Raw genomic sequence first — 72089 nt, forward strand, 5'->3', positions numbered from 1 at the left:
GGCACGGGTACACGCTAGAGACACAGAAACATACACACGCACACGCACACATTCTCGGGCCTAGGCTGCCATGAATGCTGACAAAATTTTGTGTTTGTATTCGGAGAGCGAGGCCATTTGTTTGGCATCACATGGGTCATCTAAATTCATTATTGACTGATAATAAGACTGCTGGCAAGGACGTCTTGGCAACATCCAGCCTCCCTACCTTATTACACAGGAATATGATATAGCCCCTGAATTAATTAACTTCCGCTGCAGGACTGTCGGGGATATGTTTTACAGGCCTCTAAAGAATGCCACTGGTGATGTTTGGGAGAGATATTTCACTAATTTTGTCTCGGAATCTGTGAATCAGTCATTAGCGAAGAGTGCCTCTTCGCAGAAACAAATAAACAGCAAGCCTGCAGTGGTATTGACTGGGCTCGAAATTAATTTGTGCTCTGCCCAGTGCTAATTAAATACTTTTTAAAAGAATAGTACCTTTTGCGAGACTTCATGAAGATGTTTTTGACATTGGCGGCTCTCAGAACATCCTTGTGTCCAAAAAGCGTCCATTCAGAAATTAATTACAGTCCTGCCATGACTGGACCGTCACTGCGGGTACAGGCTGTTTTAATTAGCACGGCGAGAGCTTAAGTTATTCAGTCAGTTAATTCTCCGTAATGCAGCACAAGCCAATAAATGTGCACACTGTTCACTCAAGTGCAGTTTTTATATAATGCGCATGCACGCGGTGGCCTGCGTGCGTTGAATTCTGCTCGCGAACTCGCCGGAAGGGGCAAAGAAAGGGGACATGTTAACAAAAAAGAAACAAAGGAGAGGGAAAAATGTTGATCACTAAAATCATTTCCTGTATTGTTAACACCCAGAGTTAAAAAAAAAAAAAAAAAAGGTTGATGCAGTCCGCTGAGATTTCCTCCATGGCCCTGTCTTTTCAGTGCCTGTGCGTGTTTCCAAATCCCCCTTTCCCTCCTCGGAGACAATCAATAGAAAGCTTTTTCGCCGTGGACAGCCAGGAATACAAAGGACTCACGGGTAATAAAAGTCAGTCCCTGATGTTGCAGCTTCAATCTCTCAGCCGCTGGTAAACATCATTGATGAGTAAATAAAGAAAACATACAGCAGCTGCTGACAGCTACTCCTCACTGCAGGTCAGGGCTCGACTTTCATTCATCTTCACCTGATTAGAAAAAAAAAAAAACAATAAGAAGGTTATCTCAGAAGACATTAAATGCGAGCTGCAACGTAATAAATGCGCACCTTATCATGACACTATGCAGGGAGGACTGAAAGAAAGCGACGATATTAGAAGCATAAACTCTGAATTTGTGTCATGTGAGCTGTGCTATGGTATAGGTTCTCCTTCGGGCAAGCGCTTTGCCTTTCGCGTTAAAAAGAAATACAAACAGCGTGTGGACATTGTTGCCCCCATATGTTCTGCTGCTCTTTGTTTCACCTTTGCTTGTTCAAGAGGCCAAAAGTCGTATCAGCTGGTCTGATTCTGCAATGTTTACTTTCAGTCTTTGTGTCCTGCTTTACACTGAATATATGGCGATGCAGTGCTGCTTTACACAATACATATGTATTAAAAGAAATCCTTGTAATGGCTCTACTGGGGATGTACATGGTATTGCATATGGCAAAAAAAAAATAAAAAAATCCTGAACTGTATATAGTACTTCTTGAATTATTTATAGAGTCTTTGCTCATATCTAACATCATGCAGTTACAAGCAAACCCATCATATCTGAAGTATTCTGCAGCATGCACAGGGCTCCCCTCGCTGTTAACCTCGCACCAACAGAATTTCTGTTTTCTTTTTCTTAAAAAAAGATGACATCTGAAGGTCATTCTAGCATAAATCCCCCGGTGCACAGATGAATACACATCATGGCCCAGCCGGTCCCATTTGCTGTTTCAGTCAGTTTATTGAATATGCATCAGGTCATGATTTCCAATGCCCCTCTGGTCCACGCAGCGGTAATTAAACCGAGTATGATCAACGGTCTGGTGTTAAAACAGCTCAACCTGAAACAGCAGCTTAGCAACTGGAGGAGAAGCAGTAGTTGTGGGGAAGGGGGGGGGGGGGAGGGCATGGAAGAGGACAGGCCGGCAGCAGATTAACGGTCGTGGAAAGAGTGCCATCAAAGGGACCGATCAAGAAGAAGATAAAAATAAATAGATAAATAAAACTGTTCACATAACTGTTTGGACCTGACAGTGTCCTTGAAGGCATCGTTAAAAAGCTGCCATGGGAGCGACCTCACACAGATTTTCATCTTGCTCTGTGTTTTGAATAAGAAATGCTTCAATTATTCACAGAAACTTAATTCATAGAACACGTTTTGTACATTAAAATGCAACGAGGCGAGGCGAGGTGATGAAACAGGTTGACTGGCCTCATGCTTCATTCATGACGATCAGCGGGCCTATTAACGCGCACAAGGTACTTTTTTCTTTTTCATTTTCCTCACTAGGTTTGACATCAGCACATATCTATTGTTTTTATTAAGTGTTAAGGGATTTTTTTTTTCTCATTTCTTTTTAAAGGTCAACACTGTGTGTTCACTTGAATGCAGTGTAATTAAAGTAGTTTATACAGAAGACTAATTTAATGCTGGGTCACAGTTTACAAGGGAGGTGATTGGTCCATCCGGACATGCATGCAGACAATACATCATTCGTATGTACAGAAGATGAAGTTGGATTACTATTCGTTGTGTGTTTGAAACTATCCAGTCCCAAGAGAATATGGACTGGGAGTCATGACACTCTGGAGGAAACATTGTTGTTATTGTCCATTCACTTACAGAAGAAGAATTTACTATGGCCATGGTGCGCAGAGGCAGCATTTCAAAAAGGTTTTCCTTGTTTCCACGGAGGCAGAGTCGGAGCTTTTTCAAAAAGTTCCACATGGGAAAGTTGGGCATTCAAGGGCTTCGAGCTCCGTTGTCTTGTAAACAGACACAAATTTTTCCATTTTCACTTGAAAATGTTATCAGGTAAACAAGACCTTAGATGTACTTTGCAAAATATACTATCACCTGATAGAAGTGGTTTGACCAGAGGAATACCTGAGCTGTCAAAGAGTTTAATCCTTAGCCCTCAAGCTATTATCAGTAGCTCCTCATATAAAAAGCTAGCTGGTTTCCAGACCTCAGGTCAGAAAGTGCAGCTTTAGATTAAGAAAAAAATCTATCTCCCATTCAATTGTATGCGGAGAGAGTGACACACATTCAAGTTTCCATGTGTGATAGTCTTACAAAGCACTGTACAACTACAGATGAGTGCCGGAGAGAGCCAGTCTCATCCAAACTGAACAGCTGGACTATAAATACAGCGAGCCTCTTCCTCACACCCCCGACGTATCTGTTGACAGCTAGAAACACATTGTCTTCTGCTCTATCTCTTCGTTACCTCTCTCATCTGTCTGTTTGCCTTTGCTCTCTCTCTCTCTCATGCTTCCTGCCTGCTCGTCTGTCTCCCGCCTCTCTCGCCGCTACGCCTTTTTTAAGTCCTCTCTTTCTATCTCTGTGAATTTCTCTCTCGCTCTCTCTCTCTCCCCCCAGCAGCCACACTCCAGCCAAAACAGATGACTGTGGAGTGTTCCCACACTGCGCCCGACGACAGATGACAGCAGCCCTCAATGGCATTGTGTGTTTGGATATTTTGTTCTTCCTCCTGCCTCCTGTACGATCTCATCTATTCGGTTCTTGTCAACAATCTATTTTTCACATTGAAACACCTATCCCCCAGGAATCTCTCTCATTCTATCTTTCCTCCCCACTGTTTCAGGCCTCACAGTCATCCAGCCTCTAAATTAGGCTATTCCATGCCGTTGCCCAATTGCCCAGCAGCATGGGGCTCTGACCGCAGCGGTTTAACTGAGTGAGGGCTTCAGCCTGCCTGTAAATCCCACAGTAAACCTTGACATTCCCGTCTGTTTGTGCAAAAAAAAACAAGGTCTTTGTGGCGGCGTGCACGTCTGTGCGAGAGGAACGCATGTGCAGAAATGCAGGCTGTGGCATAACCCCCGAGCGTATATGAGTGTGTTTGATCACTGAAGGACAGGTCGGTATACGTTTCCCTCCCCCCAGGTTCACTCTGCCGTCGGTACACCTGCCCTTAAACGTTTACCCCTCTGTCTATTCTTTTCCCTCAATGGTTTGTCTCTTCTTTTGTTTTTTTTTTTCAGCCATTCTCTCTGATTTCCCCCCACATTGCTCTTCCTTTAATACTTTTTTTGTGGGGGCTGGTTCATGTAAGAGCTGAAACCAGACAAGCTGTCTTTCCCCTCCATTTATCAGGTCATCATTTCTTCCCATTCCCCAAATGTCTCTCTCTCTCTCTCTCTCTCTCTCTCACAGCCCGGCTCACTAACATCGTGAGCCAGCTGTGAGGCTGCAATCAAACGAGCTCCTGCTGGACCCCCTGGGGTTTTTGCTGACATTATACACACACACACACACACACACACACACACACACACACACACACACACACACACACACACACACACACACACACACACACACACACACACACACACACACACACACACACACACACACACGCAGATGCTGTAAGACCAGGTCATGGTATACTCATCAATAATGCCTCAGACATATTTGTACATAATTCTGATTCTAATGTGGCTTTTTTTTTTTTTCCCTCATAAGGATTTCCCTTATTCAAAAAAGTTCTACAATAATCTCCTTGAGGATTTTCTCTGCCTCTGGGGAAAGGTCATGGAATAAATTCGGAACATCTCTTGTGCTGAATGGATAGAGAGTAAAGACACACACACAAAAAAAAAAACTACATGCACACTCACACTCCTGCAGTAGACAAGCTGTTGCATATGAGAGCAGAGGTAAACAAAACCGATGATAAACATGCTGGAGAGCAAAAGACCTCTTGTAAATCTATCATCTTGTGAAGCAGCCGTCCCTTAATCCCCCTTCAACCCAACCTTTCTTAATGCCGGAGCTGTGCTTAAAGCCTGCTGACTGCTTGTTGCAGGGTGTAAACAGGCACGTCTCCAGTCAGTGCCTGGATGCGCTGTTATGTCATGCTTGAGAAGAGACCCCAAGTGCGGTTCCATACCCCATTTGCTGGCAGTCAGACAGGCTGAGGATCGCAGCAGCAGGCTTTGGTGAGTCATGCATCAGCACTGCGTTAGCTGGGGAGACGACTTCAAGGCAGAAACACTATTTTGTCCGAGTCAAGACCTCGTTAAGTTATTTAAGAACTGCACAGTCCCGTCTACCCTGCGCCCATTAGTATACAGCTGTATGTACAGTTTTGCAGTAATATATTGCAGCATGCATACAGCCAAGTGTGTGACCTCGGGCCAACAAGCAATGAATTCAAATGTTTCGACCATTACAGCACATATAGCCTTCCACAAAATACTACACAAATTTATTGTGGTGGTCTAGTATACAGTGTGTGAATCATGCTATGTTTCTGCAGTGTTTATGAGCTGAGGTAATGTACAGTCTGCACTCACATGGTGGACTTTATTGTGGATTTTAGGAGGATTGCCCAGGATCTAAGATGCATTTTATTGATAATGGTACTCACTGCAATTTATATTGGGAAATATCATCATGAAACACTCCATTAACTTCCATTCAGATGATACACAACTCAAGTTCTCTCAGAAATCAGATGATACTGATCAGCGTGTCAAACTCGAAGCTTTTCTTAAAGACATAAAAGACTGTAATTTATATTTATTTAATGTCTCTAAAATCAGTAACATGTTGGAGCTGAGCTACTGTTATGTTTTAAAATCATTTTAAATGACAAAGCTGTTAACAACCAGGCTCCATCGTATGTTTAAGAACTGTTAATCCTATATAATCATAACTGTACACTTTGCTCTCCTAGGTTCCTAGGTTTTCTCAAAGTAGAATGGGAAGCAGAGCTTTCACCTATCAGGCTCCTCTCATGTGGAACCAGCTCCCATTTTTGGTTACGGAGGATGACACAGCCTCTACTTTTAAGGTTAGGCTTGACACATTTGTGTTTAATAAATCTCACCGTTAAAGCTAGTTCAAGCCACCTTTGAAAATTTTCTGGTGACGCTACTGTAGGTTTAGATTGTTTGGAGATCTCTGCATCTGACTTTTATTGTTATAGGTTAACTGCATATTCATTTGAAATCAGTCAGTGAGAATTAGTTGTATTTTTTTTTTTTTTAAAGCAGGAATTATTTCCCTCGATAACAATGTCACAATTTATGCATTTTACATTTTACTTTGATGTTTGAATGTGTATTTCTCAAGCACATTTGTTTCTTAAGCATGGCTATGACTTAAAAAAAGAAAATGGTTGGTAAATAACAATAAATTAATCTTTTAATATCTATAATTCAACAAAAAAAACAAAACCCTAATTTAACTCCTTTCTCTTGGTCCACTTTTTGTTTTCTGAATTGGCGTAGATCTTTGTTGTTGCATAAAGTGCATTCATCAAAATGCTGGAGATATTTCAGACATTTTTGTTTGTTTAATAACACCTGACGCGATCTTCAGCTGCTGTAGCAAGTGAGCGTGTACCAGGTATAAAACGAGGGGTTATTTGGGTTCCTGTTGCCCTCCTGTAACCTCCAACCACAGTGGTCTTTCTCGTCTGGCCTCAAAGCCACTGGATATTTTCCCTTTTTCACATGGAAATGTGGATGAAATCCCAGCAGATCAGCTGTGTCTGAAACTGTCACACCAGCCTATCTGGAACCAACATGCATGCCATATCGATTCTTTCCTATTGTGATGCACAGTTTGAACTTCAGCTGGCTTTTTTTTAGCTATTTTAACAATTTCCAAAGCATCTGGTTGCCGTTCTCTCATTGGTTGATCAAATATTTGAATTAAGAAGCAATTTTCAAAGGTGTGCTTCTCAGGTCATGGTAATAAGACTAGTGTGAGTTTAAAAAAAGGAAATAAGAAGAAAGAGTAATGTAAATTGCTTTGAGGTGAACTACTAAAATAAACATTACAACATTTTTACAGGTGAAGCTTTCCGCGATCTTTTATATAACTGTGAATTCAACTTTGTCTCTTTTAATGTCAACCAAAGTTGACATTCGTCAACATCTGGCCCGCCAGATGTGAGGATCCGACTTGGAAACTCATCTGTTTCACTCGCCGAGCTCAGCCTCGCCCTGTCCCATCTCAACCCGGCTGTGACAACAGAGCTAATTACCGAACCTCCGATCCCACACAGAGTGCTGACAGTCTTGTTAGCCTCCGATTTACACTTTTAATTGAATCAAGCGTATCGGCATCATCTGGCTCATACTAAGTATATTTGGCTGCTTACAAGAGCCAATATCCAGCGCGGTTCACTTTGATTAAGGGATAGGTTTGAAATCAACAATCTCGTCTCGTGGCACAGCGGGAAAAAGCTCTTTTTATGCTTCATATCATGTCAACAGCTGTCACAGGCCTTTCATTTCTTCCACGTTAGGGATTCCGATCTCATTCAGATTCCAACGGGCTCGTGTGAGAACAGGGCCAAGATAACAAGAGGGACAAAGGCAGCCTAGATACCCGCCCACGCAAAATACACTTAATTCCTTTATCCTTCCATAATCTTGACCTCCACTTCACCAAGAGGCATATGTGTAATAACCAAGGCCTCAAGGTCGGCTTCACCCCACCCTCACTTCGGCATCAGCTCGTAAATCCTTGCCCAGAGTAACTCCAATCCATGTACCATGGATAATCTCCTCACATCTCCCGTCTTTGAATTTCGACGATCTATACATTCGTAGTCGACATTCTTATCTCGAGACTGACTTCCAAGTTGGATCAAAACTTTTGCCTCCTAGTTATAGCGGTTTGTTGCTGCTATGGAAAAACTGTCATCCTGGTTTAAAAATAAATAAATAAATAAAGAACGAAAAAAAATTCTCAAAATATGTTCGCTCAGTTTCCTGCCAAATACGATTAGAAGATTGATATCACTGTCACATGTGTATGGTAAATATTAAGCTACAGCCAGCTGCCATTTAAGCGTCTGCCAAATAGTGTATTAACATATTAAAAATGACCACATGGTTTTGAGAGAACATACACTGGTAAAAAAAAAAAAAAGCTTTTTAGATACAGAAGATTTGAGTATCTTGATCCAAATGATTATCTGCAAAGTGGGGAGTGTTGCACAGTCGAACGCCCACTAGACGCCCCTGTAATTTTGCGATAACAGCTTTGGCATTTCAATGTCCGACACAGCGTGAGCCACAGTTAGCTGGCCAAGAGCCATCCCAAAAAAGTTGTCAATTTTCTTCTCCCACCAAAAAAAAAAAAAAAAGTATGAAAAGGCATTCTTTCATTCTGGCTGTGGATGACAGAGTTGTGAAGTGATGGAGGAACTTCAGGTTCCAGGCTTGTTTTCAGCTTTGAAACTCATTACTTGCCAAGTCTTCCCTGCAGAGGCGCCTTCCAAGATAATAATGAGCAAACACATGGTTAAAAATCTAACAAATTGACTGAAAATGTGGTTAAAAGTGGATAAAAGTATTAAAGGGGAAAAAAAAGAGATAATTTCACTCCCAACTGTGCATCCAGAAGGGTTTGAATAAGACACAAACAGCTGTTGTGTTTATTCCTTCAGTCTCCGTGCGGAGATTCAACTTGGGATCTAAAAAGCACATTTACTTCCTCAAATAGATAGCAGGCGAGCATCAGGCAAATCTCTGTGCCTGTGGTACAAGGTAACACTTCATGACAGGCAGTAATTACCCACAGACGAGAGACTCAGCTGCAGAGAACCGGGAACAGAGAGAGCCAGTAAAGTCGTGTGCTGATGCATCTGCACGTGTGTGTGCCTGTCTGTGTGTGTGTGTGTGTGTGTGTGTGTGTGTCTGTGTATGTGTCTTTGAGAGCGTGCACAATGTTGCTCTGACTCAGCACATCCACACTGGCCTCAGTGGCTGTTTTATGATTTAATCCAGTTTAGGAGATGAATCCGACCCCTAATCTAATATTCTCATAAATGATTGCCACCATATACACGACTCCCCTGACCTTAGCTACAGCAGACGACAGCGATGAAAACAACTCTCACACAACGTGGGCTTTTTTTTTTTTTAATGCGTCTTTACCACTAATTGCAACTCTGAAGACTCAAGCGATTGCTTCTACCTGCCAAATGGTTTGATATTTATAGAGCACGTAAGGACAGCAACCTGGGAGTAGTGAGAGTTTGCTTTAGGTAATGCCTCTTTTCTCCCCTACTCTCCTTTTCTTTTTTTTTTTTTCATGGATGAAACGCTTCCAACATCAGCCTTTGTCTTTTCAAGGACTCCCAGAGCTGTATTTCGTGCCGAGCAGCACCCATTCGCGCACGAGCCAGGCCGGAGCCACGCACTCCGAGACCTGCGAAATACCCAGCAGCACCTTGAACACGTCCAGTCGACCACTGGGACTTAATGGAGGTGAAAGCTCAGTGAGCAAATCCCTCAGAGATAGCATGTCATGTATTGTTTCGTTTTTTTTCCCCCCTTCTACCCTCTCTCGACCGCTTGCAGTCCTAATATTTGCCGAACTATCTCAGCGTTTCCACTGAGCAGAATCTGTGTTTATTTAATGCCTATGCAGACGGCCGTGCTGTGAGCAAATGAGCAGGAGATGAAAGTAGGTCTGAAGAAAAAGACCAAAATATTAAAGGAACAATAAAAAAGGAGTTCAAAAGAAAAAGTCAAATTTCACAATCTCTTGAAAGAAAATGGTTGAATTGTTTTATTCTGATTGAAACCAGTGAGGCACATGAGGGTTAAATAATAATAATAATAATATTAGTAATGAAACTTGACCTCTTCGGAAACATCATAAAGAGTCTTAAAGGAAACAGTCCATGTGAGAGTTCAGGGTTGTACGTATGAGAAAGATGCACAACATCAAGCAAAAGGTGATCAACCGATGACGTTTAGCTTCCGTGCACAAACACAAAGTGCAGACAGCTTTGTAATGAATTGCTGCTTTGCATGGCGAGCCACTGTTTCAAATCGTGGCCAAGACAAACAGTGTGGAGAATCAAATGTACGGCGTTAGTACGGGCCAGATGAATTCGGCTTGAATTAATTAGTGTAAACAAACGGGACGAGCTCCCGGGCGATGATATGCGCTCTCACAGCCAAACGCGTACCTCCTCCTTCAGTGCAGAAATATGTGCATATCTGAATGCTTTGCGAGCGCTTAGACTTTCCCATAATCAGAGGGGGTCGCCGAGTTCAGCCCCGACGCAGTCATTCTGTCCATCCCGTCGAAAGGCTTTAGGATGACAGAGCCATCCCTCCGGCTCGCACAATTTAAGTACGGGCGCCAGCTAAATCCTCGGAATATAAATAGAGGCAAGGCAGGCGTATAGTCAATACTTAGAAAGAATAAAGCATCCCCCATCCAACTTGATCCGAAACCCATCTAAGGCACTGCTATAAGTAAAATGTTGCCATAAAAAAAAAAAAAGAAACCCATACAAAAATAAAAAAAAAACATTTCCTAAAGAAGGTTTTTTAAGACTACGAGCAATCAAAATAATATTTCAATATATTTAATACAATGCGCCCTTATTTGATCTTAATCTGTCCCTTTCTGTGCATCTCCAATCTATGCTGAATTCTCATTATTTATCCGGTAATCCAAATTATAATTCATACTATGGAGTCAGTATGTCAATCATGCAAGAATACACTTAATGAGGTCTTGATTATTTCTCATTTTACCTAGAATTTTCTGCATTTTAGAGGATACATATATATATATATATATATATATCTGTTGTAAACATCAGCAAACTCTACAATCCAAACTACAGCAAGATAGCGTCCATTGTTTCGTGAGGTTTAGGAATGCACCAGTTTGATGCCCTGCCCCGTGTCCAACACAGCCGGAGGGAACCAGGACATTTTACACCTCCGGAAGCAGCGCAGACACACCCTGCACAGCCAAAACAGGTTGAGGCTGCAGCACCAGTTGGACACGTGCACTATGGGATACGTGGCCTTGGGAAAGTGGGTCTGCCAGTGTTTGGCCACGTCGGTTCCGGTGGGGAGGTGCAGCGTGTAGTCGCTCCAGCGCTTGGACACGCCGTAGACGGCCGTCACCGTCCTCCCTCTCTCCGACCACTGCGTGTCGCAGTCGGGGTTGCAGTTGAACTCCACCCATTGGGACGTAAAGTCCCCCAGCAGCGGGGCGTCCCCGGCCCCGGGGTCGACGCAGGCGGCCGACAGCTCGGCCGCCTGCACCGCCACGTAGACGCCCTCCATCTTGCGGACCTCCTTGACCCAGGGGAGGGAGTGCTCGGTATCCAGGACGAGGATGAGGCGGGAACAGTGGCCGGCGTTCTTCTCTTTCCACAGCTCCAGCAGCTGAGCCAGCTGGAGACGCTCACCTCCTACAGCAAGTTGAACAGGGAGCGGATGTTGGATGGAAACAAAAAAAGACTTAAATGATCTGGATTTAGCCACTGACTTCACCATGTTGTCATAGTGTTGTTTCTGAAGCCACTATCAGCTCAGAGTTAAGCTCAAGGACATTTCAACGAGACACGAGGCTGTTGATGGTCAGATTTTGCTTTTCAGTAGTCAGAAACTGTCAATTCCTACTTGCAGGGCTGCACTCCTGCCGGACAACTGTCATCACAACCACAGAAACTGCATAAAGACCCTGTTTTCGGGAGGGCAGCAGGAAACTACAAAGACTGGAGATGAGCTACTATTTTAGTTTCAACAACATCAGACGTCATTGTCGGAAAACATAAGACGACAGTAGAAATGAGTAAATGAGCACCTTTTACAGAGGAATGGTTTCTATTTGAATAGGAAACTGAGCCTTATCCACATGCACACATCTCGAACTGATCTTGTTTGCTTCAATCTATTGTGACTAACAGTCTCTGTTGCAATGAAAACAATACTTCCAATTATGAACTATCATAAGTCAAAAAAATTAAATAAAAAATTGGAACTATTTCCAATTGTGTTTGCTGCCGAAACGACCACCCACTTTTTCAAAACAATGTTCACAATTACCTACTGAATGCAGACTGAAAACGACCCTTCGCGGTGGTGACTCAGGGAAGTGATTATCACTCCAGCAGGGATTTTTCTTCTTCTTCATCTTCTTCTTCTTGTTGTTTGCAGCAGCACACAGAGATAATACATCGAGTAATCTCTGAGCAGAAGAGCCGGAGCTGACACCGTGTTAACCTGCTGTGATTCTCATTTCTATTGAAGGAGCGCTCGTGTCACAGCCGACTGTCTGCAACTTTCACAGAATCGTCTCCACTGGAACCAAAACTTGGTCGCCGAGTCCTTCACAGCAATTTTTAACTCTTTTTTTTTTTTTTTGTTTCCCCCGTCTGATCTGTGCAAATCAGCCCGATTGACTGAGAGAAAGGAGGAATGAAAGGAATGGAAATCAAACTGTCATGCAAATGAGTTTGCGGCTGGAATACAATATCCGCCGAACGCTGTCCGACACAACAGCTCAGCAGTCAATTCCACTTCTGTGCTGAATTGTTGTTGTGTTGCTCCTCTGATTCGAGTCCTTGGTAATTACCAAGTGTTTAGATGTGATAAGTACTCACGGGCTTTGAAGAGATAAAACTGATATCTAACTTGTGACGCATCTAAAGACATCTTTGAGCACTGAAGGTTGCAAATGTCATCCATTTGATGTTGAAAAAGAAATGGGGTAAAAAGACACAGATGCCTGAGACTGCCAAAATAAATGGAAATCTCGTTTTACACCACAGGTCTATCGCAAAAGCAATTTGCTCTCAATGGCTAAATACATTATTAACACGTATGAAAGAAGAAAAGCAGCGTTTTGCGATCTGCTGCATACGATTATAGTACATTATCAACGCTGCAGGAGTTCTCACCTCTGCCTGCATTACAGTTGCACTTTTTTGTCATTTCAATTTCAGATTTGAGAGGAATTTGCTCCACTCAGGCTTTAACAGTCCTTTTATCCAGCATAATGTCAATGCAGTTGACGATCAGCTCCACTGTTAGTGAAAATATATTTTGATGAAGTGGAGATTGTGTCTTTTTCATGGACAGAGGAACTGCAGATTTTATTCTTATCATATTCTCTATGTTTCTGTGGGCGATAGTTGCAGCCTCTATTAAAATAGTAGGTTTATTCATATCCCCTCCATCAACTCGCCATGCTTTTTGACGAATTTACAAAAAACAGACATGCAACTCAGTGACCAAAGACCTAATCAGGTCCTGTATTATGTCAAACCTAAAAAAAATAAATAAATAAATAAAGTGCTGATCTCTGCACTACCAGCTGCTTCCTTCAGAAATCCCAATAAAAGATGACAACGGTGGCTTTGACCGATCAGACCTGAAGAGTTGGTTACATGTTGCTAAGAAAGGCGCGACATGTCTTGGTGCGTCTCTTACCGGCCAGAGCCCACGCTCCGGAGCCTTCGTGCGTGTGCCCGCTGTAGAAGATCAGGTAGGTGTCGTGCCGCGGCCCGTCGGCCGTGCGGAGCTCCAGGAAGCTGCGCAGCTTGGTCTGCGCGGCCTCCATGGTCACGCCGCTCGTGGAGTAGTCGCAGCCGAACGTCTGGATCATGTGGTGGGAGAAGAGGCGCTGCATGCTGTTCAGCATCCCCGTGGAGCGCAGGTTCATCTGCTGCACCTGCTCGGGCGGTAAGAGGGCGGGCTGCCCGCCGGAGCTGGACCAGAGAGACAAGAGTGAGGGAAACCTTGATGTTTGTCTTCTTCATCTGCTCAGAGGTGAGACTTGTCAGTAGCGGCAGTGGATAAAGAAGATGGGCCACAAGCAAGTGAGCGACGAATGTGTGAGAAGTAGTTGTTTTTTTTCCTCCCCCCCTCCCCCCCCGCGCTTCAGAGTGAGAACTTGATGGATTGACATGCTGGGGAGGAGGAGCTGTCTCCATCACCAGGGAGAGAGGAGACAGACAGGAGTGGATAAGAGGAGATGGAAGGAGTTGGAGTGCAGGATCACTGCCGTGGGATGTGACATTAGCCTCGGGGATGAGAAAGGGAATCAAGAATAAAAAGACAAGTCAGAAAATAACCGGGGATTAAAAAAAAAAAAAAGTGAGTTTAGAGAAGACAGCAGAGCGACAAGAACCAAGAGTGGAAACTGAGGTTAAAGATAGCTGAGGACAAAGTGATTTGAGAAAAGTGGGTGAGGATGCATGAGGCGAAAAGCTCTGCCTGATTGAAACAAGTGGATTAATAACACAAGGGGGCACAAACACACACACAGAGTCGAGGCTCTTCTGTGGAGCTGTTCATTTTTTTTTTTTTTAACTTCATCTCTAAGCTGAATGTAATTCACAGGTGACAAAATATTCACTTCTTGAGACGTCAGCATACACTGTTGCTCCACACTCAGACACCAGTCATATTCATGTCCACCTAGTTTTTGACTGTCTTTTGGGGTTTTATTATTTTTTGTTGTTGTTGTTGTTTTGATTTAGGTCTGAAAACATGAGCGTGACGCTCCCCTCATCCCCTCACTGCAGCGTTCGGTCTTCTTTTTCCTTTGTATTTATTTCTTTATCACTCTTGTAGAGCGTCTTCTTCTCTTAAATAATTGTTTCCCCCAGTGTTTTCTGTTTTTTAGTTCCAAGGAAGCCATGCACAACGATTCATATGTGCCTAAATTGTCAGTTTATTTGTGCAAATGGCAAAGAAAAATCTTGTTAATCCTTTCGGAGTTCATTAAATGTGTCACATTTTAAGTATTGTTTTTAGATATTTTAAAGTCAGGAGAATTTACTTTTAACTGTTTGTATAGATATTTGCCCAAATATTTGCACTGGATAGTGTTACTGCAAATATAATAAACTTATAACAACCTCCAAGAGCAATGGCCAGAAGAGGAGGGGCGCATTCTTCATTCGGGTGTGGCTTTAATAGTTGTGTCATTTCTTTTGGATGGTAAGTCGCTGTGAGAAGCGGTGTGAGGGACATCCTGCATTCCTGACGTCTTCGGTCTGTGAATCTCGGGCCACTGTGTGACGCAACATCTATGTTTTTGAAGCCATGATGAAAGATTCCTGTCATCTTTCATCTGGGACAGCCCGAAATGTTCCCACTTCTTTTGGTGAGCAGACATGATAAATGGCAATTACTTGTCCGGGGCTGGGTGGCGGCAATTTTCTGTCTTGCGGGTGGCTGTGGCTCAGCTGGTGGAGTGGGTCTTCTTTTCAAATGTGTATTTGGGAAAGACATGACACTCCAGGTCGCTCCAAATGATGGACGTTTGTATTGCAGCCCTCGCTGTGAGTGCGTGAAAGTGTTTTGCGAGTGCTCAAGTGGTAAAATGCACTCTTTACATTCAAACTAATTTCGCTTGAGCGAGGTAGTCGACGAGACCTGGTCACAAAATGTCACGCTGCAACATGTGCATGACTCTGTGAGCTCACCAGTCCCCTAAACCCCTCTAATCTTTTCAGATCTCATGGCGCTCGGAGAAGCGAAGGCTCATAGTTTGAAATTCCTGCCACGTCCCCCCCCCTGACACTTCCTCTTTCATCCTGAAAAAAAAAAAAAAAAAAAAATCCTGTCCTCCTCCCCACAGATCTCTCTAAGCACCGTCCTTCCTTCCTCTCTTTCACAATTCCTCCTTTCCCTTTGCTCTCACTGTCCTCTTTTGCTTTTATCACCGCCTTGGCTCAGTGTTTACAACCCCATTCGTCCTCCTTGTGTTTTTCCTCTCCTGGTTTTACCCCGCATGCCTCCCCCTTTTTCACCCCTATCTCTCTAATCTCCCCTGGGGGATCTTGTCATTGTGAAAACACGATCTGTGCAGCCATCAAACAGCCCATTATACACTGCTGCATTCTCATCATGCTCTCACTCTTTCCCTATGGATCATGCGCACACCGCCGAGCATACAGAGCGCTCAGCGCGCCGACGCGACACCAGCCCGTATCCCGAATCACCTGGAGAGTTGAACACTACTGAGGCTGGGATTCCCTCTGAATGCCAAAGCGCCTGCCGGCTAAATGGTTAAATAGACAACGTCATCAGAGTGATGAACTCTCTACCCCGAAGCCTGATTTCAAAATGTCTGACGAGCCGTTTTGGAGGAGTTAGCGCATGTCGGCGTCTTCAAAACGAACTGAGAGATTTCAGAAAATGTTCGGTCGACTGAGCGAGCAAGGCAGCAGCTGCAGCAGCAGCTAACGGCTCCAGCTGAAAACTTAGTATGCAGCGCAGGGAGACCTGCAACGATCCCTTAAGGGCCCAAACATTAGCAGCATGTTTATGCATAGTTATTGGCCTATTTACGCAGTTGGTTTTGTGTTAACTGAGGAGAGAGTTCAAAAGAGTGATTGTGTTTACGCACCCCAGCAAGGCTGTGAGACGCTTTGACTCGGGATACTGGGTAGGCTGTACCACCTCTACATTACTTCCATACACTCCTTCAGCATACTACACAGCGATGAGTATGTAGAACTGATTTCTGTTTGCTGTGCAGGAAACAAACTACATTTCTCTGAATGTTATTGAAATTTAACTGACTAAGAACATTTTGTGGGTAATCTTTGAGACAACTGTGATGACTTGTTTTCATGTCATCCTCTAATTCTAGTTGTTGTTTTCCAATAGATTGTAAATTTTGCTCTTTTGTTTCAATGTTGAACATGATGTGAGCTATATTCCATGATGAGGTTGTTTCTAGTGGAAACTCGGTGGTTAAAAATGTCACCTCATAGTCCCAAACAGGACTGTGTTTATATCTTTCTATTAAAAGACACACAGGTGAAAAAATGGAGGAAAGGTCGTCCCATTTAAATCCGCAACATTACAAAATAAGGGCATCTCGCACAAATAATATTGTCGATCTGAATGAGGCTCTGGATGCTTTGGTGCATTCCCATTTAATCGATGACAATGCAGTTAGAATGAGGGCCTCTTTAAATCTCCGAGCTCTGATCCAGCCAAATGTGAACCATTTTCTTTGTGATATCATTACGACCAGTACTTTTATGAGGACAGTTTTCGCTTTGTTTTTTATTTTACTATGATTTTCAAAGCCACCGGAGAGCTTTAGAGGGTGCGCAGCAGCAGGAACCATGCAGGGGAAAGGAGGATGTGTTTTGTTTCAGCATAAGATCTTTTTTTTTTTTTTTTGCGTTCAATTTTTCACACAAAATCTTCAGAACAACAAACAGATTGACTGCTCCCTGATGTATTAACAAACATTTGTGAAATTGTGTTTATAGTATCAATACAGCTTTGCAGTTTCAGACATTATAGATTATTTTAGCTTTAAAGTGTTTCAATAGCACAAGAAGTCTAAATTTTATTACCAATGGATCCAAACTCTTTTCAAGAAAAATAACTTATAATATGAGAAACATCAGGATTATTGATTGGCATAAGACAAAGCATGTATAACTCATTTCCTCCCAAAATATGAGTATATTTCTTTGTTTTACAGTTCAACAGTTTACCAATTAGTACAATCATTGCCTATACACAATCTATTAATAAAAAAAAAAGAAGAAGAGTCCTATCAATTTGTATATTAATATTCTCAAATACCTGCAGAAGCTGGTGGGTATGACCAGCGCGTAGCCAACACATGTCCCCCCCAGGCAGCTGCCCAGCTCGTGGAATAAGCCGTGGGTGAGAGACTCCAAGGGCAGCACCACCAGGAGGGCGCTGAGAAAGAAGCCGTTGGAGGGCTGCAAATGAAGAATCAAGAGTGACTTTCATTCACCACTTTCAGCTCGTACCAAGGTAATCACACTCACTTAATTGGTGTTGACACGCACCAAGACACTTACACAATCTGGGACTGACACTTGCTGTTATCTCAGGACAAAACATGACAAGAACTCACTAAATGGGAGACAAAATACTGTGCGAGGCTGCAGAACCCCCCCCCCCAAAAAAAAAAAACCCCCACATACATCATAAGTATCAATCCAAAACAGCATAATTACAGCAGCGTATGAGCCTGTAATTTTAAGTGTGTTGGTTGAGCGCAGTAATTCTGCTCTCTTTTTGTCTACTTGACATTCCTTTATTCTAAATTTTAACTCATTGAGCTCCAGGGCAGCCTGACTGTGCTGATCCCTTTAGCGCTGGATAGGATACGAGCAAGTGGTTCAAATGATACCGTGACAACTGATAAAAATGCATCATTTACATTAGTTCATATGGGAATAGACCTCTCCATGTCACTCTTGGTTGCAGATGCAGACGAACGGTACATAAATAGCTTTCGAAATGAGTTAACGGATCACAAATCTACATGCTTTGAAGCTTCGATAGGAAATTGTGAGGCAAAATTATTCCCGCTTTTTAGTGCATTGAAAAAAGAAAAAGAAAACGCCATTTCAAACAAAAAGTCAGATTTCACAACAGAGCATCATATCTCATGATCCACATTCATAATTGCATGGCGAATTGCTTCGAGCACACTCAGTGGAAAATTCTGGCATGTGCTTTTATGTTACTTTCATTGAAATATGCAGTGGTTGAATTTACGGAGGTATGTTCTCCACGACCTGGAAGACAGTATGATACAGGGACCCATTACAATACAGTGTGACGTGGGTCTTTAGAATATAAGGTAATCTTGTAGTGGTTCTCCCAGGCTTAGAATTGATTTGCATGAGTGAGGCTCAAGCTGTGGGAGTCGGCGATGCTCATGAGCAGCTCTGCACTTAACGTCAATGCATTCAAAAACTGAATGCATTGAATGAATTGAGAAGTTACTCTTATCACAGTTCACAAAAAATCTTTTCTTTTTTCACTCAGGCCACCTTTTTGCACTTTTCCACAAAGACTTTAGACATATAGACAAGCACCATACGTTAAGGCCTACAAACATTTAAGTTGAATCGACACCTTTCAGAACACGACTCGGGGGTTTGATTTATTGCCGAGGTCACAAACTGTGTGCAAGTTTGCATGACAATTGCATCGGATACCACTCTGAAAGGGATCAAAGAGTAGCGCACAAGCTCAGAATCAGGAGAAGACAAACACCTGCAATTTTGCAACTGATATCAACAATGTGCAGATTCCAAATTAGGACTCCGGCCCATGAGACACTTACAAGGTAAACCTCTAATAAGGCTAAATAAGTTATTGCTGCTCTTTATGCAAGTAGATAGGGATATTAAAGTGCTAATTAAATTGGTTCCACATGAGAGAAGAAGAGACTCAATTCTGGGAGCAACACCCGACTCCACATTTGTACTACACACACACACGAGGTGTTCGACGAAAGTCTTCACCTGCTGAGTGAGTCTTTTCTTGTATAGATGTATGGGACACGGCTGTGCTATTATTTGTCTCCTGACTGTGGCTTTTACAAAAATAAACGTGAATTATATTCTAAACTGCTTTGCACAGTAAATATACTGTATAATATAGTAATATATGCTTTCTCATAAGATTTTCTGACGGGCCTCACCTGCCAGGAAACAGCAGCCAATATCACAGTTGACACCAGACTGAAGAACATCAGGCGTTCGGAGATGAGGCAGAAGTGTCGGATGCCTCTGGAGGCCATCACTTGGTCCAGACTCCGGGTACTGGACCGCTGGGCCCGCCACGTCTTCTGGCACTCGCTCAACTTGTTGTGGAAGCCCCAAAGTGTGATAAGCAGGACGACGTGGCAGATGGACCAGAAAAGGCCAAACAGACAGAAGCCTGGGATCACCAGGTACCACAAGTCCAAGCTGCCGAGCTAGAAAACGTATGTGAAACACACCATTAAAAACAATCTCCAAAAGTGGAATCAATGTCAACAAACTTCGGAAATGGCGACATTTTTGATTGATACGGTCATTTTTGACAGAATGCAGAACATTACCTTTAAGGCAGCCAAGACAAAGAAGGCCAGCTCAATCCCACTGAGAGGAAACAGTGACAGCCTCCTCCACACCTTCCCCAGAGAGAGCAGGGGCATCCAGCGCTCACTGGGCCCAAGCCCGCTGAAATACACGTCCAGCACAGGCTCACAGAGTAACCTGCCCAGGTAGCAGCCCAAGGCATAAGGGTTGGCTGTAATGGTTAAGGCCTGGAAAAACACCAGAGAGGTGACCAGTGCGAAGCAGATGAGGTTTGGCAGAGCGAGGACGGATTTCATTCTCAAGTCCACGATGAGTGTCCCGAGTGCCACGACCAAGCCAATTATGGCCACTGACTTGTGAATAAGCATGGCGGTGCTGGCAATGCCAAATCCCAGGAGCTCCAGGAACTCCGCTGATTTAAGCAAAGTGGGCTTGTAAGAGACGGACCTGCATATTCGCTCGGTGAGGGCCCACACTGCCTTCATGACCACACTGGCGAGAAGGAGATAGTTGGCGACCACTTCTTTGACATTTGAGTCCAAAGCGGGGCTGTTGAGGAAGCACAGGAGGCCGAGCAGAAAGCCAAACCACAAGTGAAACAAGCTCAGGCTGGCCTTCTCCATGGCAAAGTAGTAATGGAGGATGCTGGCGATTCCCAGGACGAAGAGGCCCAGGATGAAGATGACTAAAATCATAGGTTCGCTCGTCACTTCCCAGCGCACGTACATGCCGACGCATACTGCCACGAGGAGATTGACGCTGGACAGGTAGCCCAAGCATCGCACTGATGTAAACAAGTCCACCTCCTTTGGCGCCTCAACCGTCAGCTCCTCTTCTTCCTCCTCCCGATCCATGGCTGACTCCTCAATCATCTTTTCCACGACTTGAAAGCAACTTTCCACCAGCTACCTTGCTGTAGTTTTCAGTGTGAGGACATTGCCTCTTGATGACATGCCTCTTAATCAACCCCTGGGAACAAAAAAACACAAGTCTGAACTTATATATTTGGAACAAAACCAATCTCCAATCTGGCCCTTCGAACCACCAAACAAATGGTAAAAATGTCAAAGAAAACAGAGATATTTTAAACAAATTTCTATGGAGAATATTCCAATAATATTGGCTTTATGTTAAGATTGTAGTGATTTTTGAAAGTAATTGATTGATTTTTGTGGAAATACAGACAGCTTCATGAGCTAACAACTTTAAAGTTCAAATTTAAAAGCTATTATAGCACTACTATTTTACCAGTCCGGCCCACTTAAGATTAAATGGCAATGTATGTGGCCCCTGAACTAAAATGTGTTTGGTCTAAAGTCATTCATACTGCAGTATTTTAACAACCACAAAGCATAAAAATACAGACTCAAGGGAAAAACTGGGACATTGTGCAAACATGTAAACTGGCTCTACTTTTAGTTTACTCTCCAAAGACAATGAATCAATGTTAAGATGACACACTTGTATTTAAAACAAGCAAAATAACTGAAGAAGTGATCAACAACTTCAACTTTTGTCAAGAAATGCTTGTACAGGTAGTCATGAATCAAAACGAAAACCAGACCCCCAATACACTGACAAAAAAACCCCAACAAAAACAAACTAAAAGATAAGTTGTCAACGATGGATTATCCAAAAACAAAGATATAATATGTACAGGTGTGTTATTTGGTTGGTGTGTTTTGGTTTTCTTACACAGAAGAGGCTTTTTTCCCTATCAATAGCTAATTCCAGAAGTCATTAAGTTCGTTTCACTGACATGAGCTGTGGGAGAGAGATTATTTCAGGCATAATAATAATATATTATAGGAGATCTATAGTTATTTACACGACTCTATATCGACAGTGGATAACTTGGACTCAGTATAACTTATAAGTTGATTCTTTCTCTTTCAGTCACTGACAAGACATCAAGCAGATCAGTCAAGGCAAACGCATGAATTCGTATGCATAATTTATAAATAAGACAAGATAGTTCCTGCAGGCCTGCTGTCAGAAAGTGACGATGTGGCACCGAAGCTACAACTTTGCCCTCTTTCTCCGTCCACGGTGAGACAACTATCGTTTCTATGTAGTGTCTAGAGCTTCACGACACACCAAAAGTAGCTTTTGTGCAAATGCAAAGAGGGTTAAAATGTCAAAATAACTTTAAAAACCGAGTTTTTATCAAATTGTTGCTTACATGTTGGTTGTTAGGATGACAGCAACTGTACTTCCGGGGTCTCCACTACGGGTACTCCCGTATGTCAAAATACGCGGCATTCGCTTTTTCCTGTTCCGCCATAATGAATGCGATTTGAAAAGTATTTTTCTTTTTTTTAATGAGGATTCATTCATTTTCTCTCGATCTGATATTTTAATGATGTCACAGGACGGTGGGTAAATGTTGCAATAGCAAGTGGACAGTAAAAAATGAGTAGCAAAAGAATGTGAATAATAATAATTATTGAACACCAACATTAACAAAAATATAAAAGCAAGATAACACAGAAAGTATTTAACATTCTTGCATAATAATGTTGCCACTGACTGGAAATATATCAGAGATTATGTTAGTGTTGGAAAGAATCAACAATATATATTGTACACAAGGGAACAGTGACCAACATTTAAAAAGTGCAGTGTGTCAAATTGTCCAATTTTGGGGTTTTTATATGTAGTAGTAATATCTACACTGATAAACAAGTCATAATAATAACAATAATAATAATAATAATAATAATAATAATAATAATAATAATAATAATAATAATAATAATAATAATAATAAATATTTGAATCACAATATGTGAATGCCTTGTGGCATTCATATAACAAACACACAAATAAACATTTATTGACCCATCACATTTATAACGAAATTATATCAATACTTTAAATAGTTGGCTACCAAGTTTGTATTTCTCTAAAAGCAAAGTAGCAATGTTTCTTTATATATTAACTTCACCTGCATCATTTTATCCACATGAGGTTTACGCAGGTGATGACAATATTGTTTGAATTTATCGCCAGAATTTTCTGTGGCTGATGTGTATGGTTGTTTCTTGAACACTCTGCTGGGAATGTGTTCCAGTTGCATAAATACACCATTGTTCTGTGTTTTTAAGTAGTGTGTAGGTAATGGAAGGTGGGAATTCATCTGAATATGTCAAACTGGGAGCGTCCCAATGGAAAAGTGAGATACTTAGTTCAGAAGCGGGATGCTGTTCTTGTGGAGGTTGGAAAATGTACTCTGTCTCTGCACAAATTAATCATTTTTGTCACATTTCTTTCTCATACTAACAGACATACCATTCACAACTTATGTGTATGAGATTTGCACACTGTAAATCTTTATGGCAGCGAGATACGTTAGCAGTAGCAAACAAAATCATGACAGCACATAAAATATCCATAAATATAGTATAAAAAGAAATTGCACCTCATGAGCTACAGTTCATGCCCCCTTAGGTTGATGGATCTGATGACGAGTTTGTTTGTCTCTTTTCTGTACTCTGACAGCAGCACTGAAGCGGCACTGCTGGAGGCGCTCATGTTGCCTGTTTGTTATTGTCATATACTCACACTGGGAAATAGGACCTTCCGAAATGGTAACTATCAGTTCACACGTGTCTACATGGATTGTGTTGCTGCAATGTGATTGACTACTCATTTGTGAAAATATGTGATCTGTCAAACAAGTGCAGGCCTACCTAATGACGCCCGTGGGTGTATCACAATGTTGTACACATCTAATCATAATGTTTTGCAGATATAATGGCATATTCGAGGTTGGTTTGATCTTTTTTAGATATATTTACATTATTCTACTTGGCCCAGATGTATGTACTTACCTCTTTGTACTTATTTTCATTACGAAGATGTTGAACTTGAGCTGTGTGTGTTTTATCACTTTCGGAGTATCTGCTATGAGCGCATGGTGAAAAGTGCTCTCTCGCAGTTTTGCTTTTTCTCGCTTAGGCAAAGTCAGAGAAAAATGAGAGACAGAGGAGAAGTGAAAGCAGGACAGCAGTAACATTTGTCATTGCAGGAAAGTCGCAGGTGGAACCAATAACATTTACGAGGACTTTGCTCCCCTCAAGCACTCTGATGAGACAGTGCAGTCGATACCAGCACTCTGGAACTTCCCATTTAATGTAATGTAATCAGTGTTATTAATTAGACATGTGCTTTATTTGCCACCGTGACTCATTCAAATTTGACAATACTGATTATTATTATAAAGAACATCACCAGGTTTGATTGTTGCATCAAACATTTCTGATAAGCGCTGATAAAAGGAAAACAAAATTAACCTGACAGGTTGACTGAAGTAATATATTCAAGAATTCACCGAAATGGAAAAGGAAAAGTCCCTTTGAGTGTTTGCAGTCTCACAATGTCCACAACAACAAAATTGTGGTTTGTAAATGTTTAATATCTGTGACTAGATAAAAAGCATTTTACTCATAGCAGCTCTATAACTGGCACCACAAAAATAAATCTGTATCATAGATTTGGTAAACAAAGATAAACCCACAAGCTTCTTGGATAAGAAGCATATTTACTTCATTAATGAAGAGAAGCCTGTTAAAAGGTTTATTTAGGATTTTCCACTGATGCTGTGTGATAAACGTAACGATCGGGGCAACGTCAAGAAGCAGGCTTACTCAATACCCACAGGGCATACTAAAGCAAGCTAATGCACGTGTGATGCTTGTGTTTTTCAGAGACTGAGTGTGTGTGTGTGTGTGTGTGTGTGTGTCAAAGACTTGTATGCTGCTTTGATCAGATGTTGACAGAAGGCACAACTGAGAACACAAAGGACCACAGCCTCCTCACATGGCTCCTTTTTCACACAGTGTTTATGGCTGTGTGTTTGTTGTAAACACGGAAATGCACAATGGTCTATTTGTGCTGTGCAGGAATCTTTAAATTTTAATTGACCTGAAAAATGAACCGAGTCCTTCTCTGAACTGGGGATTATCACTAAATGATGCTGGAGAATATAGATTTTCTTCTCCAATGAATGAAACTTTCGGTTTACATTACTGTGATCATTACACAGCTTGGTATTTCAGCTACGGGAAGCTATTGTTGCGGTCATTGTATATTCACACAACCTCATACCAAAATGATTGTTTCACTTGCCCTTTGTTAAACAAGAATCTTCAAACAAAACCAAACAGAGAGCGCCACTGTGGTATTGTGGTTTCAGCTCACGTTTCATAGGGTTTTAAAATGTACATCTTCATCGTTTTATCAACTTTGTTCCTGGGGACACAGGAACCAATCCTCAAATATCACTGGGGTTAAGGCAAAGTAGAACATTAATAAGTTTCCTGTTCATCCCAATGCAAATCAGGCCAATGTAATTGTAGGATAGAAAAAGGAGAAAAAAAAAGAAAAGGATAGGACAGCGACAACAACAGAAGGCAAGGATCATAAACATTAAATGAAATTTAAAAAAATTTGAAATAGATTCATTAAAAGAACTACATGTTGAACATGATGTCCCATCATTCTACTCTTGACATCTACTAAAGGATGCGGAATGGCTGTAGCATCTTAAATTTTTTTTATAATAAATGCACAATGAGTAATGAGTTTCATTCCATTCTTCTTTTTCAGTAATATCAGTTCTTTAGTATGATTCATGTTAAAAGTTACTGTAATGACGACGAGGCATAATGCTCTAATCATAATTGGTCCAGGTTATATGGTTCAGTTCATTTTGCAATGACAGGATAAGAGTAAAATTGTTAACACTACACCACCATGTCACAATAGGGTGTAATTGTACAAGCGATTTAACCAACAGAAGAAGCGCCCACCATGTTCAGTTGCATTTTCAGTAAGACACAGCCCATTAAACAAGTGGAAGTTTCCTTCATGAAGATAAAGAACATACTTACAGAAGATTTCAGTGGATGATGACCAGGAGGTCATTACATCTCCCGCTAATTCCTCCTAAATCCATTTATTTCTGTCTAAAGTACAAGATAAGTAATAAAACGAAGTAGTCACCACATTTATTCAATTACTGCCTTGTGTTCATGCATAATTTAAGAATGCAGTGATCAAACGCTCTCCCAAAACTGTAATGCACGTGCAGGTCGGGTATAATGAGGCCCTTTCAATACTGCACTTACTCATGAATGGTGCAAAAAAACATAGCATGATGTCTTGAGGAGTAACCTGCCGGAAAATCTTAGGAAACGGATACAAGTGCACGCTGACAGGGAGATTTTTGTTAAAAGCTGGTGGGGTTAAATGAGGAGAGGGCCGAGCCAGTGTTCGGGAAATAGACAGAAGGAAGGAGGAGATGGATATAGGACACTAAAGGAGACAGGTTTGTCTGAATTATGCAGTGGCTACCTTCATTCTAATCTCTCTCTCTCTCTCTCTCTCTCTCTCTCTCTCTCTCTCTCTCTCTCTCTCTCTCTCTCGCACATTCAAGCTGAATTAAAACATGTGAATATTAATTCACATTGGTATTCTAATGACAAGTCAGCGTTAAGAAACTGTTTCATGTTGCCATTAATTATCATAGTTGCTTTTAAATTCAAAGTTAGAAGAGTATTGAACTGTAATAGGAAAAAAAATAGAAAAGTGTATATTAGTACAGGAATGGGATGTTAATATACAGCTCTGGCACGCAGGCGAGACACACTCCAAATACCCACCACCTTGACCGGGACACCCTTGGTTTTTTTGTTTCATCACATAAAAGGCACTCTGTTTCTTTCGCTGGCATTGGCAATAAATCGTTTACTGCGGAAAGTACAAAGACTCCTGAATGAACTGTGATGAGAAATGACTCAAAAAAAAGAGAGCGAACAAAATCTAAAAACTGTTTCCTTCTTGTCATTGTGGATTTTATCTATCCAGTTCTATAAACATTACTGCAAATACAGAAACATTAAATTGGTAACTACTTTTAGGCGTTTTTTTTTTTTTTTTTTTTTCAGATGCATATTTTGGTCGGGATGGAGCATTTGCATGAAACACTCAATTCAAAATGGTCAGAGAAGGTGCGTGCGTTCCCCAGCGTCACATCGTCAGCCAGTTATGTGAATAGGGGCCGTTCTCTTTCATATGCAGTGCAGGACAGTGCCGGACACACATGGGAGCCCTCAGCCAACAGGAGAGGTCTGTTCAATCAGGGTTTCATCTTCAGAGAAATCAATGTGGTGGAGCGTTGCACCTAAAGTGGATGTTAGGAGAGGCAGACAGCATTCTGAGCTGAAATCAAAAGACGTTGGCGCTTAGTGTATCCATCAAGGACGGAATGAATTTTTGAATGAGACGTTTCATGACTTTATTCAGAGGGAAAGAAACTGTGAGATAAGATGATTAGGAAGAGATGGAGTGAATAGAGGAATACGAATGAACAGGCTTCACCACGACCTGTTGGTTTGTTGGGAGAATGGAAATCATGTTGACCTTTCCGAGACAGGGGTTTTTACAATAATACACCATTGAATGTCATTGGGAAGTCACCTGTGTGATGTACTGTATTATAAATCAAGAATTAGAATGACAAAATGTAAAGCAATCAGAGAATATGCCCACAGTTTTCCTTACTCTTTTGGAATACTCACAATAGTCGCAGTCATTTCCTGCTCAAGAGGCAAACTGTAAGACAAGGACACTGTCTCATCTGCCAAGACGTTGTGTCGTGTTGCTGGGATCAATTCAAACTGCTCTCACGCAGCTTTATCCCCTGTCAACATCCCAGACATGTGGCCAGCACTGACGACGAGGCGTACCAAGAGGACGTCCTTCGCGTGACAGTTACAGTCAATGTGAAAAGTGGATTAAACTGAATTCTGAATGTAAATATGTTTCTTTAATAGGAGGTTTCATAAAATGTAAAGTACAATGTCTTTCCACATGGACGTGAGCTTTGAATTTAACTACCAGTTGAGGGCAATCGTACATTACCAATTTAATTTAGTCCTTTCGCCTGAGATCACTAAGCAAAGCTGCAATGACTTTTTAATAAGCCAACCTGTTCAGTCCCACTGAGCTGTGACGATGAAAAGTCTGATTCATTAATCGTGCCAACAGGGGGAAAATTATGATTCAAATAATGAATCTGTTTATGCCATTGTGAGAAATGCCACGCGTTCCCTTAAAGTCAACCGTGCACCTCTGCAGAATGGATTTTCATTCCGCGATCAACAGTGCTGATGATAATGGCATTGTTCATTAAACACACGCAGATTCGCAAATGAGGGATCTGACTTCTATCTCTGTTGCCGAGCTTTAATGTGCTTGTCTTGTAATTGGCCGGGATTAGTCATTAGTTTGTCAAGTGTGAACACAGTCCAGTTGCGTTTGCCTACCCTTGGCAGATGGATATGAGACAAAAACCAAAAAAAAAAGAGTCTCTTGATGTCCCTTCACTCTGTTTCATCACCAGCTTAAAGTGAGCCCGTAGAGAGAAATAAGGGAGAGAAAGGCCTTACTGTGCTTTCTCAAGGTTTTACAAATCAGCATCTGCTGGCCAAACACCAACCGACTTCACACATAAAAACAAAAGGACAAGAAAGGGTTTGGGAGTGAATGGAGAAGAAGGCAGAATGTCTTTCTTTTCTAAAACGTATGCTATATTTTTCACTTCCCACAGTAAACCTGAGTGTCCAGTGTCCAAACATCTGTGCAGTCACATGAAAAATACCTTATGCAGCATTTCTTCTGCCAGACACCTCCACAGGGCCTGAGAAATATACACACCTGCCATGTGGCAGAGCCTCAGTATCCTGAGGGAACTCATGGCCCAATGGCCTGGGAAAATAAGCTGCCACAACATCTAACAAAAGCCCACATAAGTCACCATAACATAACATATTATCCTCCATTGTCCTGACAAATCCACTTTGGATCCAACTTACTCATGAGAAAGCATTAAAACAAGGCCAAACCTGAATATCTGAAATGTACAGTCTTCCCAATAAGCACAGTATTTTCAGCCTCGGGATTAATCACACATTTTCTGTCTATACTATTTTTTATCTGGCTTAGCCCACATGGGGTAATCATAGCAGTATGGAAAGCAAAGAAGCCTGGACATTCCTATTTCCTACAACTTTCTCCAGCTCTTCTAGGAGGAGCCTCGACCGCTCCCAGACCAACTGAGAGGTACAATTTCCCCTAGAGCTTTTCTTCTAATTGGACTTACCAGGTGGACCTCAAAGGCTCCGTTCATACTGCATTACATACAATCATCATTATGATTTCTTGCTGAGATCTGATTTCATTGCAGTGTGAATGTTTTCTGACCTCAAAGTAACCTGCTACGCAAAAGAAGATGTGATGTTGTTGTGTACGCTGTTTATGGGAGTACACTGTATATAGATGCTTGGACCCAATATCTAGACAAAATGAGGAGGCAAAGAAGAAGAACAGGTAGAAACACAATCTGATCTCTAGTGATTAGCTGGAACTGCATGATGGACAAGTGTAAGCATTCTGTGTCAGGGCTTGTTAAAGCCCGATATGTGAAACAACCCAAAATGTAGCAACGACCCAAATTGTTATGAGATATAATGTAAGAAAACCCAAAATGTGGTAAGTGGTTGTAATGGGTTCATACACGTGACTTGACCGTTCAGACAGTAGTCGGAGATCTGATTTAGTATCACATATGGTTGAGACCTGGGTCTGGTTTGCAAAAATCAGTACTGCAACATTCACACTTTGGAAAAAAAAAAAAATCGAACATGAGTCACTTGTGAGCAGAAAATTGGAGCTGGATCGTGTTTGCCTGCAGTGTGAACATCGCCTAATAATAGGCAGCCATCCTCATGAGATGCTCGAACCATCTCAAGTGGCTTCTCTCAATGCAGAAGAGGAGGTTGACTTTGAGTCCCTTCCAGATGGCATAGGTGAGGGCGGGGAGCAAGATCAACCAGTGGAACAGCCCCTTCAACACAGCAGTCCGATACAGGACCTGGTTTACCGCTGCTTGTCTGCATATCAACCACTTCACACCTCTAAACTGACTCTCAATCACACGCTTACATTCACACATATGGGCAATTTAAAACCCCCAAATTAGCCTCAAAATAAAAGCAGAGTACCGGGGGAATACACACATAAACATGAGGTGAACAAGTATCCATTGCCCCCTGGATTGTTTCACTATAAGAGGCTAACTTTGACACTAACATGTGGCTCTGAAGTAATTAAAAAAATAAAATAAAATAAAATAATGGTTATATTATTAAATAAAAGCCTTTCGAAGGGAAGGGATGATTTTTGGTTTTGATTTTTGATGATTATTTCAATTAACAGGTGGACTGGCCTATATATTTAAACTAATAGTTTTAATGAAAAAATACAGAAATATAAGCCATCTCATGGCCATTAAACTGTATAAATACATTTGTTGCTCTTGTAGGATGATACACGCTGACTGGCGATGTGTGAACTTAACTCCTGATCTCTCCACATGGGGAATATGTAAACTTTATTCTGTTTAATACTGTTAAGCCAGTCGTATGACATTTGATATTCAAACAAGTGATTCATGTCCGGAGACGCAGGCAGGATTTGTGGTGGTGTTGAAAAGAACAATGTTGTTCAACTGTTGATAAACACGACTGGTCACTCTATCCCACATGATCTACACCCAAAACACCAAAAAAACGGGGGTACTCACTGCTGGAGGTAGAGACACACGTTGGTGGTTTTTGTATCTACTGGAGTGAATTTGTCATCCTCCACTAGTCGCAGCGTTAGTGTTCGGACACCTTCTGTGCACTCGCTGATGATTCACCTCTTTGAGTGCGGCTTCAACGAAGACGCTCGCAGTACAAATCATCATCATCATCTCCCTGTCTCTTTCCATCACGCTCTCCCTCCTTCATTGTGTCACTCATGCCATTTATGTGTCGGCCCTTCTACCGCTCGCTTCCACTTTTTCAAATCATTTGCTCGCCCTTCCACTCTCTCGCTCTCCATATTTATTAGGGCTCGCTCACGCGCACGCACACACGCTTGTACGCACACACATGCTTGCACAATGTCAAGGTGAGTGAGCTAAGCACTTTCATGCATCAACAGAGGAGTGATAATAGCACAAACATAAAGAGAGAGACAGTTAATTGGCCTGAAAATGACTTCTGAAATACATTTACCTTAATAGATTATTATTGGGTAAATGTCATATTAGTATGTATGTGTCCACACAGTCCTGTTTGAGATATGAGGAATGCTAAATGAATGAGGTCAGACCTCTTGTAGGTAATTTGTTGTCATGAACTGATAAAAGCTATGCCGTCTGTTTAATGCAATGTTGGAGTCAACACAGAGTTTCAGATGAAAACAGTAACATGCACTGACTTGCATTTGAAGAAATAAAAAAAAAAAATCCAGCTGAAGTATCACTATTTTAAATTATTTATAATGTAAACAGAAAACAGTATATGAGAACAGAGGCTTGTGATATCCGTCTGTTTGGAAAATGTCACTCCAAGAGTTTTTTTTTTCCTGCCATCAGAGTCAAGAAGATATATTTTTCTTTTTCACTCCATCGTTTCACTCTGTCTGCACTTATGTCTTTTAGCCCTTCACTTTATTCGAAAATGTAATGTGGGGAAATATCACAGCAGTATTTTCATTCTGTGTCATTTCCTTTCATATTCTGATTAATTGGAGTGTAGATGTAGGTCGTGGGAGCAGTCACACGGTGGAAATTAGATTCTGAATGTCTTTGGTCAGGCTGCCTTTAGTGCTCACTGTTCCAAATTGGCCATTGCCGGATGTGTCTCATGGTGCAATTTTAGGCCACTGCTTCAGATTGACACCCACAGATCTAACATGTTTCTCTCTGTTTGACTCTGAATTGCAGCTCCGGCATCGATTAAGGTCAGTCAGCCACATTGGTGTCACCACAATTACATGTTTACAAGCATACAAATGGAGGTGAATCTCTTATGTTTACTCCAGTAAGCTGACCTCTATATATCCTTAAAATACAATTGATGTTGCTGAAATTTACCTACAGTGGTTCTTTACTGTGAAATTTGTATAAATGGGATACAATTAGAAAATTGCGTTTCGTCAAATAGAGCATAAGGATGTGATTGTCATAAATAGATTGTCTGAAAAACACATTTTAGTTAATGATAAATACAGAAGGAACATGGTTTGGTAAGATGAGTCAATTAATTTTAACTGTATGAATCCGTTTTTACTTACAGTTTGGATTGGTCTGTATTTTATATGCGCCATGTTGAGACTATGAGTTGCATGACAGGTTAGAGTCAACCTGAGTTGCCACTGGGCAAAAATTCTGCTTTTTCCCTAGAAATGTGTACATTTGTAAACATTGTTACTACTTATTGTGACAATTGTTTACATTTCTGCCATAGGTTAAATATGTATCTGAATATATATAAATATATATCTGAAATATGAAAACATTTTGAAAACAAGTCATTGTCATGGCACTTAATAAGGTATCGGCAAGCGACTAAAGGTTATTACTTGTAGTCGTCCTTTAATAAAACTGATATTGATGCATCCAAAGATTTTTCCTGCAACTAAGTTTGACCGAGACCTCCACCAATGATAAATGACCTGAGGTTGGTACCTTCTAATGTTGCCCAACAGCCCAGTCTGCTGTTTCATTGCACTTGATACACACCGGGGGCCACATGTGAAACCCCTTGACAGTCATTAAGTAGTAATGAATTAAATAAAAGAATTGTGGACATTTGTGAAACAGTGGCTTTGCTTTTATTTTGCTTATTTGTACGGTGTATAAGGTTCCTTGTAGTGGGCACCCTCACTCGAGCTCATAATCGTTGCACACTCATTTGCATATGCAAACAGCATACCAAGAAATGGCAATAATAATCTTGTATTTTAAAATAGTAGCTCACTCACCAGCTGGTGCGTAAGATTATGTTTCATCAGCTGCTCCATTAGAATCCATCTGATATTTAAAGACTACTAAAAATGAACCTTTATGGTGCTCAGAATTCCAGACTTGAGCTTTGCTTCAACCTTGGAGCTGATGTGCCAGCAAGCAATAACTAAAAAAAAAAAAAAAAACCAACCCTAAAAAAACAAGATTAATGTGATTTGACTCAAATCAAGGGAGTTCAGTCTGCTTTGCTGAGTCTAACTATTCCGACACATGAGTATAGTGCATAATTTTCCACTTTTTTTTTGAGGAAACTCATTATAAACATCAAGAGCAAAATGCTTACTGCTCTATGTAGGCTGCCCTTACATCATGAAGATTCATAAGGAATGCTAAATAAGGTAATTAGGCTTGGCAGGGGCCACAGAGAGCAATCACTTCATAAGAGGACTTGTATGTTCAAATTGCCAAATTACTAGATGATGAGTGCGATGCACTATAAAGACGTCCCAGCTTTGTAAACAAACATCTCCACTTCCTCCGCCATACTTTCTAATGAGACTAACTCAATGCTTCAGTTGGGATGTCGATACGGCTATCATTAAAAATGCTATTCGTCACTTGTTTACATCCATTCAGGTACTTAAAGGATATGCTAAAGACGCGGAGGCTTGCATCTTGACCCTTGCATAACCTCGTCTTTCAAAACTTCCCTGAGTCACTGGCGCATCATGAAATGCTCAGATGTGCTGTCAGGGCCATTGGAAGCGGCATGCAAAAATGGTCCTGAGTCATTCTCTTTGCCAAGCTTTGACTGGCATGAGAAAAGGGACGCCAATCACTAAAGAGGCAGAAAGCAAGAGAGAGAGAGAGAGAGAGAGAGAGAGAGAGAGAGAGAGAGAGAGAGAGAGAGAGAGAGAGAGAGAGAGAGAGAAAGCGGCAGGTCGAGCTGTTGCCATGGCAACCCTCCATCACGAAAAAAAAAAAAAAAAACCCTTCCTGGAACAGCTGTTGTGATCTTGTGTGATTAAGCATGTGTTTTAGTCATCATGAGCGCTCAGCCTAATAACAAGAGGTGGAGGGAATAAAAAAAGAAAGGAGGAGGAGGACAGAAAGCAGAGACGGAAAAGAAGACGTGAGTGTGTGTGTTTCAACGGGAGGATGTGAAGGCAACCACAAAAGCTTGAAATATGGCCCTTTTGAATATGTGCTTTTTAAAATTCAAACCCGAGTTTGGATTATTACATTATTGTCATTACTATTGTCTTTAAGATTTTATGCTATTCAACATCAGCCTTCCGTGTTTTCATTATATTTTATCTTATTCATCTTTTTCTTTTAATCTCACTCAGTTGCATTAATCCATCATGAACACCTCTTCATTATGTTTAATCACATACTCACCGTTTTCCTTTGTTTTGTTCCATCGTCCCCTTTTCAATCGTCTGTGAAGCCCCTTGAATTGCACCAACCTGCATGAACGGTGCCATATCAGTTAAAGTTTGCTTGATTGTTTCATTGAACCGAGAGATTTCTTCTCTAAGGCTAGATGAGGAGGACGTTTGGAGGAGAATCAAGATTTTTGCCAGAGCGTGAGGGAGACAGAGAGAAATAGAAAGATGGGGGCGTCTGGAAGAAATGAAAAGCAAAGAAATGAAAGAAAAATATATGACAAGCCCGGCAGCGATATGAGGATTTATTACAAAGTCCAAGCTCGATGAGCAAATAGGAAACTGCAGTTGAAAGAGCACACTTGGTGAATTTCCTCATATACTCAAGGTACTTTAAATATTACATTCTACTGTATAATGCTGAGTCGAAAAAAGAAAAAAAAAAGGGACAAAGCAAATATGTGTCTGCATAAAAATCCACTGGGGGTGGGCAGCTTTGTAAAACTCAGTGGCATTAACAGCCCACAGTAAAATGTCTTTGCTGGAAAGGTCAGAGGGTTTAATCAGGACCAGTTTTATTTGAGTATAAGGATATCCAATGATGTGCAATAGTGTCTCATTTTAAATCAACTGAAGGTTTACACAGAATCAGTGGCATGACTCACCTCAGCGTTTTCTCCAGTAGAAATATTTGCAGTATATTGAAATGCACATTGTAAACTATTTTTTACAATGCATTGTCATTATACAGATTTGTGAATTTTGATATCCTTCGTCGTTGTTATACCCATGGTGGTTGACCCTGTGATTTGTTTTCAGTGTGATCTGCTCATAAGTTTCCAAAGGTATTATTCCATGTCCTGCCAATTCCCCCATGTTTCTTTTTTTAATGTTATACATTCATCGTTTGACATCAGTTGATTAAATTCAGGGTCACCTTTTCATCTCATTTTTAGACTGGTGAAAATGTTGACCAATAAACCACTGAGTAACTACAACATGACCTTTTACATATTTGACCTGCCCCATGCCTGCTGTGGTACTGCTCTGTGCTTTTCTCAGAGTTTTGCGCGATCAGTTAGTGGTTCAAGTTAAATTTAGATGTAATAATATAATTGATCATCGTGGGTTCCAGATTATGACTGTACCACATAATCACATATGTAAATTTCCCATTAATGTGTCAAAATGTCTTTGTTTTAGCTCTACTATCATTTAAATATGCTATAATACTTAATATTTTACTCTAATCACAAACTACAAGACATAACGCTCAAATTCTGGGTAAATGCTAATACTAACACAAACAATAAAAAACTAGCACTATTGTGAAAGTCAGACTTTTCCAAATGCCTTGAAATTGCCTTGAAATTGTCTGTAGTTCCGCCAGCATCTAATGATATGATCACTGAGCTCCAAATAAAACTGGAACAACCAGCATTTGGTTCCTCCTCCCCAAGTTGTGACTGCCTCTTAAGTTTTTTCTGCCAAGTGGCATCTTTTCATCTGCCCTATGCCCACAACCCTCCTCCACATCCTTCATCTGAGTTTGTGCTCTCCTTCCTTGGCACCCCCCCCCCTTTTTTTTCTGCCCAGAAGGCCAGTGTTTGATAATAACATATCAATCCGTAATGTACTCTGGTCATGACTCACCCACAGATGGCTTTGAGAAATACACTTATTCTCTCCGTGCCATGCCCCAGTTACCAATAAAGAACTGTCTGTGGCTGTCAAACTGAGTGCTTTCCTGTGCTGTGATAGTGAAATTAGGTGATTTAGATGCGTAGGAGCTGGGCGCATCAGTTGCTGGCGACTCGCACTCATGATTTCAGATTTGAGGCTTTGATGTGATTAAACACTGTGCATGAGAAGACACTGGAAGTCCTGCTGGTATGTATGAAACGCAAACAAGCATTGACACATGAGATAAGCTGCTGTGTTGTTTTTCATTGCATGGCTCATATTTCAACATGTTTTACTGCAAAAGCCAATGGCCGGACTATACTTGATACTGCTGTCTAGCACCTACACTGTGCTTCACATAGATGTGTGTCCACCCATGGGGATGCTGGTGTCGTAAGGAGATGTGTTCATGCACGTTCCTGTCTTGAAGCAACAGAAAGTGATTGCTCTACATACAGTACCAAAGTAAACCCAACCTGAGTGTTTTCTTGTATGTAAGAAATGCTCTGCAATAGAATTGCATCAAGTCTATGGTGTGTTCTGCTTTCCTGCAGATGCAAATTGCTCACTACTCTGAGAATATCAGTACCTAAATGTGAAATTCATATATGGCTGAATTTACCTTTCCTGGATGTTTCTTTCTTTCCGATGCATTTCCTTTGTTGCAATGCAAAGATCTCCAGCTTAGGGCTTCAGCTGTTGCTTTCACTTCTGCTTGTTGAATCCAAAAAGGTGATGCAGTTGTGTTTTAGCAAACTTAACAAATTATCTATGGGATTAGGTAGAAATGACAAGATTTCATAACCCCATTTCCCCCCCAAATAACCCAATTGACAACCAAAGGATGAGAACAAACCTTCACCTGACCTTTGACCAACTTTACACAACAACTCTAGTTAAAGTCCTAAACAGAAATCCAGACAGTCTCAAACATGTAACATATAACACTCACGACTGAGACATTGCTCTGATCTTTGCATTAAAAACCGTCAACTGCAAAAGGTCATTCGCTCTCTGTCACCGCTGATGTAACTGCTGCATGCACTCATGCCAGATTGTTACACCACTAATAGTTTTATAATTACCTTAATAATCATCAGACTGTTTGCCCACCCCTGGGTGGGCTCACGCTCAGGGAATTTAACCAAATACAGCAAAAAATGTATGCCATTTCCTGAAACCCCTGAAACTACGCTATCGCCAGAACTGTCAACATTTTTATGTAGTTCTTGTATGTTTTCATTAAATAAACATGCAGACTTTCAGCTGATATCCCCCTCGTTTTCTGTTTTTTTTTTTTTTTTTATGATTAACCACTTTCTTCCTGTTCCATATGCATGTAAACTGTGATAAATTGCTCCAGAGAAAGCAGATCCACCAGCTGGTAGTCATAAACAACTGAAATATCAGTAACTACTGCTGTGTGGATAAAGTGAAGCTGCAAGTCTGCTACAATGCAGGTTGGGGCTCAGGAGCCATCAATCAACGTGTTGTGGAAGAGGCTATTATTTAGGGGGGGAGAAAGAAATGTTACATTCAATGTCCGTATGCGATTCGGAGTCAGAATGCATAATTTCATGTTTTTTGCATTTCATGGCCTGGCTACATCGTTGTTTAATGTCTGTATGCGATGGCAGATCTAAGGAGGAGACTGAGCAATGATAAATAAAGAAAACATGTTTCAGACAAGCTTGTTGATTTAGGATTTCAGTGTCGCCTTTCATTCAGCTTTTACCCTTCTAACCAGAGGAAGATTGTCCAAATCTCTTCTCCCTTGTGCCTTCTCATATTTTTAGATTTACACAAGGCGCTTTGAGGATGAGTAGCTGCTATTACTCTAAAAGATGTGCAAAAACTCAGGGGCAAAATGGAGGAAATTATTCCAGTGAGGGTTAGACGCTCGCCTCGCATGGCAGAAGGCTGCATTAAGTTGGGCTTAGGGCAAGCACTCTGCAGTGATGTGGCAAGACCAGACTGTTGCAGGCAAGCTAACAAATGACTCCCTGAATGTGCAAGTCAGACTTCAGACGTCTTAGCTCTTACAGCCCGAAATCCTCCCATCGTGGCTGCGGAGCTCTCATTTAGCTTCCGGATGGATGTGGGCCATATGACTGGAAGCTTTTCATATCATGCTGATGTTGTGAGCATTTGCGAGGAGTGTGTAGCGTCAATATAGCCGTCTGCTCCCGTCACGTTGTGAAAGCTGATGCCTATTCTCGTAAACAGCTTCACAGAGGGCACAAGGCTGGCGATTTGTTTGTTCTGGACGCTTCCATGACCATAGAGGTGCGTTCAAACAGATATGGAAAGACAGAGGGAGGTAGGAGTGTTGGATGTGGACTGAGACAAAAGCATGTGTCACAGTGTTTTCTGTCTGTTGACTGCGATAAACACATTTCGGTGGAAGACCTTACAGTCAGCTGTGAAGAGCTCAAACACAAAGGACACAGCTTGTCTCTTCTCCGTTTCATTCCTTCTTGGCTCTTACATACAGGTGGTGCACTGGATACCCTCAGTTACATTGTATAAAACTGAAGTGTTTTCATTATGTGGTGCTTGTGTGGTTCCTTTCTTTTATTTGTTCTCTGTGTTGTTTAGTATCAGTAGGTAAACAATAGGCTTAGTCCTTGCCTTGGAGACCTGGTTTTACTGACTAAAATCAGAAATTGTCATATGGTGAACAAATATTTTCAATAAATCAATAAAAAATGGTCGAAAAACCCCCTGTTCAAAAAAGATGTATGGTTAATGTTGAGTATCTGTTTTTCCTGTTAAAGTATAAATGGTGAACCAATAGACCAGAGATATCAAACTCATCCTATCCCGACTGGGCCAGACCAGCAAAACGACAGCATATTGACATTTCAATAATGACAACTCCAAATGTGTCTTTCTTTTTAATGCAGGAGCATAAATAAAGTATGAAAAAAAGTGCATTGAATTAAGCTTTTTCTCATAAAACCCGAACAAGTCCTCTGCCTCCACCATTCCTCTTGCCAAACAGTGAAATGTGCCAAAAATCATCTCCTCCATTTACAGCCTGTATTTGCATTAATTTGCTTGTAATGGCACGGAATTTCTGCAGCCCTCAGTGTATGTCTGTGCATGTGCAAGACAATGTGGCTGATACTGATACTTCTACTTCACCAGCAATCTTGTAGCTATTTACATCAAGGGTGTTATGTCTACAACTGGCTAAAACAGTGTGAATAATTTATGAACAGCAATTACTTTTATTGAAAAATGTGAGCCCCTTTGCTTATGTTGTAGAGAACAGTTGCAAAGCAAATACATATTCACAGCGTATAAGAACAGAAATATAATGTTCTCTCTCGCTTCTTAAGAAAACTAGCAGAGGTTGTTGTAGCTGTAGCCGCTAGTTGTAATTGTCAAGCTCCAACTAATGAATCAACAGCTTCAAAAACACCATCGACCCAGAGAAGGTCTTTCACTTTTTACTGGTAGCAAAGACTCAGAGTAAAGAGTAAAGCTCTGTTCCTGGAGGCGAGGGTTTTTGGTCACCTTAGGTTACACTCAAATCATTTAAATTGAATTACATAAAAGAAAGCTTTGTTTGGGAGCCACAGTGTCCTGTCCTTGTTATACACAGTCATGTGAAGCAGTGGTCCTATAAAGTGCTGTCTGTCACGGTTTCTTCCCCGGTGCTAGTCTCTATGAATTATTTCATTAAAACACATTTGTCACTGATTTTTTTTTTAATTATAAAGAAAAGAAAATGTTAAAATATGCTTTAGTGCAAAACTGAAAGCATAATCCGTATATATTAAATGACCTGATATAATAAAGGATTGAGTTTCTGCTCATGGTTTAATTTATAACACACATTCATTGTCATTTACACAGTGAAAATGCTTCCTTTGTTTATGGTTGTGGTTGTTATTAATGTGTTTGAAAAGCAGAGATGTCAATGTTATTGTGAGGCATTTCATTATATTTTCCTTATTGTATCTCTTATTAGGTCTTCCCTGAATCAACTCATCTCTTTCCTACAGCAGATCATCTACCGTGTTGTTTTTTTGGTTTTTTTCTGCCATATTCAAATGTATTTCTGCACTGCTCTGGTATTGGCATGAATGCAAGAAAAGAACATGGCAATAATATAGTTTCCTGTAGATTTTCTTATTAAAAACCATTATTTGAATACTCCTATTTGCATGTGATGCAAAATGTATGCAACCATGTATTTGTGCGCGCATGCAATTTAGCACGCTCTCTGCAGGATCTCGGTCAATCAGGCTCATACTCTGTAGCAGCCATATCTAAGGACCTATCAGATTTGAAATTAAAAACCTGACACAAGATGAGTTATGATTTTTATTGCATGTGGATATAAACAGCTGTTACCAATTACATTATATAATGTGAAAACGGTTATAAAATCTGGCATTCAAATACAATCGACCTCATATTAGACAACATGTATAAGATAACATGGTACTCTATTGTCACTGAGTAGTATTATGAAATTAATAGCTGAGACACAATTATTGAATCGAAAGTGGGGACATTACAAGTTCTTTTTGAAGTTGTTTTCACACTGATGAGGTAATCCACTAATCCTCCGCTTGTTAGGTGCTGCAAGGTTTGTGTGAAATGTGTTTTTTGAAATAGGAACACGTCTACCATTCAGAGTGGGAATGAACTGCTATATTGGTTGCTATGTGTTGACCGGGCGCAGTCTGAGCAGTATTATTCAACGTAATACTAAAGAGCAGCTCCTAAACCCCTGTTTACTGGAGAGGGAGTGCCTCATTAATCCTGAACTAACTCCTGACAACAATATAAAAGATGTCTCTCTCACTGTAAGTAACATTAAAATTTACTTTAATCCACAGTACTTCTTGTGATGCATTTTGCATATTCGTCTTGGCTCATCCTATTTAAGGCCTGCCTTTGTGTGCTTACTATCCCAGATCATGAAGCATCTTCCTTCAAAAGCATCATGAAACTTTATTATGTGAAGCAATCACCACACAGATCTGACACTGCTGAAAGATGAGCTGATGTACTCTCAGCTAGTTATGCGAATACTGTTAAGACAGATTGCTAATTTCCAAAACAAACCGGAGATCCATTGATGAGGACAAACTGATCTGGAATTCTGATGTTGAGCTGCAACCATACAGGTAGAGGGAAATGTCTACATATAGAGATAATAACTTTCTTCCACAGTGATTTCAGTGCACAAAAGAAATTCTCAAACCTGTGTGTGTATTCATCCTCGCTGGAGCCTGCAGTGGTGTGCCATCACAGTCACATCTAGTTTTAGAGTTTCTATTTGCTTTAGTGCCGGCCAGTGCCCTGGGGTTGAGGGGAGAGGAAATAACTCAGTGCACTCAGGCAGAGTTCAGCAGAACAAAAACCATTTGGGTTGAAGTGACACAGTAAAATTCTGTTGGCTCTGCGGCATTACACTAGCACCAAACCACACAGCTTGCAGCTCGTCGGTCGAGGCCAACCTATTTTTCTGTGGAGAGCAACCTCAAAAGTAAGAGAGAGTAACATAAGGGAGGGAAGAATTTCCTTAAAAGCTTTGAATCCAATAGTTTTTTATCTAAACATTTTTTTTTTTCTATCCTTTGGCAATGCAGTTCATAGATGGTTCATTTCCAGGAAATCTGAATAATGGTTTTGGACAGCATCTATTGAGAGAGCACCGCAGGCCATAAGTCCACCAAACTCAATTACCAACTGTTCAGATAATGTTCTGTATCAGTAATGGTGATAGTGGAGAATGGCACTGAAATACACGACAGATTTTAAACTCTGGCTTTCTTCCCTTTAGTTGAATCAGTTACTTTCGAGAATGTTAATATGTCCTGTTTTAAATCGACAAAGGCTGAAGAATCCGGGCAGGAAACAAAAAACAACATTCACTTGGTTGTGTAAAGTTAAAAGCCTAAAATGGTTAAAAAGGGAATTTCTTGTACCCCCCCCCCCCCTGTTTTCCAAGCAGAAGCCATCACTCACTGTCTCGGAAGCCATTGTATCCAGACCGGTTTGCAAAAAGCTACAAACGTGAATGTGTTTATGCATGTGAGGTTACCCTAATGACTTGTGATTTGTGCAGTGTCAACCTTGTGTGTGCAAGCAGTACGTCTTGCTGTTGTGAGCATTCGCTCCCTATTGTGCTCCGATATCATTAGGGAACAGCAGTGGCAGATTGGTCTTATGAGCCCGAGGACACTGGGATGTCTGTTGAGAAGCGCAATTGAATACAAATGAAGTTTCACTGCAAAAAGCTAGATGTTCATTCAGGGATGCTCAATATATGTGATGTAACATGTTCTGTTGAGTGGATGGTATCGACACTTTAAATTCATGTTGAACATGATTACGTAATTGTGGAGAGTGACGTTAAGTGAGTAAAATGAGGGATTGTGAATGGTGGACAAGATGAGCCATCATATAAAATAATTGCATGTTTTGATGAACATTTATGAAGCACGGAGCATAAATTACATTTAAGTATGCAACCTCTCATGGAATTTTTTTTTTACTATTTAATGCAGTATTATTCAAAAAAGTTCCAATTGTAATTCATAAGCCCACATTTATTTTAAATTGGTCCCTCGGTTTATCTGCAACAGCATTAAAAACAAGTGTTTTTCAAAAGATGCAGAAAGAAAAATAAAACTGAAAAATCAATTTAACTTAATTAAATCTGTGAAATCAACAACTAAAATTCAAGGTAGTCTCTCTATACACAACAATATCGTGGTATTGAAGTCAAAAATATTTGTCCAAAATACAAGACATTGATGGGTTTTTTTCTCCTTCAGAACATGAATAATTTAAGCAACATGGGAGAATATTTTTAAATTCATCCACACAACAAAAATCTTGCTATATTTACTGAGTTTCATGCGGTGTACTACAACACTCATAAGCCATCAACGTTCCCAAGCACCGCAGATGATAGAATGAAGAAAGACAAAATTAGGTTTACTTTACTTGGACTTTATTTTTCATACAAAAAGAGTAGTTTAAACAAAGAACAATGTTGCTCCATCAACATTGATAAATTATGGCCAAAGTTGCCTCATTTTCTTAAGTCGATCTTATAGAATATTTTTATCAGTGCATGATTCACGTACAATTGGAGTTTATGTAACTCTGGCTTCAAACGATGGGCCAGGCAGTAGATGATATTAAGCCCTTACCCTCTGTGTCCTTGAAGGCCCAGAGGTGGAGGCCACAGGTTAATGGGAGTTTAGTACATCCTCCTTTCTTTTTTTTTTTTTTTTTTTGAAGTACTAAATCAGCCAATGATGCCATTTTTATTACTTTAATTTTGAGGTCACTTGAAGCAGTTCAGCCTGAACGCGAAGAAGAATGACGCTGATAAATTAGGCAAACTGGATCCACAAATTCATATTAAATTTACCTCCACAGCCACCCCTGACTACACTTGATGTCTCTTAACCCCACCCGCCACAAAAAAAAAAATGAAAAAATGATTGAAGTGAACTGTGGACTACGAATAAGAGTACTTGACTCCTTGCTATTGGCACGTACCTCTGGATACTGGTGGATCAGATAAAACCATAGTATCGCCCTCGACTGTAAATAACATCAAAAAGTGTTCACATCTGACAGCAACTATTCATTATTCTGTGGCCACATTACTTATACATACCATAGTCAATATATTGCAGATAAATGTCAACACCAGGGTCACATATGACACCCATTGCAATCCCCTGTGTTATTGTATTGCCTTGATTTTAAGATTAGGGGACCTGTTGTGGGTACGTGTTCCTCCTCTACTCTAGCTATCGTTATTTTCTATCTGCCTGCTTTATATCTCACCACACATGTTTCCATATACTGAAGGAATGATTAGAAATAGGAACTACAACGGGTATTACACCAGTTGTTAAAAACCTGAATAAATGTATTGTTGAAGGCGGAGTTATCGAGGGAGGTTTGGGCAAAAGCACATCAGCGGGAAAAAGAAAATGTGACGGTCGGGAATACCTTTTAATCTTTAAAAGAAACACATCCATCTTTACACTCAAGAAAACCTCTGCTCGCGTGAACAATGTTGTGTGTTACGGGGGGGGGGGGGGGGGACCTGCTGTGAGGAAGCACACAGCGTGAAGGAGCACACACCTGCTGTCACCACGCTTCCACTTGCTAAACTTTCACCGGCTCACTTGTTTTTGGCGGTACGTGGGTAGACCCAGCCATCATTGTATCCCGATATTTAAAGTCCTCATTGGGATTTTCTGCACCTGAGTGCCGTAAAAGCCCACATGCGTGTGCGACTCCCTTACATCCGTGCAGGTGAATGTGATTTGCTCTCGGATTCTGGCAGGGATTTGGAGCAGTGCTTGATCCACCTGAGGGTTGTGGGGCATTGGAGCCAATCAAAGCTGAGTATTGGTGAAGGCAGGGTGCGTGCTGAACAGGCCACCAGTACATCAGCGTAGCAACAAGAAAATACTCACAGGAAAACACAGGGAGACAGATAATCACACATTTGCTGATGATCTTAGGGTGCTGATGAGTCACTAATCGTTGGGGGGAAAAGAAATTCAAAAACCATGCAGCAGGGAAAATATGCAAAGTCAACAAAGAAAGACCAGTAGGTTCAAACCAGGGACATTCTTGTTGTTAGACTATAGTGCTCACCACTGTACGAACTAAGGTGCTTCAAAAAAATCACAACAAAAGATTACAAGAGGTTACAGTAAATTTAAAAGCACGCTCATGGAAACATGCAACCTCAGACACAGGAAGTCCAAACTGGACCCGGAAGAGACTTTCTGATCATCACTACGGTTGATAAAGGCTTAAAAGACTATAAGCATCGAGAAAGCATGTGAAGAGTTATGCTCTTCCTCCTTCACTGTGAAAATTTTTTGGGGATTTAAAACAAACAATCCACATTTCATAAGGTCAATATCTGTCCTGGGTTGCACTTCAGTGGTCATGCTTTGAAATTCAGCATTATGAAAAGAATGAGGGGGGGGGGGGGTAAATAAAATAAATCTACTGGTCAAGTAAATTCAGTGTCTAATTTCATGTCCTCATGTTTACCTCTCCTGGCTGTGGGGTTTCTACTTTAAGAAAAGAGTGATTTATTTTTTTTCTTTTTGAAAAACAAACCATTGCCTTAAGGTATTCCAAGCAAATCTTTGAGGTTATGGAGTTGAACATTTGAAGTTACTTCTGACCTACTTTGAAGTTCCCTTACCTGGCTGTCGGTGTGACTGCAGTCTTTACCCACGTCTTACGGTGAATCACGGCAGTTACGATAAGTGAGACTGACATTGTTCAGAGCCATTGTTCTGAATATAATTATGCTGATGATTTATGTGTCAGAGAACCACACACAAGCACACGTCGGAGGCACAAACAAACACATATGTGCACGTGTTACGATACCTGAGGGGTGTGTGGGTAAAAATAAAACAAGAAAAAAAAAAGTACTTTGCTACAATTTATCCATGAATCACGTTATAATCTGGCTCCACCTGTCAGGGTGTAGAAATGGCGCAGCGTTACCTCCCACCGGGCTCTGGGGAGAAAGACTTACAGCAGATGGATGGGCTGATACAGAAGGGATCTGGTTCATGGAACGGCTTTCTATATGCGGGCTGAAAATATAGGTCAGTAACACATTTACGCTGTTTAATAATGTTGAGCTTTTGTAACCGAGCGCTCCAAATTATGACTCCCACACTCCCATCACTTTGTTGCCAAGGTGATGAATCAGAGAAAGATGAAAAAAAATAAGTAAAAAAGGTAAAAAAAATGAAACAACCCCCCCCCAGCAAACTACTTTAAGCTCAGCAAAGAAAAATAAAGTTTCAATTACCTTTTTTTTCTCAGAAAGACAGAATAAAATGAAAGAAAAAAACAAACACATTAATTGATTGTGAAAACATAACGACTCTGTTTAGTTTCACCTTGTTCCCACTCTGTAGGTGCTTCAGGAAAAGAGACACTTTATATTATTCTGTTGAATTTACAATAAATCTCCATTCCTCCTTAAGTGTGTTGCAGCACGAGGATGTTTTACAGGTTCCTGTGGGCTCGGGCTTGTTTATGCTGGAGTACGTGGTGTGTTGATGAGAGAGAGGAGGAGAATAGATTTGGTGAAGGAGGGGCTGACAGAGAGCATGAGAAGGAGAAGGAGAGCAGGGTAGCACGAAGGGACAGCTAGAGAGAGAGAGACAGAGAGAGAGAGAGAGAGAGAGAGAGAGAGAGAGAGAGAGAGAGAGAGAGAGAGAGAGAGAGAGAGAGCGAGAGAGAGAGAGCGATGGAGGTGGAAGAGGGGCCGTGCTGCTGCAGTGTTCTGGCTGCTTTCCAAGGGCAGTGTTGCTTCCAGTGAACAAACAAAATACTGAGCTCAGCTAAATATAAGGTTTCCCCTTCGTGCACAAGCCTTCGGAGAGGTGACAGGAGCAGGAGGACAAGGAGCCCCCCCCCCCCCCCCCAGATATGCGGAAGGCCACCTGAAGACCCACAGCATTAATAACATAGAGGTCAGGAACTGATCGCTTGTTTGGCCACCTTTTATAGTCTTCTCTTCAGCGTCAAATTCTTCTTCTCTAATATTCCTTCATTCTCAGCTATAACCTCTTAACAGTGAGAGGACGTCCTCACTTCTTTAGGGCGAAACCCTCCACTTATCTCTTCAACATTTCTACGGATCAGGCCATCAAACTTTATTTGTTGTAAGTATACGAAATAATTAAAATGAGGCTTCCCTGTGAAATCCAATGGTGGGAGAGGTGATGAGTCAGCTAATATCAAAACTATAATGTGAAAAACATCAGTTACAATATGGTTTGTGGTCTGTATAGCATGTGGTCTGTGAAGATCCACATGCTATTACGCGCATGAAAAACAACAGCTTCCTTTTCTAATACTTTTGTGTGTTTTCTGTCTCTTGTGCTCATTTTAAACATCTCTCTTTTACAATCCTCTTTCAGTTTGTGCCTCCTTCTTCTTTTTCCATCTCACACAAATACAGAGTTTCGAAAATGAACTACCGCCGCCGCCAATGGACATTAATTATTCACAGGACAGGCAATGCGGCAGGAAAATGGAAATTAAACATAGGTTTTAGCTGGTGCCAGAGATGGCTGAGAGCCAGCCATGCATGGCCAGACCCGTGTATATAATGTAAATTGTGTGTGTGTGTGTGTGTGTGTGTGTGTGTGTGTGTGTGTGTGTGTGTGTGTGTGTGTGTGTGTGTGTGTGTGTGTGTGTGTGTGTGTGGGTGTGTGTGTGTGTGTACGTACTATGCAGACTGGTGAGAAAAAGAATCACCACAGCAGCTGCACACTCACACAGTTTTATCATTCCAGCAAAAAAAAAAAAAAAAAAAAAAAAGATATTGCAATTTAAGTCCCTGCAGGTATTTGTTAGAGACTGAAAGCACTGTTTGCAGGGGCTGCTCTCTCTGTGGGTGATTATCTTCAGTGGGCTCGCTGTGGTTTGTAGACAAATGCACGCAGTGTTTCCGTTTCAACCTTGCCTGGAAATCAAACCACTGCCTACTGTAACTGAGCCTGCAACGTGTATGTGTGTGTGTGTGTGTGTGTGTGTGTTTGTGTGAATGTATACTGTAGAAGCATATCAGTGCAATCTGGCCCACGCATGTTTGTATGTTTCCTCGGAGCTGTTGGAGACATCCAAGTTCTTCAAAGAACATGGCGACATGAGAGAGAAGCCTGAAGTTGGTGGCTGGGAAAGCTGGAAGCCTTGGTGTTGCTTTGACGAGTGAACGAGCCGACACAACAGTGCACTGGGGGGGGCTGCGCCTGGTTCTGGATCAACACTACTCCTCATCGCACGTGGCCAATCTGGCCTGACTTGCGTGGTAAAGAGGGAAGCTTCAGGTGAGGAGCTGCAAAGCCAGATGAAGTTTCAGCACCATCAGCAAAACAAATCAAATCCAAATCCCTCCAGGAGGGGAGAGGGAACTTATTTAGCATCGCCCGCCTGTCTGGTTTCACTTCGCCATCAGCTCAGTGGAAAGTCAAGTCAATATTTTCCCCCTACTTACACAATGATAAAGCGCCCAAGGAAAATAAACACGCCAGTTTCTAGGCATTATCAAGCACAACACGGGGGTAATTTGTCAGAATCGAATCACCAGATGGCATTCAGTGCGAACGTGTTGATCAGAGTTAAATTAGGGCCTGGTAAACGTTCGTGGCAGGCTGCCGCCACAGGAAGACCTGAATTAATCACAAGACGGGAATTCACACCACCTGAGTATGTCAACCTCTTCCTGTCTTTAGATAAATACGTAGAGAGACAGACAGACAGAACGCCGACCACCCTGCGGCAAAGCATGATGCGCTATGCAAATTGACATTTCTGAGTATATAATAGACTTGATGATGAAATACTAATGGTATTATGAGCAGCTATCGCTCCTGTTGATGTACTCTGAGCCGACGGCGCAGAATATATGACCTCCAGGTGTGGAGTAGAATACTGAGAGGTACACACGCCCCTCCATGCATGAAGAAAACCTCTTCATTAACTCCTGCCACATATTTTGAGATGCACTTGTCTTTAAGAGATAAATGTTCAAAAAGAAGAGATTGAATTCATTAAAAGCACTCCAGCCTCACTCATCGTGTGGCAAGAGTTCATGACTCCAGACTCCCTGTTCCCTTCTCCTTCAAACATTCAACTTAAGTTGCTGCACTAAATTGGCCCCATGGTTCCTCTGAAACGGATGCACGTCTTCTCAAACTGCGAAAGCACACTCCGCAAGCCCTCTCGATCCGCACGTACGTAACCACAGATATCCTCCAGATGATATGGCTTAACAACCTCACCAGATCTCTCCATACATCAAAGCCTGAGTGTAATCGCTTCATGCTCACATCCTGTGGGATCCATTCGGGATGTGGTGCACTTTGTCTGCCAGGAGTTCCCTTTCTATGACAAGCCTCGCTGCAAAAACAAACAGAAGTAACTGGCAGAAATGCTAGTACCGTCTCCGTTAAGTTAACGCTGCGTTACAAAAGTGGAAGAAAGAAAATTGGTGGAAGAACGTGAACAGAAAATGTCAGAAGATCTGAACTGGAGTGTATTCAAACATGTACAATTCTTCCTTCACCATTTTAATGTAATTTTCTATCATCTTACTGGAGTTAATTAGCTGTTTCTATGATGTAAGCATACTTTATGTCACTTATCCTACATGGATGCTCATATTTTCTATGGGATCTGCTTTAGTCTTTGGTATTTTTTTATGCTTTGCGAAATGCTCCCACACATATGTTTTAATCGTAATACATGTTTAATTTGAATGGAATTGTCATCAAACTCATGTGTTGATGCTTTGCAGCTGACAAGCCAAATGTTGATTTCACTCATATTGGGAGGTTGATGGTCATTTTAAACACATTTGAACCAATATAAAGTAATCCAAATTACTGCATTACTGTGTTTATTGCAACAACAAAAAATACCTAATTCATACATGTTGAATATAATAGAAATAGAGACACAAGTTTAGCCTTTTTAGATAAATTACCCATATCAGTGATGAGGTATTATGATGTGCTCAATCACCAATTGCCCCGTTTGGTAATGCGGATTACATTTTGTGGCTTTCAAAGTTGAGCATCTCAGTTTTAAACCTGTAGATATGATTTCCTATTTGTTTGTCCAATTATGTTTTGGGTTTGGGTGCTTTTTCTGTATCGTTTGCATATTATCCCTGTGCATACAAGTTTTCATAACATTTTTAATCCAATGGCCACAAAACATGTCCAAAGGCCAACTAGTGAATCTAACTTTTCCTTCAGTCAGTCTCTCTCTCTCTCTCTCAAAGAAACAGTATTAGTTTGTATCTTATTAGAACAGTATCTTGGAGCCCAACACAATGTTTTGGTGCCATATGTGACATCGATGGGCGCAGGTTAGTGCTCGGGTGCTGCCGACAGCTGCCCACACACTGCAGTAAAAGCCAAACGCTCGCTCTTCCCTTTCTTGTTTATTTCAGGAGAGCCGGTTTAATTTTACATAAGCGGTTGCATCTTGGCAAGTGGGGGCATGTGTGCATGTTAACGAAGCAGGAATTCATACATCAGACAAGAAAAGGAGCATAAATAGACAGGGTGCATGTGCGATTACATAACGCTAAATAAATGTATTTGCTTCTCGCGAGCTGAGTTGTTGTGGTGCAGTTTGTTCCACCAGAAGCAAATTTGTGGAACTCATTGATGCTGATTCATTGATTGTGCTGTGTATTTGTGTTGGAGGTGGCTGCTGTGCAAAGACAGTAAAATGGAGAGCTAAAAAGGCTAATGTTGCACAAAGCTTATATGACTCATTATTATATATTAAAGCACCAGCCCCATTTTAAAAATGTTTACTTGCTGAGCTGTCTGCAGACACCCTATAGATGGTGAATATTTCATAGGATTTAAATGGCTCTTTCGCTCTCTCCAGCAACTTTATGAGTTGCTTCAGCCACAAAGCAAAACACACAGTGCAAAGGACCATTAGAATTCCATTCTCTATTATAAGAGTCTATCAATGTTAACAAGGACTCATAACCTTCATGCTTTCTTACTGTGGTTGTCTCAGAGTTTAGCACTCTTGGTAAGGCCAGCCTGATTCTGTCCCTCCTTGGGTCTTAGGCCTTGGCCCCTATCAATAGTTGTGCATTCAATAACACGTGCTTGGCCTCATTTCAGAATTCATTTCTGGAAAAACAGGTGTCTGGCCTTGTGTTTGCCCCCCACAATGGGATGCAGATGCCTCTAGGCAGTCGCTGTGTCTCCATCAGCCACCACCCCCCCACCCCCCCCCCCCACACACACACCCACACACACACACACACACACACATGCATTCTCACACACATTGGGAGGACTGCCAGCATGTGCGCTCATACACAAATACATAAACATGCCTGCACACACATCTACACAAAAACATGTTCCTCCACCTGGCGCAAGTCCATATTCTCCCTGGCAACACAGGTTATTTCAACAGATAAACACATTTTAATTACCCATGCTTCTGTTGCGTACAGAATTAATGTGTGTAATTACATCGGGAGAAAAAGATGTATTAGGTCATAATTGTGTGTTATAAATGTTAAGATGTGTCTGCATTCCCCCTCCCCCTCTCCAGAACATATTGAAGTTTATGTGTTTTGTGACTGCAGAATAATCCATAACTATACATCACAGCACACAATGCCATACATGTCATGCGGGAAATTCAACCAGCCTTAAGTTGGATGCATATTTCTGTGAGACTGTAAATAACACCCTCTGCAGAGAGACAGGCCAAGCACATGCATTTCATCTCCATCTATTATTCATCACCAGATGTTGGTTTATATTGGTTTCCAGGTATCCGCCACTACTCTGTGGAAATTGTGAAGTCCCTGTGGCTTTTGGAGCCATTTACTCTGCTCCTCCGTGACAGGACACAACTGCTCGGAGCAAAATAACTGCAGGAATCAACAGCAACAACTGACTTGTTTGTGCAATTTATGAATTCTTAGTATTAGTGGCATGACACAGAAGGATGTCTTGGCAATCCTCTTGACCTGCTTCTTTGTCCTTTTATTTTCAGAAAAAGGGATCAAAGTGGCCAAAAAAAAAAAAAAATAGAGTGTTTTTTCATCATCGCGGGGATTAAGAAGTGCTAAGGAGAAGCATCTTGACAATATCAAAGTGTCCCTGAAACAGCCAGACGATGAGATGTTGGCACACCGCTGTCATATTTTAAAGACTTTTCATCTTTGAAGGAAGGATTGAGGTGAGGCAGGGGGTGGTGGTGGTGGTGGTGGTGGTGGGGGGGTTTCCGCTGACAGTGAATGCAGAGGACCTACGAAAACAAAGCTTGAGGTGACAAAGTGTGTTATTCCAGGCGAGCTTCACCGAATCCATTTGAACGCCCACTCAGACACCTACGGCCCGGCTCATCCATAGCCAGATCAGGTCCCGCACGCAATCCATTACCTTCTGCTTGGAATAGATGGTGGCAGAATCCCGCACTGAGGCCCCCATTATCAAAGAGAAATGGAGGCAGGGAGGGACAGGGAGAGATGGAGGGATAAACAAAAGAGCAGCCTGGGTATAACAGATGACGGCAGGAAAGACCAGAAGAATGAAGGGGTGAGAGAAGTAGTGCGAAAAGGATTAATAGATGGAATGCAAGAAAGCTGGAATGATAGGAGGGGAATGACCAAAGAAATTGAGCAATATAAAATCCAAATCCCTATTACTCATTCTGTGGTGTAAGACTTCCATCATGGTTGCTCTATTTGTCAAAGAAATTGTTTTTCATTGACAAGTTAGTCTTTGGAGCGTGAATGATGAATGTGACGAATTCAGCTACTTACCACTGTGCACTGAACGGCAGGCAGACTGCAGGGCGATATTAGAAATGATTAGAAATAACACTTTGTGTGCTTCTCCTGACCACAAGCTACCCTGACTTCATCATTGCACTTTACTGTCTGCACACAGTGAAGTGAACCGCTTTCCCAAACGTGATAAACCAAACTCCCACGCAGCTGAACTGACAGAGAGAGAGAGAGAGAGAGAGAGAGAGAGAGAGAGAGAGAGAGAGAGAGAGAGAGAGCTGTGCTCCCTTGCGGTGTTCCACTTCATGTGTGTTTGTTCAACTGTCTCCACACATGTTTCAGGTAGCAACTCACTGCTGAACACAGGCAGATCAAGTGAAGTCGATAAACTAAAATTGGATTTTGAGGAGCATGCAAACTCATGCAGTCACAGGCTGCTTTGAATCTGTGCACAAGGTCTGATGCCCATCTTTTCTGGGACCTTTGAAAGCCAGACATGAATGGTTACTATTTTGCAAGCAACCAACACAACTGCATTTCATTCTCGCCCCTCTCTCTCTCTCTCTCTCTCTCTCTCTCTTCTCCCCCCTCTCTCTCTGTTTGTCTTTTTCTCCAAGCCTTCCAATCCCTTCCTCTCGACTGCCCATGTCACATGGGATTATGGCTACACACACCACTGGATGTTTTTGTCGGAGGAACACACTCGGAGTTACCGAAGAAAAATACTCGGCTCGTACTTTGCATGTCGAGACAGCAGTTTTTTGGGTTTTTTTTTTTCCGTTGCTTCGCTCTTGGAGCTCAATGACGGAACGCCCACGAATAATTGTTATGTTGCATGATCACAATTTTTTTTTCTCTGTGATTACAACAGGCAGGAAGGGCCATGGCGATCCACTCGTTCAAACTCGATTCAGCTTTTGTATCCAATTTAAAATTTTATTTTTAGTGTGATGAAGTCAAATTAAAGGTATGAAACGCAAATCAAAATGTGGACGGTAACTGTTATGAACACCAGTTGTCTATGTTGGGTTTACATGGCAACCTGCTTCGACACGACGTATCTTTCATCACTTATTAACAAAGATTCTGCGCTGCAGGTAAAATTTTATGCATTTGATGCATGTAGGATTATTGTGGCATTTTTCACAACATATAAATGATCCAAAACAGAGATGGGAATAGTTTCATTGCAAAAAAAAACTACATCAGCAAAGAAGATATGCTGTGAGAAAAAATACACTTTTAACATCTTGTTTTAGTCTTGTGCAGGAGACGTCTTTGTCTCGGCCATGTTCAGCTTGAGTCGAGTTTCAGCTTTAATTGCAGCCGAGGTCATTTGGAGGCAGACTTCTCAAACATTCTCCCGCTGCTTGTTTGATGCGCTGCGGGGTTCAGATAGAATTATTCGCACAGAAAAAGGGCCGCTCTAATTCAGCAATCACATCTGGTTTCCTTTTTTTAATAAGGCCGAGCCTGACAAGTGCAAACACAACCCAAGATTGAATGCAAAAACCAAGATGGAAAGGAGCTTCAGCCTCTGACACTTTTCAATGAAGAAAGCAGATAGCGAAAACAATACACCACAAACCTTAATCTGTTGCATAACCGCGAGCGCGGTTTCAGAATTTGCAGTACAGCTTGTGAGATAGCCCTGCGAAAGCAAACACTCGTTTTCTAACAGATGCTGTTCACAGAGAAAAGAAACCAAGTTGAATTTGCCATCATGCTTTCCCCTTATGAAACCGTCTCTTGTTTTCCATCTCATCTCACACCATCCAACCTTGGTGCAATTGCAAGCGAACAAGTTGGAAAATAAACATTTGCATGCAGTTATGTCGGGATTGGGAGTGTGAAGAAAGTGTGATGGGGAATGTGATGATTGTTTCACAACTTCGGTTTAAAAAAAAAAAATCTTACCTGTGATGGGATTTCTTGGTACGAGACACTGCCAGATGATACACACAATACTGGCATGATAAGCGTGAAAAATCAAAGGTGAAAAATCGAATACATAACACCAATAGTGTCAGAATACAGCTTCAAGTAGACAAGCTTGAGTTTCCAGGCCAGTGCCAGAAATGTATTTCTCTAAATATGTAAGTACAAGTACTTGAGAAGAGAAATTACATGAATGGGTGAAAAAAACAACAACAATAAATGGCATTGTTGGCTTGCCAGCAAAAGATACAGAAGTTAATAGAATAATGAGGATTCTGGGCGGTTGGCAGGGGTATATTAATGGCATCCTAATTATCCCCTCTGCTTTGAATGCTGGATATTAACGGATACATTTATGAACTAACAATCCCACAAAAACTCCTCATCAGCAATCCTGTAAGCAAATTTCTTCATGTGCACATTTTATTTTATTTTTTTTTGTATGAGGAAGCATTTCTTTCCCTCTGTTGCCCTCTTTCTTTCTTTCTTTATGTGTCTACAGTGCTATTTCCATACTAAGGCTCAGCTTTGCCATTGATTAGCGGGAGCAGATAATTAGCTTACATTTCATCGTTGCTCTAACAACTCATTTACCACCAAAAACAACAACAAAAGAAAACATGAATCCTGTCATATATTTGTTGCCTAATTGTTGCATGGTGACAAATGTCTGCCTTGAAGAGTTTTAGCTCTTCTGGTAGTAGGCGACTTCTGACAAGAAAATCGGGTGCATGTAGCTCCTGATGGAAGGGTCTTAACAGCTGCTATGTCTTTTGACACATAAAAATACTCATATATTGGCTCATGGCTGGGGTATAAAGTTGTCAGACCTGAATATATGCTGTCAAAGGCAAAAAAAGCGAAGGCCAAGCCCGGAGCTTGTACAGGCCAATTCAATTACTCCGGGCCTTTGTCTAATGGAGAATGAACTAACCAGGCGAGGGGTTACTTTGGGATGGCTCTGCTGACTACTGCCTCTTGTCTACATGATCTAATTTACTAAGACGCATAGCTATTGATTAGCTCCTGCATGCCAATGGGGGGAAAACCTTTTAAGGTGCACTTTTGCAGTTTGCCATCCGACAAAGTCCAAATAAGATGCCAAAGGCGAGCAAGGGAAAATATCCAAAGACTTCTCCACGTCTTAGCACTGTGCACTGTTGCACAGACGTGTGCAAAGGGGTGAAAGGTAATTTTCTTATCAGCATCAGCCACAAGGAGCAAATTGGAGCGGTGGCTTCAACTACATGGGTCAATAGGCTTAATCAATGACCTCAGAAGGGAGAAAAGCTACAGGAACAGAACCGTGCGTTTTGAACCTGCAACTTCCTTTATCTATTTCTGAATGAGAATGTCAAAGGGCAAGCACCCCTAGTGAACAATATCACATCCATGCATTCGCCACACTGGTATTTTGCTTACTGTTTCTCCCATGCACACCATCTCTGTCCTCAACCCCCCCCCCCCCCCCCCCCCTCCCCATTTCTCGTTCAAAGCTGTGGACACAACAGTCTTATCTGGCGCTGCCTTGCTGTCATTGAGAGTGGTCTATTTAGGGCTTTATCTTGAGCGGGAGTCGGGCCCGAGCCGTGGGTCTGAAGCTGAGCCGGTGCTCCAGGAGATAAGGCAGACAGGGACACTGTAACCTGCGTGTCCGCGGTCAGGGTGGGAATGGATGGAGCCCGTCTCCATAATCGAACGGCTTCCTCTTCACACCTCAATGAAATGGCTCAGGATCACACAGCGGCCGAGGGGAGCTTGAAAAGCTCTGATTGTTTGAGGAGGCCGAGACATGGATTTTGGATTCTTACAGGTGTATTCTTCAACGATATTTTTATACGCCAGTGACAGGTGTAATTCTATCACAGTTCTTGCGTGATATAGCAGCTTCAATTCTTAAAATCAGTGTTCTCTTAATGAAACGCACATGATAAGACATGTAGCATGTTTACCTTCATGAATAACAATCATCGGGTTGCACAAAATAGTGGAATGACTATATGCTAATAGATACAACATTTGAAAACATTTGTGTTGCTTATTATCATTTACGCTTTAACATAATTGAAAATGACATGAAAAATGTATTTTATGTTATACCTATTTTAAAACTTCGCTTTTTGTCTGTGAATATCTTTTCATGTGGCTTTGAGTTTTCTTCATTTCCCGCAACCTGCATTTGAATGCATGTGAGATCATGTATGGTGTTATTCTTTGTTGATAACCTGCAAAACATAAGAACATTTGTAAGAACATGAAACTTTAGCAAACTCAGTAATTATGGTTGGCTCTACTTGAAGTATTTATTCATTGATTCATTAATTATTTAGTTTAAAAGTTCACATATTTGTGGATATGCAATGCTATATTCTTAACATATCTACCCTAAGCTAATATGCAACGCCCGATCCCAGCTGATTCTGTTTAATTGTTTGTTCTGTTTATGTTTTAGTAAAAGCAATAATAGTTCTATGCTTAGGAAAGAAACCCCTGAATTACTGCTGCTGCAGCCTCCCATAACCACTAAATGAAATATTGTGTCTATTTATCACTATAGAAGCATTTGGCTTCTTTTTGAAATGACCTGACATATTTTCAGTTGTAGTTTGCTGGCTCACAACAGTTTTTTATAGTTTAGGTTTTTTTTTGTTTGTTTTTTTAAACTGAGACAAATATAAGTGCTGCTTTAATAAAAAACTCTCACAAATCAAATCGAAACCCAACAAAAGTTATAATGATAGATGTATGTGACGTAGATGACAATGGTGAAGAGTAACGGTATTTGTTGAAATCTTATACTTTATAGCAAATGTTAGCTGTTTTAATTATACTTTAAATGATAAAGAAGCGTATATACGAATCGGTACAACAAATATCTATGCTTGACAGATTTCTTCATATATTACATTGTACATTTTAGCCAAGTCATAATATGCTATACAACTGCTGTAATTGTACTTCATAGGTAAACATTAAAGCTTCATGTAACTCACAGTGAAATATAACTTCAAACTGAAAATATCCCAATGATTTGAAAGCAACTACCGACCAAAATTTTTTTCCCCAATCCTAAGTATTCAGATCCAGCATTGTTCTGCGTAAGCGACTGAGCCACAGCTTCTGAACTGAGAGTGACACCGGAGCTGAAAGTAAGAAGTAAAGGCCCAAGTCAAAGGATAAGTCCACAGAGACACTCGAGCAGCCTCAGCTTATAGCTCACACAACACAATGCAGCGAGACTGCAGATGAGAATATGTCTGTCTGTGGAGGAGGTGGGAGGAGAGAGATAGAGGAGAGAAACCAGATGAGACAAGTCAGAAATGCTCGCACTCTCTCCGCAGTGATCGGCACACTACGTCAGCCTGACAGATTCATTTTCAAAGCCATTGTGTCCCAATGTGCCAATGCACATTATCAGCCACCTCCTCTCTGAGTATCAACCCTGCTCTCGTTATGACATCCTGTCAGCAGAATAAAACAGAATACCATGCCCGTGGTGTCCCGGAATCACATTCTTGCTTAAAGGAAAACACTGCTCCTTCCCTTAATTACCCTGTCCAGCGACTGAAATGTCACAACCACAATACATTTCTGCTCCACACAACGCTTTGAAAGCCCGAGTCATCACTCTGTGAGCCAACACGACATCTCCTTTAGTTCATGCTCTGTGATTGCATTCACGGTACCTTGGAGAATGTTTTTGCTCTGAATTGGCAGTGTTATTTCGGTCCAGATGACTCAATTATGCATGGGCTTTATTTTCAGTGTTTTGCTCCGTGGGTTCGAGTAAGGACAGGCTGCTTGCAATCAGAAAGCATACTCTGAACTGACAGCATCGAAGCCCCATTAAACTACTTCATGGTTTCCAGAAAAGCACCATGCAGAAGCAAGCAGGTGTAAACCATCCAGGCAGGAATTCCCCCCTTGGTTAAACAACCCCCCCCCCCCCCACACACACACACCCACACCCCACCCCCAAGTTCAGTAACAATGGTATCGGTCTACGATGTACAGTAAACAACAACGCCACTAATACTTTACAACAAAATTTACCTTAAATAGGTCCAGGTACAGTTGTTAACAGAAGGAAAAGTTACAAGTTATTGCCCCAAATAACCCTTATAATGATCACATGCTGGGCTGCTTTAATTAAACTTAAATTACTTGTATCCCCCCCCCCCCCCCGAGGTCTTGCGGTGAAGCATTGCAGTTACGAGTCTCCAGAACTGCTGTCTAAAACAACAGTTTAGCCTGTCTGAAACTTTTCCAGAACAGTGGCATTGACAGCAAAGGAATTCAATTTAATTGTGAAAAATATGTCACTGTTGCTGCCGGCTTTGCCTCTGAATAAGACAGGTAGGCCGCTGTTTTGCATTTAGAGTTGTGTTTCTTTTGGGTTTTTTTTTCTTTACTGTAGTTTTCAGTAAACTGTCATACAATAGCTGCAAGTCAGTGCCTCAGATTGAGATTTAGGTCAGGGTTGGACATCTTCCTCTTTTTTTTTTGCATCATTTGTCAGCACCATGGGGCGAAGAAAAGTGCATAGTTTGCAGATTTAACTACATTTCTCACAAATTGTTTCGCAAGCAGCAATAAGTGAGAATTTTTTTTCACCAGAAAATGTTTCTATGCTCCACATTTAGGCTGATTTATCAAGGACATGCTTCTTAATTTCAGCAATTCCATTAGCAGCACTAATGCATATTCAAATCTTTCCAGTTGAGCTTGCAGTCACCCCTCCTTAGCCACCCAGCTCCACCATTAGGCTACACATCAAAGAGGGATCTGCCTTTACCGTTGTTGACTCTTTATCGTGTTCGCAACCGAAAGGACATCCTGTTGTGTGTTTTCCAGCAGTGCATGGCACTTTGAAGATGAAAAAAAAAAGATCTTTAGAATTCCAGAAAGAAAAAAAATCTGGCATGCTTCTTACTGGATTTTCAACTGTTGCTTAGCAACAACAAGATCCAAGACCAGTGGTTCCCTCTTTGCAAGGCTGTTCGCTTAAAGATCAGCCTCTCGTGGACAAATGATTCTGTGATTAAACATACCTGCTAAATCAACTCCTACCATCCTGCACATGCTAGCATGTTGGCTGTGATCAACTTGCGGTAAACCCATGCACTTTAATGTAAAGCTTGAAAAGTAATCAAGATTCCCCAAATGATTCACTGAGAAATTCCACTATATCTTCCCATTTTATTTATTTATTTATCTTTTGTGATTTCTGAATCCACACGCATTTGTATCATGCAGTCTGTGTTCTCCAACTCGTTTGAGACACAGCAGATAACCCAAATTGTCAAATTGTTTTGGGGCGAAAGACAATTTCAGCCCCAAAACACGTTGTCATGCAGCACATTGCGACTACAGATTAGCTGAAAATGTGTAGCCAAGTTGAATCCACCTCGCCAGTTGGGTGTGCTTGAGCCGTCCCTCTTTGCTTTCGTTTCACCCACTTGATTATCGCCGTCTTTTTGCCGGTTGCTTGTCCGGGTGTGACCCGGCGCTAATTGACATAAATTTGAGGAAGCGATCAGAATTTTTGATCCCATTTATCCAGGGAGAGCCTCTTGGCCATCCGGGGGTGGGGGTGGGGGGGGTCGATGCGGTGCAGATTTGGACCCTCAGAGATGGCTCAGTTTAAATGTCAAGGGGGGCGGGGAGGGAGCGGCAAAATGGAGAATTAGAAGGCGTTTGAAAATCATCATGGTGATGTGCCAGCTGAGAAAAGACGAGGATATTTTACGTGATGGTGACTTCTAGCGGTTATAAAGAGGGAGATCAAAGTGGATGAATGCAGAGAAGTAGATTGGCAACAAAACACCAAATACGAAGGCAAGCATGTGGCTCAGGAAGCAGGATAGAAACAGCTCTGAAACTGTTTGTGGTGCTACACTGACACGCTACTTTAAAATAAATTATTTCCAACACAGGAAATAATTAAAGGTACATATTTATGTTTGATAGAAAAAGTATTTGTATTCCTTTTTTTCACTCAACCTGTAATAATGGCTATTACACGTGATTATTTGACTTTACATTCAGTCACAATCAATCCCATTAGTGAAAACGGGTTTGCGGTCTTTCAAAATGAGCCATCCTTCTCTTACCCTCAATATTTTGCGTCTGTTTATTTCAAAACTTGGCCGTGAGCACACGGCTCCCGAGCACGGGTGATTTTATGTTTAATTGCAGCGCAGCAATCGGATTGTTTAAAAATGCATCCCCGCTATGTGAAGCCGTTGCTGTGCTAACTCATGTGGCAACCCAGAAGCTGTTCATGTAGCGAGCCAGGGAAGAAAAATTCTGGCAAGGAAACCCTTTTAGCACTTATTGCTAAAACATGACACAAAGTTCGTAAATGTCCTACACGCGACTGTGGATGGATGAGAGTTGGCTTAACTGGATGGCGCAGATTTGAAGCTGGAGTCAAACATTTGCAGTTCGCTGCTCCTTTTCTGAGCTTCGGGCGAAATTTTTAAAAGTCGCATCTTCTAAGGAGTAGCTCAAAAAGCAAAAGATGGAGGTGGGGGTCGTCTCTTCAGGTGGTCTCCTATGATGTTCGCAGCCCTTCATATAAAATGGAAACTGCTAAATAGAAACAAGCGGTGAGGTGTTTATCTTCTTACATCAAGAAATCCCCTCCTCTGTTTCTAGGACAGAAAGGGATAGAGGAAATCTCTATGGAATACAGTTTAATTTGAGGCGGATGATAGTTTTTGGTTTAAAGGCAAATCACAAGGGTGATGACTTGCAGTTCACGGTGCTTAAACCTTAACAATCATGTTGACAAATGGACGCTCATCCTGCTGGAACACATTCTGGTGGTTTTAAATCTTCAGCATGATCTCGGCCCACACCAGGGGTCTGCACTTTAAAATCAAAAAATTATTATTATGATGATTTACTACTGAGTGGGATGGAGCAAGTTCATGCACTGATATCACATTAACAATTGGAAACACCACTGAATTTGCATGTTAATGGTGTAGATGTAATTCGTAGAATTTTCTAAATAATTAGTCGGGTCATTACCTGATTTTTAAACTTGAAAAAATGTTTTTGCTTCTGATTCAAAATGATGACACAATTTAGATCACAATCCGTGTCAATGATGACTAAGCTTGTGTGTCCACGCTGTTAAAGTATTGTTAATTATTAATTATTACAATAGCGACAAGTATAATGTATCTGTATAGACAAATATCCCCACCAACAAAAGAAACAACTGGGGGATACCTAAAAAAAAAACAAACATTGTTTTAATAAAGTTACTCTTAGTTTTACTATTAAATGTACTCCAAAATGTACTCAAGTAAAGAAGTTAAATCAGTCCTTCAGTGTCTTTGCTTCTACCTAAATAAAGAATGTTTCTGCTGCGCCACCTTTGCTATACAGTTGTACATGTTCATATAAGGTAGCGAAAAGCTAAACATTCTTAAAATTTCACAATCTCAATGTAAAGTACACTAATGCATGATTCACGCTAGTTGGTTCTCTGTTGCTTCTTTTTTTTTTTTTTTTCTGAGGCTCCTGCAGGTCGTTTTGACCACTGAAGAAAGGGCTGCAATGATTCAGAGGGAAAGTTTGTCGGCGCCACGCTCAGAGGGCCAGTGTGCTGTTGTTGATGACTAACGATGATGGCTCTTCGCTGCCTTGCTCAGGGCTTTCCATCCTGTTTCAGAGCTATTGCAACCGCTCTCTGAACGCCACACAAAAGATGCAAAAGGCATCTGGGACCATTCAGTGCAGAGTGAGTGGATAATCCTAATCATAATTACCACACCAGAAAATCAGGGGGGTTATTGATGTACAAAGCAAGTGGAGCACATTGGGAGCTAAATAATCTGGCCTGCTAACAACCTTCAACTTATACAAGTGGCGATATTGTGAACCTGAACATCACAGGCATATACATTTCACAAATAACAATGCAATCGGTCCGTGAGAAGAAAGCTATTATATTTATGCAGCAAATATAATTCCTCAAGAGGAAAATTGAATCCTTTGAACACAGAAGGTAGAAGATTACTTTTCACCACGGCGGCTATTGAGACAAACAATATTACCGCCTGGCGACTATGTAACAAAACATCTCTTTAGACACTTGTGATTATGATGAAATCATGAAATAATGCAACTTATGAGAAATACAACTTTTTTTTTAATTTATTTTACCTTTAAGCACATTGCAAAACAAAAACTAATCTGAATAATTGCAGATATTCATCAGTGTGAAGTTGAACTTGAGATTTGAGGAGGGAGTTGTTGTTATTCCTCTAAACTCATTTTTCAAAACAGTCAAATATTGTCTATGGGCAAATTAAACTCTCAACCCTGAAGTGGGCCTCTTAGATCTTCCAGATTCCCTTTTGCTTGTTTTAAACAAACAGTGAAACACTGAATGACTGCTTCTGGATTGACCTCATCTGTGACAATTCTTGGATTTTGAATTGGAAGACAATTTATGGAATGTGTCAGGGTTTTACAATTTTAAAACATAATTACCTTTGCTCCAACATTCATTGGCAAAGGTAATAATTCTCTAACATGTAGTAATATTGCAAAACTTCTACAATTTTAATGATGAATGAATGAATGAATGAATGAATGAATGAATGAATGAATGAATGAAAGATTTTTGGTCATGCATCAATACAAAAACCCACAACAAAACACTATTTACTATATGTTGTTTTCCCCCCCATCTTGCACAACATTTGATTTGTTACAACAGGTTTTCACTGTAATAAACAAACAACAACCTTTTTCTACATATGCAAACAGATAACAGAAATGTATGAAAATAAAGAGCCCGTATATGATATAATATAGAAAACAAGCGATGATGTTAGTCCAAACAAGCTATTTAACCCTGTGTTCAGACCTGAAGCTGTGCCAGCAGGATGATGTAAGTGCTTGTTTTATAAGTTGGTGTTTCCAAGGCAACTTCATTTAACAGATTCTCTTGGAAGTGATCTGCCTCATTTGCAAGAAAACTCTTGGAAGATGGGACACTGCAAAACATAGTTATTAGCACCCCCCCCCCGCCCCCCCAAACTGAAGCCACTGCGGTTGGAAAATGTCAAGAAACTTCGCAACACCAAACAACAACAACAACGCAGGTGACACAGCTATTGCTCAAGTCAAGTATCATCAATCAGCACTGCCATCAACACTGGTCCGCCAATTAAGGTGAATGCAAAAAAAATGTGGACGTATTATTGTATTTATTTTTTTTCCACGAATGATCCCTGGAGGCGCCGAGTAGTCTGAAATTAGCAACAGTCTCCTCTCCAAGCCCCCTTTCAGGTAATCATCACAACTGTAGATACAAACACATCCATCCATTGCCTGTCAACTATGTAAATATGGCGAATCAACAAATCGCAAGGCATTCGGTTGTCCCCTGCCGCACCCGTTCCAGAAAGAGCGACCAAAGAGTTCTGTTTTTCTCCAGCTGGACTATGGTTTAACATCATAAACAGGAGAGACACGAGGAGGAGGAGGAGGAGGAGGAGGTCGAGGAGGTGGATGAGAAAGCTCGCTAGACCGAGTCTTTGTGAGCTCGCTGGGCCTGACTCACAAGAATGAGATGTTTCCAAAAATAAAAGAGAGAGAGAGAGAGAGAGAGAGAGAGAGAGAGAGAGAATCTGCTGAACAGGCTGGTACACAAGAAAACGAGTGGATTAACTCCCCCCCTCCTCCCTCCACCACCCTCCATCCAAAAGCCCTTGGATTCATCACAAAACATGCCGAATTAGTGGGAACAAATCGCCTGCATAAACGCCCCTAAACACTTTTCCCCACAAATTGCCATGATGCAAAAATTGGATAAATAAATAAACAAACAAACATTGATGTCTTCCTTGGAACAGCTTTATTAAAAGCTGAAAGGAATCCGAGCCTTAAAAAAAAAGGAAAAGAAAATCTCTGAATGCATCGACATCACATCCAGCCTCAATCTCTTTAATAATGAATTTTCTCCACTGGCGCGGGGGCAGATGTGCCCCACTGCGAGCAGATGTAAGCAGTTGGTTTCATGTTGTAAATAGGCATCATAATGTATATGTTGGCTTCTCGTCGTGACAGATTGGCCTCCACAAACGTAGCGCCGTGGAAATATGGAAGTCTCAGCCTCCTTGCTGCGTCTCATAATGCTCTGAAAGCCCCCATAAGCCTGATAGCAGATTCTGAATATTTCAGTCTGGTAGAAAAGTGTTTGCTGGGCTTGCTAGTTTTGTCAGTTTTTTATCCCACAAGCTTGGTGTAATTTGAGTACAGTAAGACGTGTAATAAAAAAAATAAAATAAAAAATAAAAAAAAAGGACGAGCGAGCTCACTGGTGGAGAAATCAAATAATCACAACAGTCTTTTCAATTTCTCCATGACCCAAATATTTCTTCTCCTCTCTATGGACTACTGGAGCTACATCATCCACATCGTTTTCAGACTTGGGTGTCTGTGTGTGTGTGTGTGTGTGTGTGTGTGTGTGTGTGTGTGTGTGTGTGTGTGTGTGTGTGTGTGTGTGTGTGTGTGTGACGCCTGGTGAATAAGATGATTATCTCAACACACTTGCAGAGAGAGAGCAAGAGAGAGAGAGAGAGAGAGAGAGAGCGAGAGAGACCACTTGGCTTGTGATTGGTCAGCTGCACCAGATCTGGAGTATTGAAGAAAAGTCTCACTCATTATCAAGCAGACAACGATAACAAAAGATGACAAAGATGACGCAGATAATTTATCATGCCGCACATTGATTTCCCATCAGGACTCCGACGGTACGGCTGAGTATCATGGGACCCTTTAATCTAGCATGAAAGACACGGGTAATCCTTGTTGGCGGGTGGGTTGGGGGGGGGGGGGGGGGGGGGGGGGGGGTGGGATTACTCCCAACCAGTACTCTTTAACTTCGGTGTACAAGTGCATAAGTACTAACCCACCAATCATGATCTATCCGTTGCTCCATCACTCATCCCGAGTCTTAGCAACAGAGGGGACCTGTTTACGCTTGACTCCTCTCCCAAGCGAGGGGATTTAACAGTAAAGAAACAGGACCTGTGCAGGCTTACAACCTGACCTGTACTCCAAACAGACTGCAGCAGCAGCAGCTTCCCTCTAAGCAGCTCGCTAACATTATGCTAAGATGTTTACATTCCTGCGGATGGCTCGGTCCTACTAAGGTTTGTATATATCCAATGTATATGCTGATAACAAAGCATAAACACAGAGGGCCTCTTTTTTTCCATCTCTGCACACCCGTGATAGCAACACTTGGAGAAATAACAACAAATAGAGAACATTGAGCTTGGGTGCCAGAATATGTACTGCAACAGCTTCTTGACACCGACGCTTAAGGGAATAGCAGATGACGACGGTGTGTCAATAATCTAATCAGAACAGATATGTATCCTCTTCAGAAGTATGCAGGTTGGCTTTAATAGAAACAAATATTAATTTGGTGTTAAACAAAAGCAATTGTTTAGCTTAGCTGAAGGTGAATTCTAGAAAAATGAGGAAACATCAGATTGACTTTGATGCAGTTTACCGTGGCATGAATTACACCTTAGGAAATAATGAGACAATAATGACTCATCCCATTGTGTGTGTTTGTTTGTTTGTCTGTTTGTTTTGTAGTACTTTTTGTGTATTATTTTTCCTCTTTATAAGGCAGGTAGATAGCTTAGCATAAATTGGGAAAATAGAGGAGAAAACAAGACCAAGTTTATTTCATTATTTTAAAAAAGTCCACCTTAAAAGTTCATTATATATTTATTGTTCTATATTTTTGGGCCATTTTGCAAAATAGCAACTAGTTAGCTTAGCATAGGATACGTTCTAAAAATTGAAAAGAATGACTAAAGATCAATTATAACAAAATCCATCTTAATAGTTGACAACTCAAAAAAGATAATGTAATTTTCAATGTTCTTTTCTTTTTGCGATAAACAGTAATTATTTGAGTCGATTGATTCTGTGATGAGCTACTATGTGATTCAGGGCAAACACAGTAGACTGGTACCATCTAAGCATGTATATAAAAATGTGAAATTATTCCTTGAAACATTCTATAGGAGCATAAATCCTCATTACAGTGATAAACAAACTAGCACACTGCCTTTAATGAAGACTCTTGTATCTAATCTAGCACTCATACGACTATCCCAACTCTCCCAAATATACGAACCAGCTTTACTTTATATTATGTGAAGAACATACTAAGAAGCCTCGCTATAGCCTAGAGATATAGTCCTACACATACAGGTGTGATGCCAAAGATAGAACATCCGAATGAGACCTTCCTCTAAAAAAATAAAATAAAATGCTTCAAGCAGAGTTCCAGTGAAATGAACCAACTACTAAATCTCACATTATAGGGAAAGAAAAAAAAATACTGCTTAAATATGCAGGACGGAACCTTTGAAGCTCCATCCGCAATTTAATCAGTTAATATTTAAAGCAGGGATATTCTTTATGTAAGGCATTTGCATGATGGGCTGCTGAAGTTGAAAGAGGGCGAGTGTTGAAAATGAAGACACGGAGGCTGGAAAACGATGTTGAGGCGACCAAAACTTTTTCCTGAAATAAACGAGCATGTGGGGTATCGCCAAGTACTCGGGGGGCCGATTGTGATCGTTTACCGGACAATAAAGGCAGCAAACATCGACGGAACCCAACCACCACTGGCGATAATGGAAAATCATTATGTTCTGTTTGCATTGGGATGTTCTCGCCTCCTTTACTTAACACCTTACTCTTATTATCTCTGTAACTTATTATGAGTGTCCCACTGTGAAGGCTTTTTAACATTCTACTATACAAATCAGAGGCGATGCTCGGTTTTCACCCAACTTAATTTGCTTGCATCATCCCAGATGTTTCAGCACATGCTCCATTGTTATTGCAGCTAACTGTTTTCAGCAATCACATTTATTCATAATGGAGGAAAAGCTGGATTATAAACGACCACAGGACAGGATTAGGCTCAAACATCTGCAAAAAAAAAAAAAAAGAAGAAATCTGACAAAAACAGTCACATTTGAGGTGGCACCTCTGCGGTGGCACTTTTGTGATCCTCACATAATCATTCGTTTGACCATTACCAATCTGTTGTGGCACATCAGCCATAAAGCCGCACAAGCCATTAGAGAGAAAACGACTGCAGTTCTGCACTTTCAAGACAGTTTGCCGTGTCGTCTACAGCCTGGCTTCACAGACTGCTGGATTGATTTGCACAGGAGGACACACTGGAATGCATAAACATCTCAGCCGCACACACACACCACTCATGCACCGCATACACAAAGAGCAAAAATAATAATCATGGCGATTTGATCAAATAAGTCGCAGAAAACCTGAGTGTTTATGAAATGAAAACAAATCCCTTGGAGAAATTATACTCGAAGCTGCGTTCTTACAATCAAACAAACATGAAGTGCTGGATGATGCCAAGCCAGAAAAACCATTCCGTCTGTTTTGTGAGCCGCTTGTCAGAAGATTTGAGTCGTCCACTTCATTCCATTCAAGGCAGCTTTTTCCACATTTCAGTGATTCTCGGCATGGACACTTGCTACACTTTAATTAAGGTTTGGTGCGCATTATACAAACAACAGTAAAAAAAGGCTTCAGACCACAGAAAGGCTCACATAAGATGGGCTTTTTTCTTTCTCCCCACTCTCAAAATATATTCAGTGTTTGTCAGTCAACAGATGGTATTTATTAAAATTATAGACAGAAAATTAGGTCTATTGTGAGATTTCTTCTTTTTTTTATTCAGAGCTCATTGGCTGCCTATTAAAAAAAACAGAAATTGTGTACGCAAATCCACTGAGATACAAGAAGACTGACATAGAATTAAGAATGTTGCTATTATTCGCTGGCAGCCAAAATCTAATAGAGGAGTCGACTGATCGTTAAATGAAAAGTATTCTAAGCAAAGCATCATAATTGCCCCGCAAAACTGATCTGTTTGTCTTCTTCTTCTTCTTCTTCTTTTTTCCCCCAATGATCTAAACACAAGCACTCAGAACTAATACCGGTCAGATGGTAATTGCTTTGATTGTGAACAATATGTTTCACAGCGTTTCTCAGGAGGGAAGTCTACCTCGGAGGGAAAAGAGTTCAATGTGTGAGCTTGTCTGCCAGAGTGAACCGCTTTTCAAGCCGACCACCTCTGCCTGTCATCTTCCCTCAGACGCGGAGGGAAACGGAATTACTGGGGCACGCAAATGAACATGGGAGAAATTGGGCCAGTGCTCAAAAGTGACACCATTTGTGATTTGCATACGCCCGAATGAGGCTAATATATACATAAAGTGAGGAGTTAATTTTGCGCTCTGGTCTCAAGTAGCACACATTCAGTTTAAATGAAAATGCCATTTCATTCATCGCCATTTGATTCACAGTAAGCGTGGATAGGGTAATCATGAAGTAAACCAAAAAGGAAACAAAAAAAACAAGCCGAGAGAATTCAGGTATCCAACTCATTCCACAATACCTTCATTTTTCCATTCTGGGCCCAGTGATCAATGTCCAGAATTAAACAGTAATTGCAAGGCTCATCATGAAAATGGACCTCTAATAGGTATTTTTCATCAACAGAACCTGCAGTCCAGTGTGCAATTACCTGGAGTGTTTACAAGCTATTTTAGCATCATATTTTGTGTTTTCGGACACAAAGACAAAGACCATTATTTACCTGAATGGATTTTTAAGGGGGAAACAAAACAGTACAGTTTTGTTTACAATTTACAGTTTACAGTTTTGTTTTGTTTACAGTCGGACACGAGTCGTTTAAAGGTGGAAAGGTAATAGTTAAATACATCTTCTCATAATCAATTCACTCTCAATTCTTGTCATCATCTATAATACTGTAGTTTTTCTTTCCAGAGAAATACCACTAAATCTGTTTAGTGAATGTGTCTATTTGATTTTTAACCTCGCTTCGAAACTGTAATATTCTACCAGATAATCTCACAAGGCTTGATTTATTTTCATTTCCATTCAGCTACTCAAAATAATAACTTTATGCTTGGATAAGCTGATAAGTTTTTACAGAAAACTTTTGAGATAATCGGCATCTATTGTTTCACAATGAAACATTTAAGGAGACAGATTTCTTGCAAATTCAAATGCATTTAAAAGAAGAAGGTCCATTTATTCCCATTAACATGGTTCAGATTTTTTTCCCCCCACCCCAGTTCAATTTCAATGCTGCTGCACATCAATGTGACCTTAAAACTGAGAGAAGAGAACAAACCGCTATGTCATTTATGGCCACAGGCCTCAATGGAAGCATATTCATTATTCCACAGAGGACTGGTATTATTCCATATGGGAGTCGCATAAATTACGTCTGAAATTCAGTGGTATTCCTCTTTAACGCTGAATGACAAACTGATATGGTGAACGTGCCCAGGGATATATGCATGGAGATTACTCCCATTAAATGGCAGGGACACTTCACATTCAATGACAAGTTTTAGCATATATACTGTTTTGACAGGCTGGCTCAAGGACTCAAATGACAGAAGAAATTTGTGTTTTAGAAGAAACACATTTTAAAACTTTTTTTTTTTTTGTATGAACACCATGAACATTAATCGCTCGTACAAAGTTCTCATAGAAAACACCAACCGACAAAAGTCACCCATCTACAAAACATGCATGTTAGCTCTCCTAGTGTTGTGGGAAGACGAAACATTTTACTCCGGTGTTGACTGTTTTGAATGTTATACAAAAGAATTGGGTGACATAAGGTTGAAAAGAAAAAAAACATTTTGAGAAAAATGGAGATTCATCGATCGACCCATCATCATTGACACAAGTTAGGATTTCAAAGTGTGGGGGGGTGGATAGGGGGGGGGTCTTCACCAGAGGGCCTCAGAGGCACTCCAGGTGGGAACATTTAGGGGGCTGCCTTTTCTATCAATTTGTAAAAAAAACAAAAGAAAAAAAGAATTCAAATAAACAATTGATTATTTTGCTGAAAGTCACATTCTTAAAGGTGAATTTATTATAAATGCAGTAAAGAAAGAATCCCATTACAAAATAAATTCATCCTCCCACACTATGAAAACCCATCTACCGACTGTTAATCCAGCTTTACTGTGTATCTCCAATCAATTACAGGGATTTAAAAAAAAAAAAAAAGCAAATTTTGCAAAATGGAAACTTTTTATTTTCAAAAAGCAACAGATTACACAGTTAACTTTCAGCAAATGCAATCCTAACTGAAACTGTACTCACATTCGGGACTTCAAAATGAAAGACTCACATACTTACACACAATCTATCTATAATATACAAAAAAGAATACATAATAAATATTAAAATGGCCACAAGAGAAAAAAGTAAGTCATTGAAAACAATCAGTAGAGAGCAAATGTAGGGAAAGTAGAAACAAGACGGTGTGCCTTAAATGTCTTCCTTTTTTTCTTCTTTTTTTTTTTCTTTTTCCTTTTACATTTTTTACAAATTGTGCAAGATTTCATACTAAGGCTCTGGTCTTGAAGTGACTGTTGTCTGATCAACACACATACTCACTGTGATATGCACACACATGCGACAAACGCACAGTCACACACACACACACACACACACACACACACACACACACACACACACACACACACACACACACACACACACACACACACACACACACACACACACACACACACACACTCCCTGTGCTGCGAGCACTCTGTGGGGTGTAGCAAACCATTGCAGAATAAGAAAGAATGGGCTGCTCAGTGTATGGCCTGTGATTCTCATGGGAGTGGACCAGCTTTTAAAAATGAACATGCACTTCACGCTGATGTGAGAAAAACAAAACAAAAAAACAGTAAACAAAACAAAACCCAAACTCCCCCTTGCAAACAACAGCTTTTTTGGGGGTGAATGAAAAATAAATATAAACAACCAAGAAACATGACAATATCATAACCATTAAGGCAAGAACAACCGGAGTGGCATCAGCAATACTGTAACAATATGATAGTGTTTAGGTACATGGATATGATGAAACATTTAACTACTTCTTCAATGTCTTTTTTTAAGCACAAGGTTGTTCTTAAAAGCAACTTTAAAAAAAAAAAAAAGCAAAAACAAAACAAACATCACTTCATCTTTTTTCCTCTTTTTTTTTGTAAAAGGTGTTAAGAAAATAACAATGCCAGACACGAGGGACATATGGATCGTTAAACTACAAGAAATAATTTCTAGTTTTAAGTTGCAACTTCAAAACCACACATTGTAAATCCCCTTCGTTAAGCCCCGCCCCCCCTCCCTCCAAGTAAATGAAAAAGATATCACTTACATTAAAACCATTTTAATCCTCTTGTGAAGGTGTATTCCAACAGTCACCAAGTTTTGCTTTACTTACAGCGATTGTGTAGTCTGTTGCAAATTAAAGCATTCATTGTTTAGTTTTGGAGGGGAAAATGGAGAAAAAAGTTGTCCTTGCAATGCAACTGGCAACTGTTGACCCAAAAAAAAAGAAAAAAAAAAAGCATCTTTACATCTTCTTTTTAGTGCAACTCTTAAAATGTAAAACATTTCCAGTGATTCCTTGAGAGGTATCATTTCATTGTTTTGTATAATTTTTTGTCTTTTTCTTTTCATTTGTATGTTTTTCAACACCTCACAGAATAACGCATCTTCAAAATATCCAAAGCAAGAGATTTTTGTTTTTATTGTTTTGTCAAATCTTTTTCTCTTTTTTTCCTTTTTTTTCCTTTGTACTTTTTGCTTCTCTGCATTGGCATGGCCATCCACATCGTCTGTTTACTAGAACATAAACACAGGAGGGGATCCATACCTCCTGTGTATTCCTATTCCCTTCAGGCCTCCATGTTTGATACATTTTATATTCAATCACCACAGCCGAGCCACGTGATTGGCAGTCCACCTTCTACCTCTGAAAAGAAGGGCAAGGAGAAGGAGGAACAGGAGAAAACTGGAGGATGAAGAGAAAAGAGATAGAAAGAGTGCGCTGTACAGTGGGAACGAGCCCAGATCAAGATCAATCAGGGTAATAGAGACATAGATGAGA

The 72089-nt window shown here is 40.9% G+C and overlaps 1 protein-coding gene across 1 annotated transcript; it reads right to left on the bottom strand.

Annotated features, from left to right (window-relative positions):
- Positions 1 to 9731: 9731 nt before the first annotated feature.
- tmem168a (transmembrane protein 168a) lies at positions 9732 to 22050 on the bottom strand. The gene is made up of 6 exons (XM_080517994.1): positions 22013 to 22050; positions 19851 to 20799; positions 19449 to 19724; positions 17564 to 17706; positions 13433 to 13710; positions 9732 to 11409 (listed from the first exon to the last, which is right to left on the bottom strand). Exons 2-6 carry the CDS (start codon positions 20700 to 20702, stop codon positions 10859 to 10861), a joined length of 2100 nt encoding a protein of 699 aa, XP_080374120.1. The 5' UTR covers positions 20703 to 20799; positions 22013 to 22050; the 3' UTR covers positions 9732 to 10858.
- Positions 22051 to 72089: the final 50039 nt, after the last annotated feature.

This window comes from Blennius ocellaris (assembly GCF_963422515.1).
Source record: "Blennius ocellaris genome assembly, chromosome: 22".
Classification (NCBI taxonomy): domain Eukaryota; kingdom Metazoa; phylum Chordata; class Actinopteri; order Blenniiformes; family Blenniidae; genus Blennius; species Blennius ocellaris.

Bases quoted from the DNA above. Each gene is read 5' to 3' on its own strand.
- tmem168a (XM_080517994.1), bottom strand. From the start codon at position 20,702: ATGATTGAGGAGTCAGCCATGGATCGGGAGGAGGAAGAAGAGGAGCTG. The intron at 17,707-19,448 runs GTGAGGCCCGTC...CTTCATTTGCAG, and splicing joins TGGCTGCTGTTTCCTGGCAG to CCCTCCAACGGCTTCTTTCT. The intron at 11,410-13,432 runs GTAAGAGACGCA...AACTTGCTGTAG, and splicing joins CGGAGCGTGGGCTCTGGCCG to GAGGTGAGCGTCTCCAGCTG.